Source organism: Lutra lutra, chromosome 1 (genome assembly GCF_902655055.1).
Source record: "Lutra lutra chromosome 1, mLutLut1.2, whole genome shotgun sequence".
Lineage (NCBI taxonomy): Eukaryota > Metazoa > Chordata > Mammalia > Carnivora > Mustelidae > Lutra > Lutra lutra.
In genome coordinates, this window is record NC_062278.1 from 172,163,055 (window position 1) to 172,234,676 (window position 71,622).

A 71,622-nucleotide genomic window follows, 5' to 3' on the forward strand; every position below is an offset into this window, starting at 1 on the left:
AGTACCGTATTGAATTCTTATAGGAATCCTGACAGATAGAAATGATTATTAGCCTTATTTTACAGATGAGGTGATCAAGGCACAGAGAGGTTAGTTAACCTGTTGAAAGTCACACAGCTTGTATATGGCAGAGCTAGGAGCTGAATCCCATCAGTAGGCTCAGAGCCAGAGTCTCTGTAACCACTGCTCCTCCTGCCTCCCAGTGGCTAAGAAGGAGGTGTCCGCATGTCTCTCACAAGTGAGGAAATGAGGCTCAAGAGAAGAAATGACTTCGCTGAGTTCTCACAGCACAGATTCTACCTTGAGGTTCATGATTCCCAAGTCTGGTGCTCTTCCGGTGGGGAGATCGCTTGTGTCCTTCTTCTGCCACTTGAGATGTCAGAAACTTCCAAGCTCAGCAAGACAGAACAGAATTAACCACTCTCAAGATGACTGCAAACGTGCTGTCCTTGACAATGGAGGCTTCTGGGATGTCTTGGGTGGGCTTCTCAGAGAACCAACCCGAATTCCCCACCGCTCTGTTGGGGCCTCTTACACAGACAGCCAGGGAGGGCTTTGTCCCACATGTACTTCTCCAGGGCTTTTGTCAGAGTGTGTGTTTTTGAAGCCTGGAGCTCCCAGGCCACCTTAGTTGCCATCTTTCCTGTGCCCCTTGCTACCTGCCCCCCCAACCCCACAGCCTGAGACGCACACGCCCCCATCCTCAGGCTTGACACTTGTTATGAGGACTCTAGCTCCCGAGAGTCTCAGAGCCACAAACACCTGTGGGCCATGCTGTCCTCTCTGACAGCTGCCCCATTCATAACAACTGCACCAGCCTGCTAACAACTCAAATTAAAGCTGCAGTCCAGCTGGTGGTTAATTCAGCTCTGTTGACCATTTCAAATGACAATGAGACAGGCTGGTTGATAAAACCCACTGAAGCATTAGCCTGAGGCTGCTAAAGTTTTAGGTTTTAGCACCTGCTAGATGCTCTGTAAATTTCTGTTAAGCTAAGGGGCGAATCAGCTATCCAAGGACAGAGTAACAGAGGATTCCAGAAGAAGCTAAAGCCTCCCTCAAGGAACTAATTTCCGGCAGTGGATCCCAGGCTTCATGCTGGCCACTGGGGCTCAGGGTGTGGGCCCAAACACCTCACCCACCCCAGAGGGCACTGCAGCCACTGTGTGAGATCATTTTATTCAGATTGTATTCATAAATGTGTGACAAGAATCTGCCAGTGCAAGACAGAGCCACAAAAGGCTGCCCTCATCATCAGCTCGTCCAATTTATGTCAGCTGGCTCTGCCCATGGGAGCTTTGTGACATATCCTCCGCCCCCCGGTACCACAGCCTTGGCCGTCCAGAGCTCTCCCGGTGAACTTCCAGGTGGCTGGTGTCCAGCGCACCAGCTTGTCCGTCTGGCTCTTGTTGGCTACATGTCCCACCCCTGCTCCCACAAGACACTCAATGACTTGCCCCCTCAGTGTCCACACCCTCCAAGCTCTAACACTGCTCACGCATGATTCTAATGACTACAACCAAGTTGTTGGTGCAGTTGCAAGAAAGGCTACTTCTCAAAGCCCACGCCTTCCTCCCGTCTGCTCCATCCTTTGCTCATTTCACTTTCCTTCGGGGAGCAAAAGGATGCATTTGCTTCCTGGTTTTCACATAGACTCTTTCTCCCCTTCTGCCCTGAGCACATCTTTAAGATCCAGCAATTACCAAGATTTCCAGATTAGTGGTTCCTAAGGTGTGGTCCAGAGACCAGCCTCACATGGAGGACTTGTGTCCCCCCTCCCTTCACCACCCCCCCGCAAGGTCTTGGGCCCCACCCAGACCCCTTCCCAGCGAACTCTGGGGTGGGGCTCAGCAATCCATGTTTTGATGCCCCACCCCCGTTCCGATGCATGCTCAAGTTTGGGAACCTCTGGTCAAGAAAACCAGTGTTCTTTCCCTTGGGAGGGGATTTCGTCTCCCTGTTATGAAGGTTTCAAGGGGGAGCTGGGCTTTTGAGGAGGCAGTTTGGCTTCTGCCTGTAACCTCTCAGTCTAGTCAACACAACATGGGCTCTAGAGTCATCAGGTTGGATTCTGCCACCTGCCATTTATAGGCTGTGCAACCCTGGGGAGGATGATTCACCTCTCTGAGCTTCAGTTTCTTCCTTAAATGATATTCCCTGTTCTATCTCCTTCCGGGGTTCTTGGGAATCTCAGAGGAGATCCAAAACTCAGACATCCTTTATCTACTGTAAACCCTGGGGGGTGTGGGGTTATCTCATGATTTTCAGGTTTCCTCCCTGGTGGGGGCTCCAGTGGCCTCTCTTCTTCCCTCAGCCCCAAATCTCGGTGTGTTGAAAGCTCGGGCCTCCTATTGGCCAGAATGGTATGGTAAGAGGGATGCAGGACCTATTGGGAAACTGGGTTTGAAGACAGAAGCACATGGGGAGTAAGAAGTGCTGGCCAGCCAGTACCCTGTATATTTGACTTCCGATAAGGCATTTTCTGCTCTCACCTCTAGCTCCTTAGGCAGCAACCCACCCCCACTCACACCTTCCTAGAACCCCAGGCTGCTGGGAGAAGAAGAGGGATGCACAAATCTTTCCGTTTATGATCTGATACCCCTCAATTTTACAGAGTGGGAGGGAGGGAGGAAGAGGGAATGAGAACACTGCCCAAAGTCCTTAAATGGGAAGCTGAGGCTGAAAATCACCCATTCCCCACTCTCCTACTTTTCATCATTCTGAATTGTTTTTATTCTTGCCCTGCAAATAGAAATTTCCTACAATCGTAACTCTATACATTTTTCTTTTTGCACTAGGTGTATTAAAAACAGTTCTAAGTTCTTATGTAATCCTCATCATTGTCATCTCAGATGGCTCCCAAATACTCCATTAGCTGGACGTATTAGAATTTGTTGGACCAATTCCATACTGTGGACATTTGGTTTGTTTTTAAAACTGTTTTTTGTGGTGCACCATTAAATTATGCTGTGGTGCCACCTGTGGACATTGGGCTTCTGGATTCTTCTAGAAGCATTTCTATGGAGTGTGATCATTGGGTCATACAGCATCAATAATTTCATGGCTTAAGAAACATTTCCAAATTGCTTCCCCAAATACTCTGCCACTAGCAATATTTGAATGTACCAGTTTTTCTACAACCTTGCTATCATTGAGCATCATTATTATTTATTATTTGTGCTAATGGAATAGGTATCGTGTGGCACATCACGGTTTCTGCTTACATTTCTTTGGTAATTGGTGATATCAAACTTTTTTTTTTTAAAGATTTTATTTATTTATTTGACAGACAGAGATCACAAGTAGGCAGAGAGGCAGGCAGAGAGAGAGGAAGGGAAGCAGGCTCCCTGCTGAGCAGAAAGCCTGATGCGGGACTCGATCCCAGGACCCTGAGATCATGACCTGAGCCGAAGGCAGTGGCTTAACCCACTGAGCCACCCAGGCGCCCCAAACTTTTTTTTTAATGCTATTTTATTATTTCTGTTCCCTCCTGGGGAATTTTGCTCCTTATGCCTTTTCCACATTCATCTTCACATGTTAATGATTTGTAGCAGCTCTTTACGTAGATATGAACTCTCAGATATGTTTGTTTGCTTGTTGGTGGTTAATCTTTTTTCCCCAGCTCAACCTATAATCATATAACTCTAGCACCTCTAACTTACAGTGCTTGATAAATTCAGAGTATTGCCAGAGGCTGAGTCCTTGGAATACTGGAAGTTTAATTTGCAATAAAATGAATTGGCTTAAGGTTCCATCTGCGGTCTAGGCAGGAGTGGATTTCTGAGTGCCTAATGTCTGTAGTCTGGTGCCAAGTGCTCAGTTTGGCATTCTCCCTCTCTTACCCCACTTACCCCCTTTCCTGTCAGTTCTTTAGCTCTAACTCTTTAGCTGAAGGGGAACCCAAGTAGGCATCCCTCAAGTGAACACTCAGCTTTGTTGTGGCCAACAGTCATTGCAACAGAAATGACCTTGGGGATCTGATTCCCTTTGCAACCTACTGGGACATTCTCACCATTCCCCAAGGTGTTCCTCCCAGGTTCCCTGGGCTCCAGGTAAGGCTGCCTCTGCCTATTCAGTTGTCAGTTTGGCCAAGGAGCCTATTGAGTCACGCAGACAACAACCCATAGTGGGTAGCTTTCACAGTAATCACTCTCTGACTTGTGCCTCTTGTCAGCTTGTCGATTTCCTCTTCCACCAGCGCATGGTCACCTGGGCACCTCTTTCTTTCTTTGAGGTTCTGCTGGAGTAGAAGTAGCACTGGACTTTGAGTCCATAGCCTGGCTGTGAGACCTATCTGTCCTTATTAGCAGTGTAACTTGAGAAGGTCACTGAAGACTTCCTTAGCATCTCATCTCAAGTGTTTGGATAATAACCAAGTCATAAAATGTTCAGGCTGAAGGATTTTGTGTGCATTATTTCACTGAAGTCACAAAACAACCCCGTGAAGTTAGTTGGTTTTATTCATTACCCATTTTTAAGTGGAGGTGACTCAGTTTCAGGGAGATGAAGAAAAGCAATCTGAACAGAGGTGTTTGTACAAACTGGCTGAACATTGGCTCCAACGTACATCACACGTGACTACTTTTTACACCAACATTCCCAGAGCAATTCATAGAATGTAACCATCCTAATCATTAATTATGGGCAATTTGATAACTGCCACATCTTTAATTTGCATGTTAGTCGAGGACTTTATCAGAAGCAAGGGCACTCCGTGGGCTCACATGCTGGGAAGGGATACAGGGTAGCTTGTAGGAACCAGGGCCTCAGGGACCAGAACAGGGTTTGGATACCACAAGGATACTCTCTCTGTCTCACTCCCATCTCTCTCAGGTGTCTGCCTATTTTCCCACTGCTCCCTATTTTCCCACTGCTAAGTCTTTCTCCATGGAACAGGAAAGATGGCTGCTGGGCCTTAGTTTCAAGTTCATCTGGCACCAACAGCCCAGAGGAAGGGCTCCTTCTGTCCTGGCTCCAAATTGGAAAACCCAGGAGAGGGACTGATGGGTGCTTATTCCTTGCCATGAGGTCAGGTGTGGAGTGGGACTCCATAACTCCCTCAGGAGGGGTAAAGGATGAGGAACACTCACTGGGGAGATAAGCAATCAATACATACTCAATCCAGCCCCTTGTGCCTGTGTCCTGTCCTCTTGAAGTGCAAACTGTGGATTCTCCGAAGACTTGCAGAGTGAGGCTTACTTCTGGGAAGTAGTTTTTATCCTTCTGAATCAGAATCATCTTTTTCCCAGTGGAATGAAAAATAGTGTTGAGTTTTGCGTTCTTATCAAACTCATTCTGGCTCACCCCTGGCAGCAGTGGAGTTCACGTGTAATAGTTCTATGTAATGCTTTGTAGCGCTTGCAGAAACTGATAGATTATGGGAAAGAATCATGGCCTTCCAGTATTACAGGATCCCGGTGCTCCAGAATTTTGGAATTCTGTAGCTAAGAGAAAGCACAAGAGTTCACTTAGCCTAGTTCCCTGCCTTCAGGCAGATCTCATTTCTCCCCGAAATCCATCAGGACTGGAATCTTTCTGGCCTCTTTTAGAGAATGTGTTGGGCATTTCTCACTCTTTTTGGACACTCAAAATCTGAAGATCCTGTTTTTTGGAGCGTCATGCCCTCCCTACTTCATGGGCCAGAGTCACCATCTCCCTCAGTGGGTGATACATTGTCCTGGTTTGCCTGGGACCGAAGGAGTCTCAGAATGTGAGACTTGCAGTTTAAAACCTGGAACTGTCCTAGGCAAATCAAGGATGAGTCAGTCACCCTGTCCTAAAAATGTCAGTCACTCCTTTCCCAGCTGCCCTTGCAGCTAAGCGGTGGGCATGTGACCTGGAATCAGCCAATCAGCTGCAGCCACATCTTTGATTTGGAGGCTGGTGATTGGAGGAGTGGGGTGGGGGTGGGGCAGCCGCAGCCTCACCCAGTTTCCAGGGGCGTGATTCCCAGGGACAATGTCCCGCATCCCGGTGTTGGGAATTTGTGATTTCTGTGCCTGGTGGTGGCTGTGGTAGCACCTTCCTTGGCCCAGTTCTGTGACATGATTTCAAACACTGATCCTGGCTGGGCACACCCAGCTTTCGGACCCTCCTGGAGATTCTGTGAGCCACCAAACAGCATGCAACGTATCCGTTCTCTGCCGAAAGCTGTTAGTTTGGGGCTTTCCTAGTCTTTTATCAGCTCCCCGTGGAAGACGTACTTCCCCTTTTCCAATTGTAATCTTTTCCATTTGTTCACCTCTCTGGGTACCTAGAGAAAATGATTGGCCAGCACCTTTTCCATTGGAAAAAAAAAATTAGAAATGGTGTTTGCAACGGAAGATTTTCCTCCTCCTTTCCTTGTCACCATTCAGATCATATTAAGTTGTCCTCGTTCGACTCAAACTTTTGATTCTCACCAGTCGCTTTGCTTTGTAAGTTGCATCCCTCCCCTTTCACCTCCATCAGGATTCAGGGGTCAGAGAATCCTACTTCATGCCTCCTGTCACCGAGAAATCCGCCATGAGAGCTGAAGTAACCTGCCTTCCAACATTTCGATTTCAAGTCTGTAAGACACGCCCAAGCTGAGCGTGTGTCCCTCTGAGCCAACTGGCATCTCAAGGTTGGGAATTTCCGTTATTATTTTAAAATCTTCTGTGAGCTTGTGTCTCCTGATCACACCGCCCGAAGTGTGTCCATTCAGGTCACATCTTGTCTTTGCTCCTTGGACTCTGAGCTTGAGTTTCCCCATTGATAAAATGGAGATAAAATGCCTTCCTCAATGCAACAGATGATCATAATAATTATTGTTGCTTTATTAAGATAGTATAATCATATCAATAGCTATGGTAGTGATATTATCACTTATAATAATTAGTATAGCATCATGGCTAAGAACGTGCATTCTGGAGGCAAACTTCTGGACTCTGATCTTGACTCTGACACTGGCTTCATGACTTTGAGCAAGTTCCTCAGTTTCTTCATCTGGAAAATGGGACTAGTAATCACAGTACCAACCTCTTATGATCCTCAGGAGGCTTAAATGAGACAGTTTGTGCAACGGGCTCCAACAGTGAGTGGTGCCGGAGCATGCTCACCTGCTGTTCTCACTAGTGCCGCCACCCCGGCTGTCATTCTTGAAAGGTTCCACTCTCAGCCTTGAGCATGGCCATTCCGCTTCATGCTTTCTGTCTGTCTTTGGCACATGGGGGACATTTACAACAAAGGCCCAGAGTTTTCCCAACTCTTTCCTCCATTCTAGCTGCCGAGTTGGAGGTGAGTAGGGTGGCCACATCTTTCAAGTCTGCCTACTTGTTACTACTTCAAATATCACCATTCTCGGGGTGCCTGGGTGGGTTAGTAAGTTAAACATCTGCCTTTGGCTCAGGTCCTGGGCTTGAGCCCCACATGGGGCTCCCTGCTCAGTGGGGAGCCTGCTTCTCCTTCTTGCACTGCCCTCTGCTTGTTCTCTCCCTCAAATAAATAAATAAAATCAGTTGAAAAAAAAAAACACTACCACACCGCACCTTGACTTTCACTTTTGAATTTGCTTTGAAAGAAGGGGAGCATATGTCATCATATCTGTTTTACGGAAGAGGAAACTGAGGCCGAAAGTGACTTTCCCAAGGTCACTCAGCAAGGGTGAGGCAGAGGAGGCGTGAGAGTACAGGCTACTGATGCTGGGCCCGGTGCTTTCCCTGGCACATGCCGATTTCACCTAGATCACTCTCTGATTTCTGAAGTTCTGCTTCCATGTCTCTTCTTCAAAGACACCATCACATCGCTCAGCAAAGCACCCAGCAGATAATGCTCGATTTTCAGAGCTACTGCTCTTAAATTCCTGTTTCTCCCGCAGATGTAATGTTTATGCAAATTAGCCTTGAAAGAGGTTCCTGAGATACGTGTCTAACCATCCTGTCCCAAGGGCTGTGCTGGAATCAAGGGTGGGGGACTCCTCCCGAGGACAATGTGCTGAACTGAAGAGACATTACACTGAGCGGGGAGGCTGGTGAAGGTTAAGGATGCTTCGGGATCTGATGTGATGGTTTATGTGTTTGATTTCTCCACTCCACGTCGAAATCATCCAAGAGTTGGTGATCCTTTGTAGAGTGCCTTGTGCCCAGATTTCAGGTGGGATCCCCTGTCCCTTGTCATGGAGATGATATTAAGTTGGAGCTCATCTCTACCATCCCTTGCCCCCGAATTATAACTCCAGGTTTCCTATTTGATAGAGTAACCAGCTGGTATCATTTTTGTGGTTTTCTTTTTGCTGTTGTAGAACGAAACTTCTGTAACATGCATTTGTCACCGAGTAAACTCTGCGGATAATCCCGCAGGCTGGCTGGGAGGCTAAGCGCAGTGTGGAACATTATCTCGCTTATGTGAGTCTGCAGGTCTAGCCCTTCTCGCTGTTGGGCTGTCTTCCCACACAGCAGCAAGTTTCTAAAGCTCTCCTATGTGTTAACAAACTTAATCATTGAGATTGCCCACGAGGCAGTTAAGACAGGGACTAAAATTTTTACCTAACAGCTGAGTGGCGGGTTTAAAGGGTTAAGAAATTCCACCCCCACCCCCACCTCAGTCACGCTGTGGGTGGGTCTCGAGACTTGGATGGAGAGCTGTGGATCCTGGCTGGCTCCCATTGTCTGGGTCACGTTCTGCCTCTGCCCAAGTTCCCTGACACCCAGGTCCCAGGGCTCTCTGGTTGGAATGTCACCTCCTGCTCCCCCATGCTCCTCTCTCTGGGGGCTGCCCCAGCCCATTTCCACCTCTAAACATCACCCTGAGTATTGGGGAAGGATCAGATGGAGACTTATGAATCCATCCGTAGCCCCAGCTCAGTGTTACCTGCTGCGTATCTGCAGACACGTCATTTTGCCCCTCATCACCTTGGGCAATGGAGAGCTGGCTCAGTCTTGTGCTACATGAAATTGTGCTCTGGATCATTCGTGTCCCTCACCCCCTTTGGCATTGCTTTCTGCCCTGCCCCCTCTCCTCGAGGCATTGAATGATGCTTCTATTATCTTGGACCCCAGACTGCCTTGTTTTATGAGTCTTTTGCTATTCCCTTTCTTTTCTCACTGCCAACTGCCACTTCTATTTTTTTAAATTAACATATAATGTATTATTTGCTCCAGGGGTACAGGTCTGTGAATCATCAGGCTTACACACTTCACAGCACTCACGATAGCACATACCCTCCCCAGTGTCCATAACCCAGCCACCCTATCCCTACCCCCCAAACCCCCCAGCAACCCTCAGTTTGTTTCCTGGGATTAAGAGTCTCTTATGGTTTGTCTCCCTCTTTGGTTTCATCTTGTTTCATTCCCCCACCCCCCCATGAACCTCCTGCCCTACCTCTCAGATTCCTCCTATCAGAGAGATCACATGATAACTGTCTTTCTCTGATTGACTTATTTGCTTAGCATAACCAACTGTCACTTCTTGTTACCGTCAGCTACCTCTCCCATTTCTGTCCCCTCTTAATTCATTATTTCTAATCCTCTGTGATCCGGAATATGAGATAGCCAACGTGGTCAAAATTCTGTCTCTAATATGAATCCTGGCTACGGTCGAGGGCTTTGGTGCGTGCACTTGATGATTAGAAAGCTTTGACTTTGCTAAGGTCCTTTTGGCTCTTTTCTATAGTCTGAGTCATGTTCTGAAAGGTGAAATTTGCAGATTAAGTGACATTTCACTGCAGCGGGTAAGTGTGAAAGTGTGGCTCCCAGCGCAGAAGAGATGAGTCACTGTGGGGTTGCCCTGTGTTCAGAGTACACATGGTGGGTGGAAGCTGGAGGCCAATGTTGGCCCCCCTGCGTTCAGCTCCAGGCCCAGGTGATTCTTCCTTTCACATCCACAGACAAGTATTTCCCTTATCTCTGTGGACAACTGCTTCAGGCCCTGAACTCAGAGTCCTGACACTTGGTGGTGAGCTAATGAGAAGCAGTAGCCATTGTAGCCAAGGTCATTGGTCATGGACAGCAGTGAAGGATTAACAGGATTAATCCCAGAACTAGAGACTATAAAAGGGAGTAACACCCCAGTGTTCACACACATTTTTTAATCCACATTTCAATATTTTTTAAAAGATCATCACAATGATTTGTAATGACAAAAGTCAGAAATAAATGAAGTTACACATATATTTGCAATGGAATGCCATACAACAGTGTTAATATTTAAAGAATTTCTAATAATATGGGAAACTGCTAGTGAGACAGAGGCAACTGAAAAACACATGAATAAATTGTTAATATAAGATAATCTCAAAGTAAAAAATTATTTGTGGAAAGGACAGGAAACATATACTCCCTGATTGTAAATTTGGTGACTGCTAGAACCTGTGGTTGACAGAAACTAGTGGTTCAGACCAGGTGTAAGACAGTAGGGAGTGATGAGGCCTGAGGCAAATTGGAGAGAACATGCCTTTGAGGAAAAAGGGGCTTTTGGCCAACTGTTGCTATGTATTGCTAGCACTTTAAATTTTTTTTAAAAAATATTTTATTTATTTATTTAACAGAGATCACAAGTAGGCAGAGAGGCAGGCAGAGGGGGAGGGGGAAGCAGGCTCCGTGCTGAGCAGGGAGCCTGATGTGGGGCTTGATCCCAGCACCTTGAGATCATGACCTGAGCTGAAGGCAGAGGCTCAACCCACTGAGCCACCTAACCTTGTGAGTTTGCCACAATAAAGTAGCAAAGGTGCCCCTAGTGCTTTAAATTTTGAAAGGAAAGCTGGAAATCTTGCTATTTATATGCGATCTCCCAAATTTTAAATGCTAACAACTAACTTATACTTTTTAAAACACTATTTTAGGGGCATCTGGGTGACTCAGTAAATTGTCTGACTCTTGGTTTCAACTCAGGTCACGATCTTGGGGTCTCGGATTGGAGCCCCTTGTTGACTCCAAGCTCAGTGGCATGGTGGGGGATCAGCTCCAGATTCTCTCTCTCCCTCTCCCCTTCCCCCATCCTCTCTAAAATAAATAAATAAATCTTTGAAAATAAATAAATAAAACACTGTCTGGGCCAAATACAAATTTTGGTGATTTGGCCTTGGCTTTGGTCCAACCACCCATCACCTTCAAAGTATGCCAAGATGTTGACTCGAACTGTCTCTGAGGAGGATGCTTCCTGGACATTTTCATTTTTCTTTATCACAGCTTTGGTAGTTTTCCAGTTTTATAAATCAGCACATGGTATTTCAATAATTCAAGACAAAAAGTGCTAAACCTAACCCTGTGTGCATGTGCGTGCAAGCAGGTGAGTGTTGAGGGAAAGGTGTCTAAGAATTCTGGGCAACTCCCAGAACCTTCCCGAGCTTGAGGCTAGTTAGGTGCTGCTGGGGATAAGATGATTAGGTGCTCATATGAATGTAGGCAAAGAGGAAGGAGAAGAGATGGGAAGTCTCTGCAAAGTATGGGAAGCACATGGCTCTAGGAGTCAAATGTATTTAAAATGGCCTGGCCCGGCCATGAACTAGCAGTGACAGCCTGGTAACTACTCGTGATCTTATCTCTAACCGTGACACAGGGCACACTTGCCATGCGCGAATGCTCTGTGAAGCACTTCGTAGGCATTATACCTTCTTGAGCCGAATTCCTCATTCACAAAAGGGAGAATGATATTCCTTTTCTCAAAATGTCTTTGTGAGGATTAATTCAGATAATCTAAGTAACCTGGAGAACAGAACCTGATAAACAGCACTTCGCATTCAGTTCTGGGGTGAGTTTCAGGTTTAATTTCAACCTGTTCCCAGTAATTCAAGGAGACTGAATGGATGGCATGAACAGAATAAATTACTTATTCAAAATATCTAATTTCCCCCTTTTTACTACTCGAAATAGGTAATTTTTTCCTTTCTTGGTTTCTTAAGGAGAGGAAGCTCATTCTCCTCACTGAGATGGTTTGCAAATGGGAAGTAAAATCCAGCCCATATGCTGCTTTGGAAAATTGCTCCAGGTGTACCCTGAGAACAATCTAGTCCCACCTGCTGCTTTCTGCAACCACTGCTTGGCCCCTGAGAAACTTGGAGAGGTTTTTCTTTTAACACATGTGGTTTCTACTTGTTTTTCTAGCATAATTGGGCAGGTTAGCACTCCCATATAAATGATCTGGCCAGATAACCAAATGTATCTATGTCTGTGTCTGTATCTCTATATGTCAACAAATGGTTTGTGTAATTCATTTTTTAAGATAGAGGATTTTTAAATGCAAAGGTCTGCTGAAGGCACTTCATATACATTAGCTCTGTAACCCTCACAAGAACCATGTAAGATGGGTAATATTATTACCTTTTTACACAGGAGGAAGCTAGGCTCAGAGAGTGGAGGTAATTTTCTCTGCGTCACACAGCAACTAAGTGGGAAGACTGAGATGTGTCAGTAACTGACTGGTGCCAGACAAAGTAGATTTTGTGTATTTGCCACAATAAAGTAGCAAAAACAATTACTTGGATGACATCATACCCTAAGTTAGAATATGCTCTACCTTTGTCCAGAAGAAGTCAGGGTAAGGGCACACAGATCTGCCTTTAAGCTCCATTAAAAGGTGAGATGGAATCACAGGCTGCCACTGTCCTTGTGTAGGGAGACAAACAAGAACTGGTCCCAAGGCTAGATGAGTTCCTGGGACTACTCTGCCCCCCACAGATCATCACTAACACCATTTGTCACCCTCAAAGTGCAACCAGTCCTTCTCATTGTTAGGTCCCTCCCCTCTTTTCTTGGGGTGCTGTTTGCTGACTATGGCTGCAGACACCCCTTTCCTCTAAATGCCTATGGCTCCTCTGAAGTACGGATGCATGTTCATTGCAAAGAATTGGATAAAATTTCTTCGGGATGGGTTATGTCTAAAAACACTGAGTAATGCCGCCGTATAGCCCTCTCGGCTTGAAAAACCTTTGAGTCAGATATAGTGTGTCGGAAACAAGGATACTGACATATCTGCTGCTTCCCCGCTGTCTCGAAGGATCCCCTGTTACTCGCTTTGGGCTCTGATGATGGAGATCATGCTACCAAATGGACTGGGGCATTAGCAGGAGCCAGCAAGGTTGAATTGGTTTCCACTGGAAAGGGGGGGAAGTAGCCACATGGGAGGGAAAAAAGTGAGTTGATTTAGAGGCTGGGATAGAGTGGAAAGACAGGTGAAAGGTTTTTAGGCAGGGAGAGCCCCAGAAATAAATCAGGGGTGAAGAAGCATCCCCATATGTTTTGCTGGACATTCTACAACAGAGTGTCCTTTTGGAGCCTTTTATTTTATTTATTATTATTATTTTAAATTTATTTTCAGCGTAACAGTATTCATTGTTTTTGCACCACATCCAGTGCTCCATGCACTACGTGCCCTCTCCAATACCCACCACCTGGTTCCCCCAACCTCCCACCCCCCACCCCTTCAAAACCCTCAGATTGTTTTTCAGAGTCCATAGTCTCTCATGGTTCACCTCCCCCTTCCAATTTCCCTCAACTCCCTTCTCCTCTCCATCTCCACTTGTCCTCCATGTTATTTGTTATGCTCCACAAATAAGTGAAACCATATGATAATTGACTCTCTCTGCTTGACTTATTTCACTCAGCATAATCTCTTCCAGTCCTGTCCATGTTGCTACAAAAGTTGGGTATTCATCCTTTCTGATGGAGGCATAATACTCCATAGTGTATATGGACCGTATCTTCCTTATCCATTCATCTGTTGAAGGGCATCTTGGTTCTTTCCACAGTTTGGCGACCGTGGCCATTGCTGCTATAAACATTGGGGTACAGATGGCCCTTCTTTTCACTACATCTGTATCTTTGGGGAGATTTCTGTAAAGGTTAAATCAGTAAATATTTACCTTGCTCCTCACAACAACCCATTTTTTAAAACAGTCATATCAAAAAAAACAAAGGGAAAACCTCAATACATATATTTTATATTTTCCATATGAATTTTTTTGAGCAAAAAGAACCATAAAGTTAACACTAAACTGGTCAGTTCAAGGAGTGAGATGATAGGGAGGAGAGGGGGAAGTCTGTCTGTCTTTCTTTCTTTCTTTCTTTCTTTCTTTCAGAGGGAGAAGGAGAGCGCCCGAGTGAGGAAGAGGTGGAGGGGAGGGACAGAGGGAAGGAGAGAGAGAACCTTAAAATCTTCTGTGCTGAGCGTGGAGCCTGAAGCAGGACTTGATCTTATGACCCTGAGATCATGACCTGAGCCGAGACCAAAAGTCAGACACTTAACTGACAAAGCCATCCAGGAGCCCTTAAAGTTTTTCTTTTTATCTCCTTTTCTCTTTGGCTTATTACAATAAACACATACTACTTAAAAAAATTTGTTTTTTCTTTAATAATTGTAGACTTACAAGAGAGTCGCAAGGAGAATTCCTGGATACCCTTCACTCAGCTTCCTATAATGTTAACATGGTGCATTTCTTCCTAAATAAGAATGGATACTAGCACAAGACAATGAAGTAGACTCCAGACTCAGACTTTATTCCGATTTCCCCACTAATGTCCTTATTGGTTCTAGGGCCCCACATTACATTCAGCCATCCTGTCTCCTCTGTCTTGTCCAGTCTTACTTGTCTTTTATGACAAGTAAGTTTTATGACAAGTAACTTTTATGACAAGTTTCCCAGTCTTACTTGTCTTTTATGACCTTGATGGTTTTGAAGAGTAGTGGTCAGGTATTTTGTAGAATTTCCCCCAACTTGGTTTTGTATGATGTTTTCTCACAATCCTGTGGACTGAGTCTCTTCCTGCTGATGTTAACCTTCGTCATGTCAGCCTGCTGGCTTTTTCCACCAGAAAGTTGTCAGTTTCCCTTTTGCAATTAATAAATATTTGGGAGGGGGGATTCTTTGAAATTATCTAATATCTTGTTTCTCCTTGAATACTATCACCCATGAATCTGAGAATTCCCTGGTGGGTCTGACAGCAGTTATCATCATACAAGGGCTTGGATGATGGTGTTCTCTTTCCCCTCCTTCTTTTTCTGTTTGCTAGGAATTCTCCTGTAGGGAAAGGTTCTCACTTCACCCTATTAATGTACTTAATCTTTAAAAAAATCAGTATGGGCTTATGGATATTTCTTTAAATAGTTAATTCATGTTTACTTAATTTAATTTCTTTATTTTGGGGAGTTGTAGTAAAATATTAACAGCAACTGATTTTATTGCCCAAATTGTCCCAGCTTTGGCTAGTGGGAGCTCTTTCAGGGTGACGCTTGTGTCCTTTTGACATGATGTGTGACTTTTATCATTTAAACAGTACAAGGAAGTACAAATAATTAATGTTGATTTCCCCTGCTTTTTATTCTCTTGAACTGATATTTATTCGAATGGGAGAGGATGCAAAGACTAGCCGTGAGGCAGCTTGGCTTTCCTGGAGTTACACAGACAGACCTTTGACAGATGGTGGAGTTTTTCTTCCTTTTGGATCATAAGGTGACATTTTCTTTGGCATATGAGGCTAGATGGTCCTAGAATAGAAAATCAGGAATCTATCTAGGTTATAAACATCTGAAAGAGGATTTAAAAAAAATCACAAAGAGATGACAGGAACTTCATGTTGAAGAGTTTTGAGTGTTGCCAAAACTTCACTTAGAAAATTACAAATAAATTGCACGGTATTTTTTTTTCTGATCTTATAGTCAAAGGCCAAAAAGATGACTGAGCTGGGAAAATCAATTTCAAGGTTAATTCCTCATCAGTAAAGGAAAACTGTGCTCATGATTTCTTTACCCATGCTGCATTGAAGAGCCCGGAAAAGGACCCTTTTAGGCTGATGATGTCTTTGAAGCATTGTCAAAATTCTTCGAGCTAATGAGCTTACTTAGAAAAAAAATATATTGGGTGCCTACTGATGATATTTCAGTAATGCCTGGTTTAAGATCAGCATTTGGGGCAAAAATCCAAGAGAAGATGAACATTTCAAGGATGTCTTATCACTGCCAAGCATTGGATTGGACAATTCTGTGAGGGCAACTTGGTCTAGATATCAGGATAGCCAAGTTGTGGAAAATAGTATGTTAAAGCATCAGGTCATTTCTCTTTTTTGTGTGAAGATTTGAGAGCCGATCCTAGAATATTGAGCTTTGTAGAGAAATTAACCTGGCCAGGATCAATGAAGGGCTCAGTTGCTGTGTTTTTGGAATACCTGGAGAAAATCCTTTTCAGTTTAAAAAATGTTAACTTTCCACATACTTTGGTTATAGCAGACACTCTCAGTGCCTCACCTGGAGCGCTTGGGTATCTGTTCTGGGTTTGAAACACTCATGCCACAGCTTCTTTGTGCTTTGTACCTGTTCCTTTCTTCCAGGACCACCCTTGGTCCATTGTGGCCTTCTGCCCACAGGAGCAGAGAGTGTAGGTATCTCTGGGAGTTTGTAGTACTTGGGTGGTTGTAGCCAGTGACTGTAGGGCTGGGTATAAAAGTCTTTCTCCCTTGTGTTGGTGTGGGGCCAATTCTGGTGTGTGATTCATTCTTCAGAGGTCCCCAGAAGACAAGGCCATGGTTGGAAACTGCTTGAAAGGCCCCTTTGCCTGTCCTGCTTGCCTCATTCCATTACAGGTTTCTCTTTAATAACTCCCTTGAACACACATCCTCTCCTAGGGTCTGCTTCTTGGGACCCTGACGTAAGATGCCTGGCATACTTGGCAGAGACATTTGAAGCATTGACTACATTGATCATGCAACTCAAAGAAATAAGCACCTACCTCATTTGTCAGTATTTTGTATGTCAAGAAATTATAAGCCAAGGAGCACCTGCGTGATTCAGTCTCTTAAGTGTTTAACTCTTGATTTCCACTCAGGTCATGATCTCAAGGGTCCTGAGATTGAGCCCTGCATCTGGCTCTGTGTTGGGTGTGGAGCCCGCTTAAGATTCTCTCTTTCCAGGGCACCTGGGTGGCTCAGTGGATTAAAGCCTCTGCCTTCGGCTCAGGTCATGATCCCAGAGTCCTAGAATCAGGCCCTGTCTGGCTCTCTGCTCAGTGGGGGGCCTGCTTCCCTTCCTCTCTCTCTGCCTGCCTCTCTGCCTGCTTGTGATCTCTGTCTGTTGAATAAATAAATAAAATCTTAAAAAAAAAAAAGAAGAAGATTCTCTCTGTCTAGAGCTGCCATCTTGCACCTAATCTCAGCTGGTCCACCTGAGACTCCCTGAACTCCAAGCCTAGTCCCCTGCGAGGTCCCTTTTCCTCCCCAACAAGAGGAAAGAAACTATCACGAACCAGGAGAAATTCGCCAAACTGCAAGCACAGGTGCGCATTGGTGGGAAAGGAGGTGCTCGCCTGAAGAAGAAGGTGGTTCACAGAACTGCTACAGCAGATGATAAAACACTTCAGTTCTCCTTAAAGAAGTCAGGGGTAAACAGTATCTATGGTTTTGAAGAAGTGAATATGTTCACAAACCAAGGAACAGTGATCCACTTCAACAACCCTGAAGTTCAGGCATCGCTGGCAGCGAACACTTTCACCATTACAGGCCATGCTGAGACAAAGCATGAAAGCAGCTGACGGAAATGCTACCCAGTATCTTAAACCAACTTGGTGCAGACAGTCTGACTAGTTGAAGAAGACTGACTGAAGCTCTGCCCACACGATCTGCGGATGGAAAAGCACCACTTGCTACCGGAGAGGAGGAGGAGGAAGAGGAGGATGAAGTTCCAGGTCTTGTGGAGAATTTTGATGAAGCTTCCAAGAATGAAGCAAACTGAATTGAGTCAACTTCTGGAGAAGATAAAACTTGAAGAAGTTACTGGGAGCTGCTATTTTATATTATGACTGCTTTTTAAAATTTTGTTCATGGATCTAATAAAATCTAGATCTCTGATATTTTTAAGCCCAAGCCCCTTGGACACTGCAGCTCTTTTCAGTTTTTGCTTATACACAATTCATTCTTTGCAGCTAATTAAGCTGAAGAAACCTGGGAATAAAGTTTGAAACAAGGTTAATAAAGTTCTTTGCATAGGGGGAAAAAGAAAGATAATCTCTGTCCCTCTCCCTCTGCCCCTCCCCACCCCTTAAAAAATTATAGACAAAATTTATCTATAGAGACATTATATTGGTGTTAAATTTTCCTTTTTAGTGTTTGAATTGATATTTAGTGTTTGAAGTGATATTCTTGCTTTCGAAGAAAAACAATATTGCATCTAACGTGTTTGCTGGTAAATTCAGGATATACACAATTCTTTTTTCTGATATTGCGGCTAAAAAGCACATTTGAAACTTTCTTCCCTAGTGCTCAGTCTTTGCCAGATCTCCAAAGATGTTTTTGGAAGTCAAGCTTGACTTAGTGGCCGAGTCCATCAGTTACATCAAATGGACTTTAAAGATTTGTGGGAGCAAATTATCTCTCTCATTAACTAAAAGCAAGTAAGCATTTTTGGTAAATTTTTTCCATTTTCATTTAAAAAAAAATGACAGCCTTAATGTTGCAAGTGATCTTGGATTTGTTTTGACGCCATTCTTCATCTAAGAGGGAAAAACTGGGGTAGGCAAGTGGATTGATACCATGTGAATAAAATGAAGATTCAATTTCCCTTGCAGGGGGAAAACCAAATTATTTTCATCTACAAGGCCATAGCCTTGCTTTGTTTTTGCTGATGTATAATCTGTTTATATATTCCAGGTGACATTAGAGGAAGCTGGTGTTTTTGGTTTGTTTGGTTTTGGTTAATGGCTTGAAGACGAGCACTGAAGGTTGTGAGTGGTCTTGTAGGCATCTCTGTGGTCTTGCTCTACTCTGGTGTCCTTTGATCATAAGATTCTCTTTTCTTTTAGCTAAGATTTGTCTCTGAATCAGAATCCCCTTTTCCCCAATTAGGAGATGTTGTGGAAATTCCATTAGAGTTTGGTTTCAGGCCCAAACATGGAGGGTAAGAGACTGCAGAGTGAAAACGCTCCTGTTTCAACAGACATTAACAACAAACACTGTCATCTTTGGCTCTTCTGGATCCCTCAGATGGGGAACTAAGTAGATGAGTGTGGTCCTTATTAGCAACCCATTATCCCTGCCTCCTTTTCCTCCCTGCTCCGCCCTCGATCCTCCCTTCTCTCCCTTTTTCCTTCTCCCCATTTCTTCTCTTCCTCTTCCCTCTCTTTCAGTGGCTTTTCCTTTATGATTTATTTTTCTTTCTTACTCGTCCCCCCCACCCCCGCTTTCTGTTGTGGCAACTGAAATGCACCCAAGCTGAAGAGATTGCAGCCAGCTTCTTCCCTTTTAGACAAGAAATGTTCCAGAGCATTGACGTAAAAGACCCCCCCCCACCCTCAGCTGGATGTGAATCAGAATATCCATGGGTGAGTGGTGGGGAGTGGGGTGGCTGTAGAGGCAGGGACCATGCGTGAGGGCTGCTCCTAAAGAAGGTGCTTGTAAGGGTGGGGTCATAGGTGCTAGATGCTAGAGAGAGTACAAGCTCAGTGTTTTTGTGATTTGCATCTAGAAAGGACTTGCAGGAATCAGAAGATATGTCTTTCTTGAGAAATGTTGAAAAGTCAAATGAGTGGTCATCTGACAACTTGTCCATGTTTTCTTCTGGATGCATAATTTGCTGTTCTGTGAAATGGGAACAGTGGTCTTGGCTCCTTTCCTCAGGTCAGAGATATTATGAGGGTCAATGGCCCTTTGGAGGGCAGCATGGTGAAGACTGTGCCAGGAGCCAGGACCCTTGGCCTTAGTCCCAGCTCTGCCATTTTCTTGGTTTGTCATCATCAGTGTGTAAATAGCTTCTGGAGCTCTCAGTTTCCTCATCTGTGAAATGGAAAGGTTGGGTTTCTCAAAATGGGATGCATTTCCTCTATTGAAAACTGTCTCCCCATCACTAGTGCTCTTGGCTATGTGTTTTTCAAAAGCAGGGTCTACCATTGGATCTGAAAAAAAAGGAATTGCTTGAAAATATTGTTGAATGAATGAATGCTCACACTCAGGGACCCCAAGTTTAGCTATACTATACACAACTCCAAGGGAAGGGGGGGTCACCGCTCATGAAGACTATGACGGGAATCGGGTCCCTGTAGTTGGGCAACATGGTGGCCTGCTCCCAGTGGACAAGATTTCGGTAACCTGAAGTTGTTAGGAAGGTGAGATTCGTAGAAAATATAACACCCCTTATGCCCCTATGACTAGTTTCCTTTTCTAGGTGCTACAGAACCACCCACCTGGGCTCTTCATCTCTCTCACCTTACAGAAACAGGCTCATGAATGCTTTCTTGATTAGCAGCAGCCATGGGGCTCCGTGACAGGACAGCTCGATGAACACAAACCTTGCATTGATACGGGCCAGAAGAGCTTATGAAATAATCTGACTCCTCAGTTCCTTCTGTTAGAAGCTATATTTTAGAAGTTAAAGAGTCCCTTACTTTCTAACCAAGGAAAATATTGACAGCTTAGTCAGAAAGCAAATCCTCCCCCTTTTTTCGGCCAAATACATTTAGAAGAAAACTAAATTTTCTCAGAAGATACACAATTATTAAATTTTCTATAAGTTCATCTGTGTGTCTTGTATAGATTACCTCATGCGTCCCCAGGGGTACCCATGGGAGCCACTGTCTGGGAAACCCTCCTAGAGTAAGTGCTTCCTGCGGAATTTTGGATCAAGGATTAGGTGACCAGTTAACAAATTCGTAGCGCCCCCTCGTGGAAGTTGCTTCTCTAGTTGACTGAGGAATATCTTGGATTCAGCTGAATTGGAGTTGTAGCCTTCCCCGCCACATGGCCATGGTTCTCGCTCCACAACCACCTTCTTCATTTTCTCTGCTTAATTTTCTTTCTTTTCTTTTTTTAATTTAAAAAAATTTTATTTATTTATTTGACGCAGAGAGAGAGATCACAAGTAGGCAGAGAGGCAGGCTGAGAGAGAGGAGGAAGCAGGCTCCCTCCTGAGCAGAGAGACCGATGCAGGGCTTGATCCCAGGACCCTGAGATCATGACTTGAGCCGAAGGCAGAGGCTTTAACCCACTGAGCCTCCCAGGTGCCCCTCTGCTTAATTTTCTTAATTTTCTCTTGATTTTATGTTCTTTTCTGTGTGTGTTTCTCACAAAGTCGCGGTGATGCTAGCAGAGGTCTGGACCTGGAATTAGTGCTCAGTGAAGGCACTTTCTAGGACTCTGCATGTGCCATTGCTATTCTGAGGGCCTCCGTTCTTCCGTCTGCCAAACGTGAGGGGGAAGGTGATTTCCAAGGCTCCTTGTAGCAGTGTGGTGCCGTGTGCTGAAGCTTGGGCTTCAGGGTCCGGCTGGTCTGGGTTTGCAGCAGAGCTTGACACTTGAGGCAAGTTCCTTTGGCTCCATGACCTTTAGCTTCTGATCTGTTAATTGGGGCTGATGATAATGGCAGTCCCTGGAGTTCAGGTGACTTTCAAATAGGAGCATCTTTTTTTTTTTTAATAATTTTTAAATTTTTTAAATAAACATGTAATGTGTTATTAGCCCCAGGGGTACAGGTTTGTGAATCACCAGGTTTACACACTTCACAGCACTCATCATAGCACATACCCTCCCCAATGTCCATAACCCCACCACCCTCTCCCTCCCCCCCTCCCCCCAGACACCTTCAGTTTGTTTTGTGACATTAAGTGTCTCTTATGGTTTGTCTCCCTCCTGATCCCATCTTATTTCATTTTCAAATAGGAGCATCTTTGCAGAGGCCTAGCTCAGGGCCTGGCACTTAACTTGCACTCTCAGTGGCTATCTTCATTAATACCATTGTGATCTTCCCAAGGTTTGGTCCATGGGATGGCTGCTGAAAGGAGCCAATCAGTTTCTAAGTGAGAGCTGCTAATATAATAGCATGAATGTTGTCCCAGTACTTATTTTGCATTTGGAAAGATTCGAAAATGATTTGTTTATATCTATTTTTTAGTGGGTAATAATCGGTCCCAAACCAGTTCCCTCCAGAGCCTGGGGCCACCCACCGCCATGTGGATATCATCTGTGGATGAAGAGGCGGGCTGGAGACCAGAGTCAATGGTGTAGGAAATCATATCGCCTGACTGTGCAGTCAGAGCCTGGGGGGATAGGAGGGGCAGTGGGTAATGACATTGTTTCCTTTCACCACCAAGGTTCTGCTCCCTATTCAGGAGCAGGGCAGATCATTCCAACCCACCCACTCAGCCTTGCCCTCCTTCTGCACATCTGTTCCTCTTTCCTTCTTTCTTTTTCGCTAATAAAGAGAGTGCTGACAGTGTGTCAGCCCAAGTAGCTCACATAAATGAATTCATTTCACTCTCCCAACTGCCCTATGAGCTAGTTACTGTTACTGTGCCCCTTTTAAGATGGGGAAAGTGAGGCTCAGAAGTGAATTCCATGACTTGCTGTAGGCAGCCAGCTGGTAAGAGGTAAGATTGGACGAGGGCAGGCTTCTCTGGATCCTCCACGGTTTACTGCCTTTGCTTGATTCTGTCTCTACCGCCATGCATGGCTGAGAGCCCCCTGGATTTGGGGGAACAAGTCAGATTCTTTATTACCCATTAACTCCCCAACCCCCCCGCAACCCAGTATCAAAGTATGACTGTGAGTCTGGCACCCACTGGAAGGGAGCCCGCAGGAAGCACTGGGTCAGGCCTCCGACTGGATACTCAACCCTGATGTTTGTTAGCAGGAGGGCAGAGTGATGCTTGTGTCACATTTAGTGGGCACCCCCCAGGTTCCGCTGTGGGGAGATTCTCCTTGGGCCTCCAGTGTTTCCTCATGCTTTGCCGGCAGATGCCCTGTCTGTGCTTTATTCTGGATTGTCTTTCCCAGGATGTTGGTGAAGTAGACTTCCTTGGGAGGCAGAGACGGTGTCTTTCTTGGGAACAAAGAGCTTACTGCCCACTATAAAATGTTTGGGTTTCCTAAGCTCAGCATTGCTCTCCGGTAATGCAACCTAGTGCATGAATAGGGGTTACCTGGTTCTCTTTATGTGGTTCTGGGAACTGGGGCAAAAATGCTGATTGTCTGGTTACCACTATTTCTGTGAGTAACAGAGTCCTTTGTTTCTGATCCAGGAATCTTGTGTCTTCTGCCAGCATCCATGAAACTGGAGGGCTACCTCGTGAACTTGTAGATAGGGTACCCTTCACAGTTCTTGCAAGATTTCAGGTTCATGATGCAGAGGAGGCAAAGATATAGGGTTTTAAAGATGAATCAGCCACAAGCCCTGCCCTTTAAGGGGTAGAGGGAAAAGATGCATGGTAGAATGATGCAGGTGCTAAAAGGCAAACCATTTCTGAGTAGATAAGGAAAACACTGTCTGGGACACAGCCTGTGAGTGTGGCTTGAAGGAGGCATTGGATTTTGATGAGGTCAGAAGCTGAGCTATGAGTTCCAGGCAGAGGGAACAGAATGAGCAAAGGCACAGAGGTGTGAAGGTCAAGGGTGGTTTGGGGGATAGCAATCATTCCAAGTGTGCTGGAGACAGAGATGCATGGCTGGAGCCAGAGATGCATGGCTGGCTGGGCTGGGTGCTTTGTCTGCCCCCGCCAATGCCCTGAAGCTTTCCCCACCCTGCAGTTTGTTCTGACTGGGTTGGCCAGCAGGAGGTACCAGCAGGAGATCAGTGGGTGGGAGGAGAGTGAGGTCAGGGGGTGGCTCCTCTTGGCTCTCTGCTTATGCGGTGACCTTGGGCTGCCTGTCACTGCTCAGCAAAGTGACTCTTCCTCTTCTGGGCCTTTACCCAAGTCTCTGCTTCTAGATTTTTTTTCCAGACTCCCTGTCCTCACCCTCTCAGGCCTAAGGGGTGGTGACAGCTCCGTTACCAATAGCTAGGTGACCACACTGACCCATGTGGTCCCTTTCTTTTTTTTTTTTTAATATTTATTTATTTGACAGAGAGAGACACAGCGAGAGAGGGGACACAAGCACAGGGAGTGGGAGAGTGGGAAACAGGCTCCCCCCTGAGCAGGGAGCCCGATGTGGGGCTCTATCTCAGGACCCTGGGATCATGACCTGAGCCGAAGGCAGAGGCTTTAACCCACTGAGCTACCCAGGCGCCCCCATGTGGTCCCTTTCTGTGTAACTGTTCCCATGAAGAGAAACACTTCTTGTGTGCTATCCTGACTTGAGTGAGCCAGCCTTCCCTGTTGGGACCCAAATGATACAGTGGTTGATGGGGGCCAAGATGTCAGGTCAGCCCGTGGAGGGAGTGCCTAAAGCCTGTGAGACTGGTTGAGTGTCATCCAATGAGCCTCCGTTCTTCCTTTGAGGCCCAACTCAGGTGTCCCCTTACTTGGCAAGACTCCTGGGACCTCTGAGCCTTCCCTTCCACAGCACTGAGTGCCTTATTTCATGTGTCTCCTTCCCTGTGTCTCGCCCCTCTGACTGGGGGTATCTAACTGACTTCTGTATCTCTTATGTTGCACACAGTAACATTGAATGAGTGGATAAAAATAGGGATGGGTGATGCCTGGATAGAGGGATGAATGTGATCCCATGCCACTGAAGATTTGGGGACTAGGGACTGATGAGAACAGGCAGAAGCACAGATGGAGACTCTGCCTTCCAGCAGCTTCTAACCCACGTGGGAAAATACAACATGGACAGGGGACATCTCCAATCCCCAAAGGCCACTTCTGCAGAGGTACCCTGGGCCTACAGACAGTGGGTGTGATATGCAGACAGGAGGGAGCTCATTCTGCTCTGGACAGAGAGATCAGGGAAGGCTGCCTGGAAGAGGCAAGGTAGAGCTGGGCACCAAAAAATGGTGCCTCAGTTTGCTCAGGCTGCTATACCGAAAACATAGACTGGGTGGCTTAAACAATATTTATTTCTCACAGTTCTGGAAGGTGGGAAGTCCAAGTTCAAGGCATTGGCAGATCTGGTGTCTTGTGAGGCCTTCCTCCTGCCTGCGTCCTCATATGGCAGAGAGAGGAAGTTGTGGTGTCTCTTATAAAGGCATGAATCCCATGACCTAATCACCTCCCAAAGGCCCCATCTCCTAACACCATCATGTTGGGGGTTAGGATTTTGAACTGGGGATTTTGGTGGGGGATGAAAATAAGGTAGGGGGAGCTAGACTTCAAGGGGCTTTGAAGGTCATGCTCAGGAGTTCATAATTTAACTTGAAGGCCCTGGAAAACCATTGAAATGGCCCCAGTGGGGTTTCTTAAAACAAAGCAAGGAAAACCAATGAAAGGTCATGCTTGCTTTTTTGTTTTTTTAGGGTTTTTTTTTTTTTAAAGTAACACATTAGGAGAAGATTCTGGAAGGAAGAGCATAGATTTCAGAGTCAGGTAGACCTCCCTGATAGCTAGCTGTGTGAGCTTGGACAAGTTACTTCACCTCTCTGAGCCTCAGTTTCTTTTCCTAGAAAATGAGGCTTGTAATAGGCAGTTCCTAGGGCTGCTGTGAATGATCAGATGAAAGCAACCTGCTTATCACACTGCTTTGTGTGTGGTAAACATTCTATTATTTATTTTTTTTAAAGATTTTATTTATTTATTTGACAGAGAGATCACAAGCAGGCAGAGAGGCAGGCAGAGAGAGAGGAGGAAGCAGGCTCCCCGCCGAGCAGAGAGCCCGATGTGGAGCTCGATCCCAGGACTCTGGGATCATGACCTGAGCCGAAGGCAGCGGCTTAACCCACTGAGCCACCCAGGCGCCCCACACTCTATTATTTTTTGTTACTATTAATTAGTATTCCTATGGCAGCCTTTTGGGTTTTGTTTTGCTTGCGAGAATTTGGCCTTGAAGGTCATGTGCACTGTCTGCGGTGGTTTTGCCAGCTGTGTTGTGGGTAACAGAAGGACGAATCATGCAGCCACAGAGCTTTTTTTCTGTTTCTTCTTCTCCTCTCTTTTTTCTGGCCCGAAAGCCCGAGATAGTGGAATATTAATACCGGTCTCTGGGGGCTTGACGCTGGGGCCTGGCGGGGCTTGTTTTTACAGCCTGAAATAGTCTGGCATTTGCCTTTCCAGTGGGCAGACTGCCAGGCCAAGGAGTGTGTAACCACCCAGCCTAACAAAGCAGAACTATTTTTACCTTGGGGGGCCCAGGAATGCAGCCCCACCCGGCGCAGAGGCCTGAGCCAGTTGCAGGCAAAGGACGGTCTCCTGTAGGTGGCACTGGGAAGCCAACAGCTGGGCCCCTTGGGGACCAGCTTCCATGGCAGGCAGGCCAGGTGTCCCAGAAAGTCCTGGAGTGCCCCGCCCCTGCCTTCTTCTCTCAGCTGGGAAGTAGGAGACCAGAATTCTCACTCAGAGAGTTTCTGAAGTCGTCAGACGAGAAGTAATAGGGTTTAGTTTTATCCTCTAATATAATCTGACTGAAAGCAATACTATGGCTAATAGGAATGACTTCCGCTTTCTGAGACTCTATCAGATATTGGGCACTGTGTTGATTTCTTTACATACACCAGCTCTTGTCGTATCTCCATGAGGAATGGCCCCATTTTCCAGATGTGGAAACTGAGGCTCAGGGAGGTTAAGTGACTTGCTCAGGGTTAACCAGCTGGGAAGTGGTTTGGATCTCAAGCTTACTGGTTGCACAGTAGATCCACCTCTCACCAGGCTCCTTGCCTGTCCACAGTGGAACAAGAACGGGGAGGAGTCAGGGAGTCTTGGTCTTACCTCTGGCTTGGACAGCAAATCTGTGGCTCCTTCAAGCCTTGGAGTTCCTGGGGGGAAATCATGCCTGTGCCCTTGGCCATGCAGGCCTGTGAGACCAGGGAGGATGGAAAGAGATTTGGAGAGCCCCAACAGCATGTTCATGCCAGCCGGTAATGCCCACATACTCAAGGTTGAGTGTGTCACCATGCCAGTTCTCCCTCGAGCAAGGGGGAGACTGGGGATCAGGATCATGCAGAGCTGAATCCTCCATAAGTTACCTTAGAGGAAGCTTGTGTTCTCTCCTTCCCACTCTCCCACCCTCCTCCCTCTCTCTCTCTCTCTCTTTCTGTCCGTCTCTGTCTCTCTCCTTCCTCTCTCCCCCTCTTCCTTCTGTACTCACCTCTTGGTAGGATATAGCAGAAAGAGCTTGGTCTTTGGAGTCAGCCTTTGTTCCCTCCTCCTCTCCATCCATCTAACTCTCCCCATCCTTGTGTCCAGCTCCAACCCCTCCTCCTCCAAGCAGCTTTCCATGACTTCCTTTGCTGCCCAGAGCCACGTGGGATGCCTCTCGTCTGACCTCCTGTCTCCCTCGTTCTGTCTGTAAATATGGGGCCCCTCAGCAGAAGTGGCTTCTCAGTGTTAGAAGACATTTCGAGTGTCCATGCTGAGTCTACCCAACTGGGTTGGAAGCTGCTTGAGGGTGAGGGCGGAGCCTTGTGTTTCTTTACATCACTTCTCATCACTCCCCTGCACACAGGCTCCAGGGTCTGTCTACCCACCCACTCAGCACATATGGAGGTGTCTTAGCTTAGGAGGGAAGCAGTTATAGTCCTACAGAGTGGTAAATCCGGGGAAAGAGGAGGTAGAAAGGTTTGGGGAGGCTGAGAAACCCACATTCAAGTCATGGCTCTGCCATTTCCCAGCTGTGGGAGCTCGGTCAAGTCACTTTCCTCCCTGTGTGCCTCAGCTTCCGCATCTATAAAATGGAGACAGTCATAATCCCTCCTACAAGGTCGTAGTGAGGAGTAGATGAGATGGTATGTGTCAGGCATCCGGCACTTTCCCCTTTCTGTCACAGCTCTCCTACTCGGGCAGGGGCACCGCAGTGGCCGGATGACTCTGGAATGGCCCTTTCTGCATCCCTGGGTGCCTGTTGCTGGTCGTGGAGAGCGGAGAGCCTGGGAGCTGAAATGATCAGGTTTGTGCCACTTTGGTCCTAAATGGGCTCTGCATCAAACTTCCAATCAGTTGACCTTTTCCATTTCTCTCCCGCCTCCAGTCTGTGTGTGGGGGCATACAGTTTCTGTATGTTTCTCGGGGCAGTTTCTTGGGGTCTCCTTTCCCTGGACCAGCCCCCAGCCTCATCTCTTGAGCAGAGAAACTGAAGGCCAGAGAAGGGGAACAGAGCCAGCCAGGTCACGTTTCAAGTTTGGATCCAAATCTTAGTTCAACTGATTGCTTTTGCTCTCCTGATGAAGATGGCATGGGGCCTGCCTGTTTGCATCCCCGACCTTCCCATTTTCCAAAGGACCCTCCTCCCCTGGCCTGCACACTCGCTGCAAGAGGTCTCATTTCTCATGTGTTGTGGGACTACAAATACTACAATCTGTCCTGTGCCAGACCTTTTGTTCCCTTTCTGCAGACCTATTGGTGGGAAAATTAGCTGTTTAGTAGGAGATAAAAAAAGAGGGAGGGTGTGTTGCCAAGAGATTTGGGCTTCTCAATTCTGAGCCTAAATATGAAGACTTTTGAGTTGTGTGTTCTTTTTTTTTAAAGATTTTATTTATTTATTTGACAGAGATCACAAGTAGGCAGAGAGGCAGACAGAGAGAGAGAAGAATGGAAGCAGGCTCCCTGTTTCACAGAGAGCCTGATGCAGTGCTCGATCCCAGGACCCTGGGATCATGACCTGAGCCAAAGGCAGAGGCTTTAACCCACTGAGCCACCCAGGCGCCCGAGTTGTGTGTTCTGTTTGAGATTTGCACTAACCCCGTCTTTCTCTCTCTTCAATTCTTATTTCCTTGGTCATTGTTGAAGTGGGACATGGATTATTAAAAACAAAAACAAAACCTTGCTTTCATAGCAGCAGAGACTTATATTTAGTTAGGAAAAATTCCTTTGAAATTTAATTTCCCCTGTTCCACAGTGGTGCAAGGGGAAGGAGAAAAGTGGAAAAATCTGAAACGTTCCCCAGCGTCTTGAACTTGGAACAGAACAGAGAAGGGCTTTCAAAATCTTGGTCTGTGTCTGTCTGCCTGCGCTGCCCCCAACATGAGCCAGTGATCCAAGTTTTGGGCTTCAGAAACCATCAAGTGTGACCTCGGATAGACGCTGTATGGGGCTAAGGCTGTATTATTAGGCTGCCTGATTTACTCTCAACAAAGAAGGGGCCAGCCGGCCCTGTTGTCTCTCTGCACACTCAGCTTGAGGGGGCAGTCAGGAAACTGGCCTGAGGCATGTTTGGGATTCCAAGGAGTCTGTGTGCGTAACTAATTCCAAGGGACTATTTTCAAGGTAGATAGAGGGAGTGCGGACTCATGGGGCCGGCAGGGCAAGTCAGGAAAGCATGTTGCTGGTGCTGCTTCTGCTCCCCACTCACTGTGACCTTGAGGAGAACACTCGGTGTGACCTTGGGAAGAGCATTCACTTAGTGTGACCTTGGGAAGCCCATTCAGTGCCTGTGACCTTGGAAAGTGGTCACCCAGTGACCTTCAGACCCTTCACTGTAACTTGCAGAGACCACCCAGTGTGACCTTGGAGTGACAAGGTCGGAGACCTGCGGAGACGACTCATTCATGTCAGCCTCTGTGAACGTGGGCAAGTCATGCGCTGAAACAATGAGGTGCTCACATCTCCCTCTGAGCCCCGGCATCTGTCTGTAAAATGAGGCAGTTATGGCAGTCCTGTTTCTCTGAATCTACCCTAGAGAGACACGCACACACCTGCAGGCATATGCACAAGGAAATTCTTTTTAAAATCACAATGCTTTTTGTAATTACAAAAAATAGGAAACAATCTGGGAGTCCATCAAGAGGAGCATAGTTGAATGTGTAACAGCACCTTCCTACCATGGGATGCTGTGACATATTGGAAGGGGTGGGGCTGGGATACGGTAGACAATTCCCATAAATGTAATATCGAATGAAAGAAGCCAAACACAAGAAAGGCAGCTGTGCGTTACGTTACAGCCCCCCAAATCCATCCCCTGAAGCCCTAACCCACCGTGTGATGGTATTGGGAGGTATTACCTTGAGGAGGTGACTGTGCCAGATGAGATCTTGAGGGTGGGGCCCCATGATTGGATTAGTGCCCTTATAAAACCAGAGAGCTCCCTGGAGCTCAATCCCTGCCTTCTCTCCTCTCCCCATGTGAAGACATAGCAAGTAGGTGGCTCTCTGCATTGCAGGGAGAGCCTCTCACCAGAGCCCACTATACTGGCACCCTGATCCTGGAATTCCAGCCTCTAGAACTTTCTCTCATTTAAGCCACCAGCTTCTTGTTAGGCCAGCCCGAGCTGACTAATGTAAGTACCTAGTCTATGAAGTTCAACAGCTTCCAAGTATATCAAGTTCAACAACAAACAAAACTGATCCCTGGACCAGTGACCGGAGTGGTTGCTCTTGGGGCAGGAGCAGGGGCAGTGGGTGGGTACGGGAAAGAGGCACAAGAGGGCTTCAGGATCTAGTCACATTCTATCCTTGATCTTACTGTTATCACAGGAGTGACTTTTCTTTATGAAAACTTATCATTCATGCTTGAGATTGGTGCATTTTTATGATGTGTGTTATACTTCAATAAAATTTATGAAAAGAAAAGAACCCATTCAAATAAAAAATAATGATTATCAATAAAAAACAAAGGCTCATGAACAGTATTTCAGTCATTTTTCTCCTATTGGTGTCCAGACCAGTACCTGGACTCAAGCCCTTTACATATACACTAAGAGTAAAATTTGCTACAAAATTTATAAAAGTGAACATAATAAAACTATATATGCTGACACAGAAAGCTATCCATGATATGTTTTATGCTTAATAAAAGGTGTTGAGTGATATTTATAGTGGTATTGTATGATCTCATTTGCAGTTTTAAAAATTCTCAGTGTATGGGGCACCTGGGTGGCTCAGTGGGTTAGGCTGCTGCCTTCAGCTTGGGTCATGGTCTCAGGGTCCTGGGATCGAGTCCCACATTGGGCTCTCTGCTTGGCGGGGAGCTTGCTTCCCTCTCTCTCTCTCTCTCTGCCTGCCTCTCTGTCTACTTGTGATCTCTCTCTGTCAAATAAATAAATAAAATCTTTTAAAAAATAAATAAAAAAATAAAAATTCTCAGTGTATGTACATGAATACACATATCTCTATGTAAATCTAGGGACATTTAGGTGGGGAGGCATTAATTTTTCACTTTTATCTTTTGTGGGTTTGATTTTTTTCATAGCATTAAGGTATTTCTTTTTTAAATATTAAAAAAGATCATTGGAGAGAATTAAAAGGGTGAAAGGAAATGAAGGGTTTGGAGTAGATGATGTCTAAGATCCCCTCGTCCTGCTTTGGGGTCTCTGATTAACATTGAACGCCCATGGGTCCAACAATATTGATGGCCAGGTTTGAATTGTATGGCATTGAATCTCTATTTGTGTTTTTTTAATTTAGATCCACAAAGGCATTCAGCTTTGTCTATTCCTGTGGCTCTTTTTTTAGGTGTTTGTTGTGGATGCTTTCACCAAGTCAAGATGGAGACCTGGAAGCAAGGTATAATGGACATGCCTCGGGATGGCCCTTCAGGGAGCAATTCCCATCTTCCCCACCAGCCCCCCCCCCACCTCAGAGAGACGCTGTTCACATGCTCATATCCATAAATAATGGCTGTCAGAAGAGTGGTGTGGAGACATGGGGGAGAGAACATTTGGTTCTGCCCAGGGAAATCAGGGAGGACTTCCCACAGGAGGGGGCATCTGAGGTGGTCCTTGGAGGATGAGTAGAAGTTTGACAGGCAGAGAACAGAGGAAGGGAATGTTTCAAAGGGAGGGAAGTGCACACAAGGGTTTGGAGTCATGATGGCTTAGATGTTGGGGTCATGTAGGAGCATAGGATAGCTGAGAACTCATGACAGGGGTGGATCAGGGGAAAGTGTGACGGTTAAGGCTGGAAAAGCTATTTGGAGCCAGACTGGAGATTTGGACTTCATTGTGATGGTAATAAGGAGCCATAGATGATTTCAAGCAGGAGATTTATGCACACTGAAGGAGGGAGCTTTTCTTTTCTCTCTCTCACCTTCCTTCTAGAGAGGGAGCCTCCGACCAGTAGCAATAAAGGACAGTCTTCGTAGACATTGTAAATCATCAGGATTATGTTGTGAGAGGCAGCAGACAGAAAGGTTTGCCAGTCTTGTGGATGTTTTATGTGGAGAAATGGAGAGCTGGTGAAGTCCTGCACGTTCCCAGTCCAGAGCTTGCCAGTGTGACTCAACGAAGGCCCAATTAATTACTTCACATCTGGGATCCTCAGTGCCAAGTGTGAAGCATGTCTGTCGTGGAAGAAATCCTAGACTGGGGCTTGCTACTCACTGCCGTGTGACTGTGGGCATGTCCCTTCCCTTAGTTTGGCCTTGGTTTCCCCAGGTGTACGGTGTGGATGTAGGACAAAGGGATTTCTGAGGTGCCGGCACGTGTTCGCCACCAGTGATAATGACACTCTTCTGGCTGCTTGCCTTCCTTGCTGGGTGGTGGAGGGGGGCACAGGCTGATGATCGAGCACCCCTCTGTGTCCCAGGGCTAGGGGTTAGTGCTGTCCCGAGGCCTGGGAAGGCTGACGGTGCCTTGCAAAGCAAATCGAATTTATGTCTGAAAATTGCAGTGGCCAGATAGACTGGCCTTTTCAAGTTCCAAATTGGGTTTGGAGACCAATGGATTGGATTAGCTGGAAGAGAGGAAGAAATGCAGGAATGACTCGACACAGGTGGACTTGCTGGCGGGCAGCTTTGCTCCTTGGGAGATTAGCATCTCTGACTCCTGCTGGAAACACAGTTTTGTCCTCCCTGCCCTCCAGGAGCCAGGAAAGAAAACCTCCCCCAGGTTTTAGCCCAGAGAGGCCAGCAACCAGATCACAGAAACAGTCCTCCATTGTTGAACCTGATGTACCTGGGGGTGGGCATCACCTTGGACCTGCTTGGGAACTCTGTGAGATGTGCCTTCCAGGGTCGTGGCCGGGGGCTGGACCTTCAGCTGTTACCCGTCAATTTTCTGACCCTTTGGGGACAGAGCTCCCCCTTGTTGCCCGCTTCTGAGGAAGCACCGTTAGCTCAGCATGAGAGCCTCAGGGTCATGGTGGATTCCCTCCTGCCGTCCCTCTAATGAGGCACGTAAAGACTGAGTTCCTCTGTTCTTGAAATCGTCAAAGTCGAGAAACAGAAACACATGGATTTTTAAAAATTACTGATGGTCCTTCTGTTTCTCTCTGTCTCTGCCTCCCTCTTTCTCTTCACAGATGGAACAAACTCATCTTTGGAAAAGTCTGCGCAGAAGTTCAGGATCAGGCTGATGAAGTCCCTGCATGAGAATGTAGACTGTGAATTATGATCATCACGTATTTCTGAAGCACCTGGTATTTGCCAGCGCCCGTTCAGGGTGCTAAGCAGGCAGCAGGGAACAAAATGGACAAAAATCTGTCTTCACGGAGCCTACACCCTGATCTTAGGGTGATTAGGGAGATGTTAAACAGAGTAAATAGTAAGGTGGTTGATGTGTTGGATAGTCATAAGTGCTATGAAGAGAAACAAACCACGAACTGGGAATGGAGAGGTAGAGATTTACTGGTGGTGATGGTGTGTGTATGTGTGTGTGTGTGTGTGTGTGTGTGTGAGGGGGTGTTCGATTTTAAATTGCGGGCCAGGGATGACCTTATTGGGAAGGTGACATTTGAGCAAAGGACGGGAGAGGCAAGGGAGTGAATTGTATGGAGATCTGGAAGGGAATTCCAGGTAGCGGGAACAGCCAGTGCAAAGGCCCTGAGGTGGGATTGCTTGGTATGCTCCCAGTAGAAAGGAGGCTGGTGAGGCTGGAGTAGGGGTGATGAGGGAGCAGGGCAGTGACAGTGGTAGGGAGAGGTTGCCCCTCACAGACCATGGCAACGGCTTGGTTTTCAGTACCAGAGACATGGCAGCCAGGGAGGGTATTGAAAGAGGAGAGCTGTTCTGTGACTGGCTGTTATCAATGCATCAGTCTGAGGGCTCTATTGACATGGGCTCTGGGGTTTAGGGGAGGAGAGGGCAACAGGAAAAACCACAGAGGAAGCCCCTGCCATGACCCAAATGAGAGGAGAGGGGGCTCGGACATGAGTGGGAGTGAGCTGTCAGAGGGTAATGTTGCTGAGACAATGGATGTGTCCTGTTGATGCAGCAGAGTTGTGGGGAAGGGGTGAGGAAAAGAGAGGAATCAGGGGATGGGCATTAGGAGTTCAGTGTTGGACATGCGGGCTTTGAGACGTCTGTCAGACATCCGAGTAAATCCATTTAGACACTCTCCTGGGGCAGAGGGTCTGGAGTTCATGATGCTGTACGAGGTTGTCTCCCCAGGTACGGCTGTGGTGTGAAGGGATTCAGCATTGCTGCCATCTTCATGACCCACAGAGGCTGAGGGGCCCTGGCAGGGTGACATGGTGAGGAAGCCTGTCTAGGCTGCTTCTGGGGAAGATTTGCATGTAGGAGGTCAGTGGGGGTGCTCTTGGGATCCAGCTGTGTGAGGGAAAGTCGAGCTGCAGGGCAGTCCCGACAAAGGCCTCAGCCAATGCCAGGAGCAGCTTGGGAGCCAGGTGGCCCTTCAGCAGCGACCTGGAGAAGGTCCCAGCTTTAGGCCTTGAGTGGTCAGTGCTACCTGAGTTGGGTCCTTGGGGAATCCTGGGTGGTGCAACCTGGTGCTCGCCCCTTGAAGCACCCTCTGCACGAAGTGTGCAGGCCCTTATAAGATGGTAGCAGGCCAGCGTCTGTTCAGAAAGTTGGTGAGTTTGGGGTTCCCTGGGGAGTCAAGACTGGTGGAATCTGGGAGCTGTGATGTGCCCATGATCCAGGTTATGTTTCTTTTGTGTTCCATAATTCCCCAGCTGAGTTCTGTGAAGTGAGTCTGCCTGGTTCTAGAGACTTAAATGTCCCCGACAGGCCCACCTCAATAACGTCCCCAGGGGGTAGGGGGAAGAAAAAGGAGCAGAAACCTGGAGGCGGTGAAAGAGAGAAGGAGAGGTCAGACCAAAGTGGCAAGGGACAACACACTCTGTGAATATTAGTGCCATGCTGAGCATTCCTCAGAACTTCCAGAAAGAACTGGAAGGGATGCTGGTGGAAGTGTGGCTCTCCTGTTGTCAAGGAGACAGCGGTTCAGACTATTATCAGTCAGAGAAGGGAAGGGTGGCAGGCTGACCTTCTAGAAGGCCAAGGAATTACAACCATCAATTTCATAACTCCTCCATTGTTTCCCTGGTCATCCAGGAAAAACACTGGGTAGCCAGACTTACAGGGACCAAGCTGTTTTCTAGCTTAGTCTTTGCAAACCATGTGGCTCTGCTTTTCCCCAGCTCCTTACCATGACATATAACAATACACAGAAGTGTTTGTAGTTTCTGCATTGGGACCTTACTGCTAACAGAGCTTGCTCGAATCCTGGCTTTGCCACACATGAGCTGTGTGGCCTTGCTTAAGTCACCTTACCCTCTCTGAGCCCCTGCTTTTATATCCATAAGGAACTAAGGTAGATAGGGGTTTTTGTAAGGGGTGAAGCAGGAAGGCACCCATGAAAGCATCTCCCTTCACTGTTGGCATTTGGGAGACATCGGTAGACCACAGCCTCACTTATTTGTCTCTGTGGTTAGGAGCCCATGCCTTTGAACCTGATGTGTCAGTTTTCCAGGAGGGGCCTTGGGTGCTATGTTCCAGGAACCTCCCACTTGGGCAAGTTTCTTATTTGTGTCAAGAACATTCTCTTCCACTCCATCCTTGATTCCTGCCATGGAGACCACTGGTCTCCAGCCACCCAGCCTGCAGATAAGCCAGGAACAATGTTATCGTGGCTGCCAGGCTCTCCTGGGCAGAATTCCTTTGTTGGGCAGTCTTGGCTTCTGTGGGGGTTCTGGGTGGATCCAGGGTTAGATGAAGGGCTGAGAGAGCCTGGGACAGGGCCTGGCTCCTAGTAGATGCTCAGTGTGGGTTCACTGGATGAATAAGTGATGGAGAGCTCTATGAGATGGTGGATGAGAATGTCACCTGAAAAGCAAGACGGCACTCACATATCCCCACGTGGCATGGTGTGGGGGTGGGGGGGCAGGGGGACAAGGCCATCCCAGGAGTTAGAAGGCTCAAGACTGACTGCTGACTGTGTGATCCTGGGCAACTCACTTCATCTCTTTGAGCCTTTTAAAAACACCTGTCATGTGGAACTAGGAATACCAATTTGTAAACTGTCAAGGGCTGTATAAATAGAAAAAACAAGTGTTGGTGAGGATATGGAGCAGCTGGGACCCTTGTGCCTTGTTGGTGGGAATGCAAAATGGTGCAGCTGCTGTGGAAAATAGTAGAGCAGTTCTTCAAAAAATTAAAAATAGAGCTACCATACAATCCAGCAATTTTGCTTCTGGGCATAGACCCAAAAGATCTGAAGGTAGGGTCTTGAAGAAATATTTGTAAACCCATGTTCCTAGCAGCAGAATTCATGGTAGCCAAAGGACTAGAAGCAAGGAGATGTCTATCGATGGGTGAAAGGGGAAAGAAAACGTGGTCTGTACATACAAAGGAACGTTATTCAGCTTTTTTTTTTTTAAGGATTTTATTTATTTATTTGACAGTGAGAGCAAGCAAGCAGAAGCAGGGCAAGTGGCAGAGGGAGAGGGGGAAGAAGGCTCCCCAATGAGCAGGGAGTCTGATGCTAGACTCGATCCCAGGACCCTGAGATCATGACCTGAGCTGAAGGCAGATGCTTAACCAGCTGAGCTGCCCAAGCATCCCACCCTATTCAGCCTTAAAAAGGAAGACAATTCTACAACATAGTGTATAGATGAAACTTGATGAAGAAAGCCAGTCACCAAAGGACAAGTACTATATGATTTCACTTACGAGGTACCTAGGGTCCTCAAATTCCTAGAGACAGGAAGTGGAATGGTGGGTGCCAGTGGCTGGCAGAGAGGGGAACGAGGAGTTAGTGTTTAAAGGGGGTAGAGTTTCAGCTGAGGATGAAGAAAAAGTTCTGGAGATGGAGGGTGGTGGATGGTTGTACAGTGTGAATATACTCAGTGCCACTGAACCATATACTCTAAAATGGTAAAGATGTGTGAAGTTTTCTACAACTACGTTTTTAAAGTGCTATGCTACCACTACCATTTTTGTGACAACAACTTGCCTTGACTGGATTTGAGCCTTTTCACTTGCCTATATGAAAAATGGCCGAATCCTGAATAATTTAAAATTCTGGGTGAATTCTTGATGCCATTAACTCATCCATGTATGGTTATGGCGGCACTTTGGGGTCAGAAGGGGAGAGGAGATATGGAACAGTTGACCTTTGTATTTGAAAGTCCTAGGGTTATTCACATCTGTGGCAAGCACTGATTGAAATTTTCCCTCTGGCCTCTGTGCTTCTTGGGTTCTGGGTCTGTGTTACTGAGAGCATCCTTCCTTCCTTCCTTCCTTTCGTGTGGAAAGCCCCTTTGCCGCCTGCTGGCTATTGTTCCACTATGTGCCTCTGGGCAGTGGAGGAGGATGGTAACAAGCAAGACGAGAACAAGCAAGACGAGAACTTTCCACCCTGTCCACGGTAACAACGTCCCAGTCTTGTATCTTTCAATCTTCTTTTCTCTGGCTGACCGTTCCCCACCCCTCTCTTGCCCCAGCCGCATGTGAGCCTGAATACCACACTTGGGCTCAGTTCTGAGGTGAGGTTAATTTGAAAGACATTCCTGGAAGGTCTTTATTCGTGATTTTCCTCTTGCCAAGAGGCATGGGTTCATTATTGCTTGAAAAACACAGTCCTGGTGAGCCCAACATTGTCATTCCTGGGACAGAAATACAATGGAATCTAAGGGCTATTGAAAGAGATGAAGACAGAGGAAGCATTTTAGGAATAAATGTGCCATGTTTAAAGAAAAAAAAAAGTTTGATCCTGAATTTGGAAGGTGCAGTGTGGTAAAGTGTCAGATTGGGGATTGGGAGGCTAGAGTTCGGGTCCTGGCTCTGCTATGAATTGGCTGTGTGATCTTGGGCAGGTCATTTAACCTCTCTGAGCCTCAGTTTCCCCATCTATAAAAGGAGATGGGCAGGAGTTCCTAATTTGAACACCATGAAGGTGAGGGCAAAATGTTGTATGAATGTAATTTTTTGGGGGGAAAGTGCAGTCCTCAGCTTCCATTTGAATCCTGGCAAGGCTTGTGACACTAGTACATTTTCGTGGTCCCTGAACTTGGGGACTTTGAAGGTCCCTTGCAGGTCCCGCACCATTGTCTTTAATGTAGGTATCTGAAAGCTTTAAGTTTCAGAGCTGAAGTGGGATATGAAATAAACCCATGTGAATCTCAGCAACACATTTAAAATTTTGTTGGAATCCTGTTTCATATTGAATTGGGAGACTGTACAGAGATATCATGTATTTGAGCTGGACTTAATCTGATATCTGATATATTGGAAATTGTGTAGTCATAATTTTATAAAATTATGCAAGTAATGAAATACAATTTTTCCTCTTTGAAACACTGTTCATTAGCAGTCTTGTAGTTTACAGTAGGAGTTTCTTGGTAGCAATGGGCTAGGGTCGGATCTGGATTCAGATCCAAGCTCTGCCTCCTAATTGTTGGTTGACTTTGCTCAGGTCACTTAACCTCTCTGAGGTACATGTCTCACAATAAAAATATAGATCATATCATCTGGAAGAATTGGTAAAAGATTATTGGATGTGAAGTGCCTCCAGCATCGCTCAGAGTCAAGAGGGATGGAAGAAATGTTGATTCTAGAAAATTACCAGATTCTGTCCCCAGAGCTTGAAAATTAAACTGCTATTAATGACAAGTATTATCACCTGCAGTGTTTCTGTTTGGCACCTGCCTTTTGGTAAGCCAGGTGAGACTAAGATTAACTCTTTAATTCCCTTAAAATTCTAAATGCTAATCCTGTCGTAGGGTCATTTTACATGCTGGTTTCCAATATAATCAAACCACAGGTCTACTGCATGGGACAGGATTGTCCAGAAAAGATTTAGAAACAATGCTGATGAACTCTGGGACCAGGTCAGTATTTGTCCAGGTTTTGGAAAGGGAGCCCGCTGCGGGACTTACATAATTGCAATGCCCCTCCTTAGGCAAGAGATGGCTGCCCACTTTGTCCCAGTTGAGTTATCCTCCTCAGGCACAAAAATGCTGTCCCCTCCATTTTTTAGTCTGGAATGTGGGCAGCTTCAGAGAGAGATTATCTTCTTCCAGTGACACACTGTGGGACTGAAATTAGGCATGGATGGAGACATTCTGGAATGTGGCGTCCATGTGGAAGTAAGCACGAAGGCCTCTTAGCTCAGTCTTAGCTCTGATAGCATTTGGCTCCCGCAGCACCTCCCACCATTGGTGGTGATGCTTTGGTGTTGGGTTAGTTCCCCTTCCATAGCAGAGGCGGTCAGGAATTCTCTTCTATGCTAAGTTGATCCCTCTTTCCCTGGCACTTAAACTCTTTGGTCTTACTTCTACTCCTCCCCAAGGCTACTCAGAACAGGTCTGTTTCCTGTTTAAAATAAGAAGCCTTCAGAGTTTTTTCTTTTCTAGCATTACTAGGTCCTGTTATTCTGATGGGCCCAGGTATAATGTCGTTTCAATCACTCTTCTCTAAGAGGTCCTAACCCAGAGATGAAGAAGAAAAATCCCCTTCCTTTTCCTAAAAACCTTATCTCTTATAATACAACTTGTTTCAGTACAGACTGAACTCCCTCCCAGAAATGGTGTGCAAGAGAGCCTCTTCAAGTCAGATGAGCCTCATCCCCATAACTTGAGGAGGGGGCTGCTGTGATTCTGGACCATAGGACCTAGGTGGCAACTCCTTACTCCTGGGCGCTGATAGCTGGGGAGGGGGAGCAATGATCTGAAGCCACACCACTGTTACCATCAGTGACCCAGTGCTGAGAGATGGGACTCTTCCCTTGGTACCCTGGCCAGCTCTGCTCCTCAAAGATTTAGTCTTTAGTGTTCCTCCCAGCCCAGCTCTGAGTTGGAGAAGAGAGACTGGAAGAAGCTATCAGGGTAACTTGATGGGAAAGATGCTGGGCTTTGTGGCAGGGCCCAGCTTCTAAGAGCCTTGGTAACTGACCATGGGGCTTTTGTGTACATACCTTAGGAGGGAGGCGTGGCCACCAGGAGCACAGGCCCTCCTTGCCAACTTGGCCCTGACCTCTTGGGGGAAACTCTTAATGGAAAGATAGAGTGTCCCTTTCTCTCTTTTTTTCCTGAGTGCTCCTCCCAGTGACTGTATTCCCTGAGCCCTGTTGTAGGGAGAGGAGACCAGGGCCCTAAAGAATAAGGTTACTTTCCCCCCAGACTACATGGAAGGCTAGCTATTTGGTGCTGTCCTCATGGCTGGGGGAATAGAGATGGACGTACTGCTCTACCTTCCAGGTGTTCAAAGCCTTGTGCAGGAGGCAGACCTCAGCTGGGCTTTTTCTAAATAATTCTTAGAAAGCTGTTTGGTAGAAACGATAACAAAGAGCAGAACAGAGGATGGAGGGGCGCAGAGAGAGGGAAACATGCCCGGGCAGGCTCTGTAGGAGGTCAGGCCTGGGCCAAGTCAGGTTGAAGGAGGAGAGGGGGTGTGTCCTGAGCAGGAAGAGCTGGAACAAGGCCTGGGAGAAATGGCACAGTGTACGTGCCAGGATGAAGGCCAACATCAGTGTCCCAAAGTGACAAGCCAGCCCTTGCACATCCCACCCCCCACCCCCATGGTCCTTTCTTGGACTGGTGACCCTGCGAAGCAAGACTTCCACATTCCAACTAACTGAAAGTTTGTGGTAACATTCGCCGGGTTCTCTCTTGGCATGCCAGAGGGACCTAAAGAACTCCGAGGACAACTTCATCCTGGCCTTCTCTTTGAGGCTGGTCTTTCTCACTCCCACGGTCGGCCTTGTGTTTGCTCTCCCAAATATATTCTCGTTGTCTCCCACCTGAAAGCTCCCACACATCTGTCTCCTCTCAAGCCCCAAGCAGGCTTTTCTCTCTCCTCCCCACTTTCTGCTCTGCTCTTTGTCCCCACCCCTCCCCAGCCACTGGGACTGTTTTCCCTTCTCTCACCCTGTTCTGGACAAGTGGGGAGGTTTTTTCCCCCCATCAGAGGAGGAGACTCCATGAGTAATATAGGGTCAGTTTATAAGATAGGGCCTTCTCTGCTAAGGGCTAGAGCTCAGATGTTAGCCAGGCACTGTGGTGGGTGCCTGGGTGGCTCAGTTGGCTGGACGTCTGCCTTCTGCTCGGGTCATGATCCTGGGGTCCTGGGATCGAGTCCTGTGTTGGGCTCCCTGCTCAGTGGGGAGTCTCTTTCTCCCTTTCTTTTTGCCACTTTCCCCTGCTTGTGCTCTCTCTCTCACTCTCAAAAAGAAAAAGAAGAAGAAGAAGAGGAAGAAGAAGAAGAAGAAGGAGAAGAAGGAGAAAAGAAAAAGAAAGCTTTAGACTTTAGTGAGCCACTGTGGTGTTTAAAAGATGGGATGGCCTGGTCAACATTTCTGGTCTTGGTATGAGACTCTTAAATAACATAGCCAAGACTCTTTTCTTTCTCTTGTGATCACCTGACTTCCTACTTTTATTACTTTAAATTATGGTAAGATACACATAACATGAAATTCGCCATCGTAACCATTTTTACCTGTGCTGTTGGGTGATATTAAGTACATTCCCATTATTGTGCAACTATCACCACCACCCATCTCCACAACCCTTTCATCTCTAACCTTATTCAACAATTCCCCCCTTCCCTCTCCTCTTGGGTCCTGGCCAACGCCATCCTACTTTAGGCATGTTGGATCTGACCATCCGAATCTCTCCCGTACCATCTTCAGCATCATTCGAACCTTGATGCATTTATGTGCGCTGACTGTATGTGGGAAGGGGGGGGTTCTCTGTCTGAAAGGGCTCTGACCCCTGTCGGAGGAGACAAGGGAGGAAACAAACAAAAGCAAGATGGCAGTGGGGAGCCATCTGAGTGGAGAGGTGGCCTGCTTTTAATGCTTTTAAGATGATTAGCACTGGAATCAGAGGCAGAGGATATGGACTCCTTTTATCCTTGGAAATAAAGGGAATGGCATTTTAAAAAGAGGAAGTTAAAGAGGTTGTCCATTAATTATACCTTGCTTCACAAGAAAAATTCCTTTCTACCCAAAGGAGAAATTGCTTGTGGCTGGTGAGTACTACCTTAGAGACATTTTGCAAAGCTTTCTCAGACATTACTTGATGCCATTTGTGGAGCAATAGGGTATTCAGCAAAGTGGAAAAGTCATTGGCTTAGAGTTCAGATCTGAGACTTTTTTTTTTTTTAAGATTTTATTTATTTGAGAGAGAGAGAGAGGGAAAAAGCATGAGTGGGGGAATGGGAGAGGGAGAAGCAAACTCCCTGTTGAGCAGGGAGAGCAATGCGGGGCTTGATCCTGGGACCTGAGCCAAAGGCAGATGCTTAACCAACTGAACCACCCCAGGCACCCCAGGACCTGAGTCTTAAGCACTCTTTTTGGCTCTGCTGTGAATGTGTGAGCTCGTTGCCCCAGATCCCTTCTCTGAGTCTCATGTGCTTCTACAAATGGGGAACACAGAAAAACAGTGGTTGCCATTAAATGCAGAAAAAGATCACACCCGTGCCATCCCTTTATGAGCCACGGGACACAAGGCATGTATTAAGGTGGGGTGGCCCAGCTGCAACTCAGCCCCAAACCCGTAGAAACAGTGATGCAGCTGGGGTGAGGGGACCACCTTCGGAGTGCTCCATGCTGGGTGTCACACAATGACCTGTGACGTCCACGTTCCTGTTGTGCCCGCTGAGATCGGCTCAGGAAATGACACATCTGCCTGTAGGTCAGCCTGGAGCCCTTTCTTTTTGTCCATAACATAATGGTGAGATTAATTTAGTTCTGACGAATTACGACTACCCCGAGAGGTCAGGGTGACTCCTGGTTGATGGATGGAGCTCTGAGTTTCCCACCTCTTATTCTTCCCCTCTTCCTGCCTCTTTGTTTGGTTTCCAGCCAGACGTCACAGCCGTATGGCATTTCTCTGTCTTCTAGAAGTGGAGAGTCTGGATGCCCTAGCAGGCCCAAGCCCTTCAGCTGGGTGGGGGCCCTCCCTGGGGAGAGGGCTCTGAAGGTCTTGCCTTTCTTTCTGTGTTTGACATTTTCACCTCTGGCTTAAAGGAGCACAAAGAAAGAGGGAGACCCTCCCTCCTTAGGTCCAAGGCATTGACTGAACGTTTCTTGAACACCAGGCTCAGGGCTGTGGGCTGTGTACACATTGTCTTATTAGATGGGCACTAATAGCATCTGCTCTGTTTCACAGCTGGGGGATGGGGAATTGAGTTCTGCAAGGATGTGTGGCTGGCACAGTATCAGGCAGTCCATGACTCAGACGTATCAGAGCCCAGGTTCCTAACCATCATGCCTCAGGAATTCTGAAGGCAGAATTGGCTTGGCTGCAGTCCAGCCCTGAACCTATCCTGAATTCTGATAACAGGGTTCATGGGAACTACAATGACGTGCATGGCTCTGGTCCCAGAAAGGTTCAAATTCCAGCTTCCCTCTTTCTGACCCTCCCTCAAACCTATCCATGAGTGTCTAGGGCAGGGTGGGCAAAACACGGCTCAAGGGCCAAGTCTGACCCACTGCCTGTTTTTATCAAGTTTTATCAGCAAAAAGCCACACTTATGCAGTCGTGCATTATCTGTGGCTGCTTTCAGTTGAGTTGGATAATTGAAACAGACCATAGAGCCCACAAAATTGACAGTGTTTACCACTTGGCTATTTGCAGGAAAGGTTTGCTGATCCCTGGTGGCTAAAATAGCTGAAAATGCTAATCCATATATGGGGAGCAAACAGTGTTCAGAACCAAGGTATGAATGATAATTCCTGATGAGTTACCACCTCAGGGATTTCAGTACACATCGGCAGGCACTGATGTGAAGCTTTGGGCTAACGTCCCTTTGCATCACACCCATCTCCACCCCAGGTCTCTCACCTATTTCTGCACAGAATCATTTGTTGACAAAGATAAGCTTTCCTGCTAAGAAGAGCCCTCTCTACATCTGCACACATTCTTCTATTTCAGCTTCCTTTGTAAATTTCCTGCAAGGAGAAACCGAAGAGAGGCGTATACATTCCTTATTGTCAGAGGACTCAGACATTTCTAATTTGGGGGGAGTAGAAGAATGAGATGGTTCAGTTGTCTAAATGACAGCCCCCTCCTCCCTCCACTGTGCTTGGCCAAGGGTTTCAGCATTCCTCACCACCTGCCATCCCACTTCCCAATAGCCTCAGCTGCTCCAACTTAGAACAAGATCTGCTGCTTCTTCCGGCCTCTGTTCTTATTAACCTTGAAAGGACAGGGTGTATTATTTTTATTTTTGTAGAGGGAAAGAGCTCTAGGCTTTAAAGAGCTGGGGAAAATAAAAAAAAAAGGAGGGATCTAGGGGGTGAGATGGATTAGCTGTTGACCAGAGTGTGTTCAGTGACTTCACGCCGATAGAATTACTTTCCTCCGACCGTTTATCATCTTACCCTTTAAAGTCAACTTCCTGTGATCAAATTGGCACCTGGAAAGATAGAGCTGAGGGGTTCTTGTCCCTCAACATGGAAGCTACAGGGAATGGGTTTGAGGGTGGCCCAGTGGGATGGAACTGAAACAGGGAGCCTTGAGCCTGCTCTGACTTCACTGCTGTGCACCCTAGGACTACTGGAATAACCTCTCTGAGCCTTACACTCCTCATATCAAGAGGACTTAGAAGTCCTGCCTTCTGTATCTCCAGGTGGGAGGGTGGGGTGTAGCAGCAGGGGTGGGGAGATGCTTTATGAGTTGTCCAGGGTTTCTAGGAGCCAATTCTTTTTTTTTTTTTTTAAGATTCTTATTTGTTTATTTGACAGAAAGAGAAATCACAAGTAGGCAGAGAGACAAGCGGGGGGCGGGGAGAAGCAGTCTCCCTGCTGAGCAGAGAGCCTGATGCAGGGCTCGATCCCAGGACTCTGAGATCATGACCCGAGCTGAAGGCAGAGGCTTAACCCACTGAGCCACCCAAGCACCCTTAGGAGCCAATTCTTTTTTTTTTTTTTTTTAAGATTTTATTTATTTATTTGACAGAGAGAGATCACAAGTAGACGGAGAGGCAGGCAGAGAGAGAGAGAGAGAGAGAGAGAGGGAAGCAGGCTCCCCACCGAGCAGAGAGCCAGATGCAGGACTCGATCCCAGGACCCTGAGATCATGACCTGAGCTGAAGGCAGCGGCCTAACCCACTGAGCCACCCAGGTGCCCCAGGAGCCAATTCTTATCTTATACTTTCCTCCTTGGAGTCTCAGGGCTATGGGTATCTCTGTCATAGCCTGGAAGATCAAGTTGAGGGCTTTTTTAAACTTAAATTTAAATTTAAAAAGTGAAATATAATTAACATGCAGTGTTCTCTTAGTTTCAGGTGTAGAAGATGAGGTTTTTTTTTTTTTAGATTTTATTTATTTATTTGTTAGAGAGAGAGAGGGAGCGAGCATGAGCACAGGCAGACAGAGTGGTAGGCAGAGGCAGAGGGAGAAGCAGGCTCCCCGCTGAGCAAGGAGCCCGATGTGGGACTCGATCCCAGGACGTTGGGATCATGACCTGAGCTGAAGGCAGCCGCTTAACCAACTGAGCCACCCAGGCGTCCCAGAAGATGAGGTTTTAACAGCAGGTAAATAGTGAGGGTTCTTCTGCTGGGGCTGCGTCATGGGAAGTACTTGGGAAGAACATGGTCTTTGGAGAACCATGAGCCTTGGTTTGAAGCCACCTCCATCACTTACAGGCCTTGTGATCTTGGGTGAGCCACAGCCTTTCTGAACCCCATTCCCCCATTAGGAGAATGGGGTGACAAGTGTCACTTTGGGCCATCTGAGAAGTAGACACCCAGAGGGCATTTGATGTGTCAGAGGTCCCTTGGAAACACATGGGCAGGAAAAGAGGAGTGGGAGCAGGTGTGGGCAGGGACTGCCTGCAGGACCACACTGCAGGGGGGACACTTGTGAGAGGAGAGCAGGAAACAAGGAGCCCCAGACTTTGGTGTGGCTCCAAGAAAGTCTTGCTCAGGTTTGTGGGGAGTCCCAGAGCAAAGACTGCCTGTTAGGGGAAGCCGCATAAAGAAACACTCAGCATCTCAGTGCCTTAAGACAGCCCCCATTTTATTATAGTTCATGGTTTTGTGGGTCGGGAATTTGGGTAGGACTCAGCTGGGTGATTCTTCTGCTCCTTGTATAATCCATTAGGGTCTGTCTTCATCAGTGTGAGTTGCTGCGACAAAACACCATAGGCTGCCTGGCTTAAAAGCAAACATTTATTTCTCACGGTGCTGGAAGCTGGGAATCCCAAGTTCAAGGCACTGATAGACCTGGGGCTGGTGTGAGCTGGCTTCTGGCTTGCAGCCAGCCACCTTCTCACTGTATACTCACAGGGCAGAGAAAGAAAGAGCCCTAGTCTCTTTCTTTTCCTGCCAGGGCACTAATCCCACCATGGGGCTCCATCCTCATGACCTCATCGAAACCTAATTGCCCCCAAAGGCTTCAGCTTGTAATCCCATTCCCTGAGGAGGTCAGAACTTCAACATATGAATGTGGGGGGTCATGGACATGCAGTCTGTGACAGGGTCACTCCGGGGTACTCAGCAAGCAGCTAGCCTGGCTTAGTGGGGCCTCGATGGCTTTGCTTGTGTGCCCCGTGTCTCTGCAGGATGGTGGACTGGCTGGAAGGCTGGGCTCTGCTGGGTTTCTTTCCATGTTGTCTCCCCACTAAGGCAGCCTGATGTCTTACACGGCAGCTCAGGGCTCAAACGGGCGTGCTCCCAGAGGCAAGAAGTAGAAGCTGTGACCTCCTCATTGCTTCCTTCCACCATGTTCCCTTGCTTGGAGCATTTTCAAGCTGCCCAGGGCCAAGGTGAGGAGATGCAGATACATCCAAGAAGTGAGAGCATTGCTAATTCAGCATCTGTCCCCCGGGGTCATGGCATACGATCCCATTTCTAAAGCACCTGTCTCGGTGGCCAGCCCAGAGTAGGGACCCAGCGAGCAGGAGCTGACTTCTGAAGGTTTTTCTCATCAGGATTATTTGTGCCACTTCTGTCACACCCCACCCCAACCCTGCCTGCCCTGCAGATGTGTTCTGTGTCCCACGGGTGCCCGAGGGAGACTGGCTTGGTGGAACTGTGAGCCCTTCCAGTAACGCACCCACCCTTACTCGGCAGCTTCTGGTAATGTCACCACTGCTGCCCCCAACCTCCCTCCGGGAGGCTCAGGACTGCCTTCCTTCCACAGGTGTGGTGGAACTCAGCTTTGAGGCAGAGAGTCCGCTGGCAAACGCGCCCCCCCCCCCCCCCCCCCCCGCTGAGCTCCTGGAGAGATTGCCCAGCTATGACTGGCTTCTTAAAGGAGATGATAAGTTTGTGAGGTCTTGGTTCCTGCAGCCCCTTCCTGGGGCTCATGCTGGCTGGGGAGACATCTCTGGACCAGGCCAGTCCTGGGATAGCTCACATCTCCTGTAGGGGTCCTGGGAAGCCTCTTGTTCCCATCGGGAGGGAATGGGAGGACGGGGGCACCAGCCCTGTGTCCACAAACATTCTATGACCATTTCCATGTGCTTTTAACACTGGAATAATGCTGCTTTGAGAACCATTCTTCTTGCATTAGATGCATCAGCGTGTGGGCTTCTTTTCCTTTGTCTCATTCAGCCTCACATTCAGCCACTTTCCGTCTTTCCTACTTTCATCCCACAAACACCTGTGCCTTTGAGCTAGGCTGTTGAGTCCCTGACCCCTCCCCTCTCCCCCAGGATGGCAGATATTCTTCCCACCTCTGGAGGCTCCCGGGAGACCCTTGGAACAAAGGTGCTGGTCCTCATTCATGGAACACTGGTGAGTGGGGGTACTATCGCATAGAATGGTACCCTTGGCCCCCAAGAGCCCTCCTTGGGGATATTTGGGTCCACAGATCTCAACCCTACTGGTGCCTCGGGATCTCAGACCTGCTGGATCAGATTCTCCAGGGACAGAGGCCGGGAATGTACATTTTACCAAGCTCCCCAGGCTGTTTGGCTATCAAGCTGAGGCTGAGAACCAGAGTGTGGACCAGGGGTTGTAAACTGTAGCTCCTGGGTCTCATCCAACCCACTGCCCATTTTTGTAAATCAAGTTTTATCAGAACAGAGCCACACTCATTTGTTTGCTTACTCTCTGGGGCAGTTTTTGTGCTACACCAGCAGAAGGGAGTGACTGAGGCAGAAACTGTATGGACCAGGAAACTGGAAATATTTACGCTCTAGTCCCTTACAGAAGAAGAAGACAGAGCTCTGGCTTTCCAGCCCACTTTGTGCAGAGAGAAAGTGGAGCCCCCCTTTCTGGGTCCCGCTTCTTGGCTGGGTGACTGTGTCCTGCCACCAGGGAGTCTTCCGGATGCTCCTGGCCCCACTGCTGCCTGGAGCACCTCCCCTTCTCCTACCTGGTTGCCCACTTCCTGTGTCCAGGGCAGACCCCACTTCCTCCGTGGAGCCCCCTTGGCCATTCTGGGCCTGACACCTCCTGCATGCACACAGGTCCCTCTGGTCCACCAGGCCAGGGGTGCTGGTGACATCCCTTTGCATGAGAGGGTCTTACTGTTTGGAGTCGGGCTAGTGTGGAGAAGTAAATGAAGATGGGAGGGAGGAAGAAGGAGGAGAGGACTCCTGCTTTTTGGAAGTGTTGGCAGGAGAGGACTTCGCTAGGAGGGGACACAGCAGCTGGGCCTCAGGGAAGGGTGTTCTAGGAAGAGGGGTGGCATCCAGAGAGGTCAAGGAAGGGGCCACTGGTTGTGTACCTTCACACCCACTGCCGCTACAGCCCAGCAGGCTCACAGTGGTCACTGTGGCACCACCGTCAGGTAGCTCCTGGCTGGAGTCTTCCTGTGAACACTGCTCACAGCTCCTCTGGCTGAGGTCAAGGTCTCCAAGGATGCATGTGGTCTAGCCTAAATTTGCCTCCTTCTAGTTGTGGGACATCTTTTGCATACCTTGGTTTTCCTCATCTGTAAAATGGCAATTTTAGATGTAAATGTAAATGTAAAAGGTAAAATGTGTATTCTATCTTTAAATTTGTGGTGTGTGTGTTTTGGATGGACTCGTGACAGGGTTGAGGCTATGGAAAGTTGGAAGCTGTTGGAAATGACTGAGTGGAAAACATGAAGGGTCACGAACAGAGCCCCAGTCTGGGACATCAATACCTCTGACCAGGACGGTCTGTGTTCAGGAAAACTCCTTCATTCAGACACCCATTGGTGGCAGTGTCTTCCCAGTTGAGGAAAGAAGATAGAACAAGGACAGACACTGGCAGGTTGGATACTCTGAAGTGCAGTCTACAGCTCTTAGGCATCCAAAACATATATTGGAAGGGCATGACCTGTGTTCATCCAAACTGTCTACCTCAGTTGAAAACACTTCAAACACCGTGAGGAAAGTATGCTTTAGGATGGACTGGAGACAGGGTTGAGGTTGTGGAAAGTTGGAAGCTCTTAGACCTCTGGGTGGAAAACATGAAGAGTCATGTACAAGGCAATTACTGGTGACCATAGGAAGGGCTCTGTTCAGGGAAATTCCTTCAGGCGGACACCCATTCATGGCAGTGTCTGCTCAGTTGAGGAAAGAAGACAGAAAAAAGACGGACTCTGGGCAGGTTGCATACTGTGAGTTAGGTTCAGGCTACGGTTCTTAGGGGTCCAAAACTTATAGTGGCAGGGCACGACCTGTGATCAGGCACACTGTCAACCTTAGCTGAAAGTGCTTCAAACTTTGTGAGGGAAGTGTGTGTTAGGCTGGACTCGCAATAGGGTTGAGGCTGTGGAAAGTTGGAAGCTGTTGAACTGACTGTGTTGAAAACATGTATCATCACAAACAGGGCCCTGGTCTCGGACATCCAAACCGGTTACCACAGGAAGGTCTGCATTAAGGGAAATGCCTTCAGGCAGAAACACATTCTTGGCAGTGTCTTCCCAGTTGAGGAAAGAAGGTAGAACAACGAAGGACTCTGTGCAGGTTAGATACTGTGAGTGAAGTGCAGGCTACTGCTCTTTGGGGTCCAAAATGTTTAGTGGCAGAGCACGACCTGTGCTCATCCACACTGTCTAACTCAGTTGAAAACACTTCAAACATCGTGAGAGAAGTGTGTTCTGGATGGACTTGTGACAGGGTTGAGGCTGTGGAAAGTTGGAAGTTGTTGGAACTGACTGAGTGGAAAACATGAAGAGTCACTACAGAGCCCCAGTCTGGGACTTCCATACCGCTGACCATGAAATGGTCTGTGTTCAGGAAAACTCCCTCATTCAGACACCCATTGGTGGCAGTGTTTTCCTAGTTGAGGAAAGATGATAGAACAAGGACGGATGCTGGGCAGGTTGGATCCTCTAAGTGAAGTGCAGTTTATGGCTCTTAGGTGTCCAAAACATATATTGGAAGGGTACTACCTGTGCTCATCCACACTGTCTACCTCTGTTGAAAAGGCTTCAAACGTTGTGAGGGAAGTGTGCTTTAGGAGGGAGGGTGACAGAGTTGAAGCTGTGGAAAGATGGAAGCTGTTGGACCTGTCTGTGTGGAAAAGATGAAGAGTCACAAACAAGGCCCTTACCGGTTATCATAGGAAGATCTCTGTTTAGGGAAATTCCTTCAGGCGGACACCCATTCATGGCAGTGTCTGCTCAGTTGAGGAAAGAAGACAGAAAAAAGACGGACTCTGGGCAGGTTGCATACTGTGAGTTAGGTGCAGGCTATGGCTCTTCGGGGTCCAAAACTTATAGTGGCAGGGCACGACCTGTGGTCTAGCACACTGTCATCTTCAGCTGAAAGCATTCAAATTTCATGAGGGAATTGTGCTTTAGGCTGGACTCGCAACTGGTTGTGGAAAGTTGAAAGCTGTTGTAATGACTGTATTGAAAACATGTATTATCACGAACAGGGCCCTGGTCTCAGACGTCCAAACCAGTTACCACAAGCAGGTCTGTGTTAAGGGAATCTCCTGCAGGCAGAAACACATTCTCGGCAGTGTCTTCCCAGTTAAGGAAAGAAGGTGGAACAACAACGGATTGTGCAGGTTAGATACTGTGAGTGAAGTGCAGGCTACTGCTCTTTGGGTTCCAAAACGTATAGTGCAGAGCACGACCTGTGCTCATCCACACTGTCTAACTCAGTTGAAAACACTTCACACATCATGAGAGAAGTGTGTTTTGGATGGACTCGTGACAGGGTTGAGGCTGTAGAAAGTTGGAAGCTGTTGGAACTGACTGAGTGGAAAATATGAAGAGTCATGTTACAGCATGCCAGTCTGGGACTTCATACCGCTGACCATAAAACAGTCTGTGTTCAGGAAAACTCCTTCATTCAGAAACCTATACGTGGCTGTGTCTTTCCAGTTGAGGAAAGAAGATAGAACAAGGACGGACGCTTGTCTGGTTGGATACTCTGAGTGAAGTGCAGTCTACGGCTCTTAGGCGTCCAAAACGTATATTGGAAGGGCACGACCTGTGCTCATCCACACTATCTACCTCAGTTGAAAACACTTCAAACACCGTGAGGAAAGTGTGCTTTAGGATGGACTTGCCACAGGCTTGAGGCTGTGGAAAGTTGGAAGCTGTTGGAACTGACTGAGTGGAAAATATGAAGAGTCATGTACAGAGCCCCAGTCTGGGACTTCCATACCACTGACCATGAAAGGGTTGTGTTCAGGAAAACTCCTCCATTCAGATACCCATTGGTGGCAGTGTCTTCCCAGTTGAGGAAAGAAGATGGAACAAGGACGGACGCTGGGCAGGTTGGATACTCTTGTGTGAAGTGCAGTCTACAGCACTTAGGTGTCAAAAACGAATATTGGCAGGCCACGACCTGTCCTCAAGCACACAGTCAACCTCAGACGAAAGCGTTTCAAACTTCGTGAGGGAAGTGTGCTGTAGGCTGGACTCGCGACAGGGTTCAGGCTGTGGAAAGATGGAAGCTGTTGGAACTGACTGTGTTGAAAACATGTATCATCACGGACAGGGCCCTGGTCGCGGACGTTCAAACCAGTTACCACAGGAAGGTCTGCGTTAAGGGAAACTCCTTCAGGCGGAAACACATTCTTGGAAGTGTCTTCCCAGTTGAGGAAAAAAGGTAGAACAACGACGGACTCTGTGCAAGTTAGATACTGTGAGTGAAGGTCAGGCTACCTCTCTTTGGGGTCCAAAACGTATAGTGGCAGAGCACAACCTGTGCTCATCCACACTCTCTTATTCAGTTGAAAACACTTCAAACATCATGAGAGAAGTATGTTTTGGATGGAATCGTGACAGGGTTGAGGCTGTGGAAAGTTGGAAGCTGTTCGAAATGACTGAGTGGAAAACACGAAGAGTCACGTGCAGAGTCCTAGTCTAGGACTTCCAAACTGGTATCCATGAAAAGATCTGTGTTCAGGAAAAATCCCTCATTCAGACACCCATTCGTGGCAGTGTCTTCCCTGTTGAGGAAAGAAGATACAACAAGGATGGACCCTGGGCATGTTTGATATTTTGAGTGAAGTGCCGGCTAAGGCTATGAAGCATCCAAAAGAAATATTGGCAGGTCATGACCTGTGGTCATCCAACCTTTCTACCTCTGTTGAAAAGACTTCAAACATCATGAGGGAAGTGTGCTTTAGGAGGGAGGGCAACAATGTTGAAGCTGTTGAAAGCTGGAAGTTGTTGGACCTGTGTGTGGAAAACATTAGGAGTCACAAACAAGACCCTTACCAGTTACCATAGGAAGGTCTCTGTTCAGGGCAATTCCTTCAGGTGGACACCCATTCATGGCAGTGTGTGCTCAGTTGAGGAAAGAAGCCAGAACAAGGACGGACTCTAGGCAGGTTGGATACTCTGAGTGAAGTGCAGTCTACGGCTCCTAGGTGTCCAAAATATATATTGGAAGGACACGACCTGTGCTCATCCTCACTGTCTACCTCAGTTGAAAACACTTCAAACACTGTGAGGAAAATGTGCTTTTGGATGGTCTTACAACAGGGTTGAGGCTGTGGAAAGGTGGAAGTTATTGGTCCTCTGGGTGGAAAACATGAAGAGTCGCCTACAAGGCCCTTACCAGTGACCATAGGAAGGTCTCTGTTCAGGGCAATTCCTTCAGGCAGACACCCATTCATGGCAGTGTGTGCTCAGTTGAGGAAAGAAGATAGAACAAAGACGGACTCTGGGCAGGTTGCATACTGTGAGATAGGTGCAGGCTACGGCTATTAGGGGTCCAAAATTTTTGTGATAGGGCACGACCTGTGGTCAACCACACTGTCAACTTCATCTGAAAGCATTCAAACTTCACAAGGGAAGTGTGCTTTAGGCTGGACACGTGACAGGGTTGAGGCTGTGCAAAGTTGGAAGCTATTGAAACTGACTATATTGAAAACATGTATCATCGCGAACAGGGCCCTGGTCTCGGACTCCAAGATGGTTACCACAGGCAGATCTGCGTTAAGGGAAACTCTATCAGGGGGAAACGCATTCTTGGCAGTGTCTTCCCAATTGAGGAAAGAAGGTAGAAAAATGATGGACTCAGTGTGGTTAGATACTGTGAGTGAAGTGCAGGCTACTGCTCTTTGGGGCCAAAAACATATAGTGACAGAGCACGACCTGTGCTCATCCACACTATCTACCTCAGTTGAAAACACTTCAAACATCGTGAGAGAAGTTTGTTTTAGATGGACTCGTGACAGGGTTGAGGCTGTGGAAAGGTGGAAGCTGTTGGAACTGACAGAGTGGAAAACATGAAGAGTCACGTATAGAGCCCCAGTCTGGGACTTCCATACTGCTCACCATGAAAAGGTCTGTTTTCAGAAAAACTCCTTCATTCAGACACCCATTAGTGGCAGTGCCTTCCCAGTTGAGGAAAGAAGATAGAACAAGGACAGACGCCTGGCTGGTTGGATACTCTGAGTGAAGTGCAGTCTATGGATCTTAGGCATCCAAAACGAATATAGTCAGGGCACGACCTGTGGCCAAGCACACTTCAACCGCAGCCAAAAGTGCTTCAAACTTCGTGAGGGAAGTGTGCTTTAGGCTGGACTCACGACAGGGTTGAGGTGTGGAAGTTTGGAAAGCTGTTGAAACTGACTGTGTTGAAAACATGTATCATCGCAAACAAGGCCCTGGTCTCAGACGTCCAAACTGGTTACCACAGGCAGATCTGCGTTAAGGGAAACTCCTTCAGGTGGAAATGCATTCTTGGCAGTGTCTTCCCAGTTGAGGAAAGATGGTAGAAAAACGACGGAGTGTGTGCAGGTTAGATAATGTGAGTGAAGAGCAGGCTACTGCTCTTTTGGGTCCAAACTTAGAGTGGGAGAGCACGACCTGTGCTCATCCACACTGTCTAACTCAGTTGAAAATACTTCAAACATCGTGAGAGAAGTGTGTTTTGGATGGACTTGCCACAGGTTTGAGGCTGTGGAAAGGTGGAAGCTGTTGCAAATGACTGAGTGGAAAACATGAAGAGTCACGTACAGAGTCCCAGTCTAGGACTTCCAAACCGGTGACCATGAAAAGATCTGTGTTCAGGAAACCTCCCTCGTTCAGACACCCATTCATGGCTGTGTCTTCCTTGTTGAGGAAAGAAGATAGAACAAGGACAGATCCTGGGCAGGCTGGATACTTTGTGTGAAGTGCAGGGTATTGCTATTAGGCATCCAAAACATATATTGGGAGGTCTGGACCTGTGGTCATCCAACCTTTCTACCTCTGTTGAAAAGGCTTCAAATGTCGTGAGTGAAGTGTGCTTTAGGAGGGAGGGCTATAGGGTTGAAGCTGTGGAAAGCTGGAAGCTGTTGGACTTGTCTGTGTGGAAAACATAAAGAGTCACCTAACAAGGCCCTTACCGGTTACCATAGGAAGTTCTCTGTTCAGGGCAATTCCTTCAGGCGGACACCCATTCATGGCAGTGTGTGCTCAGTTGAGGAAAGAAGACAGAACGAGGATGGACTCTGGGCAGGTTGGATACTCTGAGTGAAGTGCAGTCTATGGCTCCTAGGCGTCCAAAACATATATAGGAAGGGCAATACCTGTGCTCATCCACACTGTCTACCTCAGTTGAAAACACTTCAAATACCATGAGGAAAGTGTGCTTTAGGATGGACCTGTGACATTCTTGAGGCTGTGGAAAAGTGGAAGCTCTAGACCTCTGGGTGGAAAAGATGAAGAGTCGCCTACATGGCCCTTACCGGTGACCATAGGAAGGTCTCTATTCAGGGCAATTCCTTCAGGCAGACACCCATTAATGTCCGTGTCTGCTCAGTTGAGGAAAGAAGATTGAAAAAAGAAGGACTCTGGGCAGGTTGCATACTGTGAGTTAGGTGCAGGGTACGGCTCTTAGGGGTCCAAAGGTATTCTGGCAGGGCACGACCTGTGGTCAATCACACTGTCAACTTCAGCCAAAAGCACTTCAAACTTCATGAGGGAAGTATGCTTTAAGCTGGACTCACGACAGGGTTGAGGCTTTCGAAAGTTGGAAGTTGTTGGAACTGACTGTGTTGAAAACATGTATCGTCGCGGAGAGGGCCCTGGTCTCGGACATCCTAACTGGTTACCACAGGAAGGTCTGCATTAAGGGAAACACCTTCAGGCGGAAACACATTCTTGGCAGTGTCTTCCCAGTTGAGGAAAGAAGGTAGAACAACGACGGACTTTATGCAGGTTAGATACTGTGAGTGAAGTGCAGGCTACTGCTCTTTGGGATCCAAAACATATAGTGGCAGAGCAAGACGTGTGCTCATCCACACTGTCTAACTCAGTTGAAAACACTTCAAACATCGTGAGAGAAGTGTGTTTTGGATGGACTCGTGACAGGATTGAGGCTGTGGAAAGGTGGAAGCTGTTGGAAATGACTGAGTGGAAAACATGAAGAGTCATGTACAGAGTCCCAGTCTAGGACTTCCAAACCGGTGACCATGAAAAGATCTGTGTTCAGGAAAACTCTCTCATTCAGACACCCATTCATGTCAGTTTCTTCACCGTTGAGGAAAGAAGATAGAACAAGGACGGACCCTGGGCAGGCTGGATACTTTGGGTGAAGTGCTGGCTATGGCTATTAGGCATCCAAAACATATATTGGCAGGTCTGGACCTGTGGTCATCCAAACTTTCTACCTCTGTTGAAAAGGCTTCAAATGTCGTGAGGGAAGTGTGCTTTAGGAGTGAGGGTGCAGGGTTGAAGCTGTGGAAAGCTGGAAGCTGTTGGACCTGTCTGTGTGGAAAACATGAAGAGTCACCTAACAAGGCCCTTACCGGTTACCATAGGAAGTTCTCTGTTCAGGGCAATTCCTTCAGGCAGACACCCATTCATGGCAGTGTGTGCTCAGTTGAGGAAAGAAGACAGAACAAGGACGGACTTTGGGCAGGTTGGATACTCTGAGTGATACAGTCTACGGCTCTTAGGCATCCAAAAAATATATTGGAAGGGCACGACCTGTGCTCATCCACACTATTTACCTCAGTTGAAAACACTACAAACATTGTGAGAGAAGTATGCTTTTGGATGGACTTGTGACAGGGTTGAGGCTGTGGAAAGTTGGAAGCTGTTGGAAATGACTGAGTGGAAAGCAGTCTAGGACTGTTCTAGGTCTTCCAAACCGGTGACCATGAAACGATCTGTATTTAGGAAAACTCCCTCATTCAGACACACATTGGTGGCAGAATCTTCCCAGTTGAGGGAAGAAGATAGAACAAGGACGGACCCTGGGCCGGTTGGATACTTTGAGTGAAGTGCTGGCTATGGCTATTAGGCATCCAAAACATAAATTGGCAGGTCATGACCTGTGGTCAACCAAACTTTCTACCTCTGTTGAAAAGGCTTCAAAGGTAATGAGGGAAGTGTGCTTTAAGTGGGAGGGCGACAGCGTTGAAGCTGTGCAAAGCTGGAAGCTGTTGGACCTGTCTGTGTGGAAAACATGAAGAGTCGCAAACAAGGCCCTTACCGGTTACCATAGGAAGGTCTCTGTTCAGGGCAATTTCGTCAGGTGGAAACCCATTCATGGCAGTGTCTGATCAGTTGAGGAAAGAAGACAGAACAAGGACAGACTCTAGGGAGGTTGGATACTCTGTGTGAAGTGCAGTCTACGGCTCCTAGGCGTCCAAAACATATATTGGAAGGACACGACCCATGCTCATCCACACTGTCTACCTCATTTGAAAACATTCCAAACACCATGAGGAAAGTGTGCTTTTGGATGGACTTGTGACAGGGTTGAGGCTGTGGAAAGGTGGAAGCTCTTGGACCTCTGGTTGGAAAACATGAAGAGTCGTGTACAGGCCCTTACCGGCGACCATAGGAATGTCTCTATTCAGGACAATTCCTTCAGGCAGACACCCATTCATGGCAGTGTGTGCTCAGTTGAGGAAAGAAGATAGAACAAAGACGGACTCTGGGCAGGTTGCATACTGTGAGTTAGGTGCAAGCTACAGCATTTGGTATCCAAAACGTATAGTGGCAGGGCAAGACCTGTGGTCAACCACAATGTCAACCACAGCCGAAAGCATCCAAACTTCACGAGGGGATTGTGCTTTAGGCTGGACACGTGAAAGCGTTGAGGCTGTGCAAAGTTGGAATCTGTTGCAACTGACTGTGTTGGAAACATGTATCATCACGAACCCGGCCCTGGTCACTGATGTCCAAACCAGTTACCACAGGAAGGTCTGCGTTAAGGGAAACTCCTTTAGGCAGAAACACATTCTTGGCAGTGTCATCCCAGTTGAGGATAAAAGGTAGAAAAATGACGGACTCTGTGCAGGTTAGATACTGCGAGTGAAGTGCAAGCTACTGCTCTTTGGGGTCCAAAACGTATAGTGGCAGAGCACGACCTGTGCTCATCCACACTGTCTAACTCAATGGAAAACACTTCAAACATCATGAGAGAAGTGTGTTTTGGATGGACTCGTGACAGGGTTGAGGCTGTGGAAAGGTGGAAGCTGTTGGAACTCACTGAGTGGAAAACATGAAGAGTCACATACAGAGCCCCAGTCTGGGACTTCCATACCGCTGACCATGAAATGGTCTGTGTTCAGGAAAACGCATTCATTCCAAAACCCATTGGTGGCAGTGTCTTCCCAGTTGAGGAAAGAAGATAGAACAAGGACGGACTCTGGGCAGGTTGGATACTCTGAGTGAAGTGCAGTCTACGGCTCTTGGGCGTCTAAAACGAATATTGGCAGGGCACAACCTGTGGTCAAGCACACTGTCAACCTCAGCCGAAAGCAATTCAAACTTCGTGAGGGAAGTGTGCTATAGGCTGGCCTCGCGACAGGTTTGAGGTTGTGGAAAGTTGGAAGCTGTTGAAACTGACTGTGTTGAAAACATGTATCATCGCGAACAGGGCCCTTGTCTTGGACGTCCAAATCGGTTACCACAGGCAGGTGCTTTAATTGGAAGGGCGACAGGGTTGAAGCTGTGGAACGCTGGAAGCTGTTGGACCTGTGTGTGGAAAACATGAAGAGTTGTGAACAAGGTCCTTACCTGTTACCATAGGAAGGTCTCTGTTCAGGGCAATTCCTTCATGCTGAAACCCATTCATGGCAGTGTCTGCTCAGTTGAGGAAAGAAGACAGAACAAGGACGGACGCTGGGAGGTTGGATACTCTGAGTGAAGTGCAGTCTACAGCTCACAGGCGTCCAAAACGAATATTGGCAGTGCACGACCTGTGGTCAAACACACTGTCAACATCAGTCGAAGGCACTTCAAACTTCATGAGGGAAGTGTGCTTTAGGCTGGACATGGGACAGTGTTGAGGCTGTGGATAGTTGGAGGCAGTTGGAACTGACTGTGTTGAAAACATGTATATCGCGAACAGGGCCCTGGTTTCGGACGTCCAAGGGTTACCACAGGCGGGTATGGGTTAAGGGAAACTTATTCAGGCAGAAACGCATTCTTCTTCTTTTTTTTTTTTTTTCAGCATAACAGTATTCATTGTTTTTGTACCACACCCAGTGCTCCATGCAATCCGTGCACTCTCTAATACCCACCACCTGGTTCCCCCAACCTCCCACCCCCCAACCTCTTCAAATCCCTTCAGATTGTTTTTCAGAGTCCATAGTCTCTCATTGTTCACCTCCCCTTCCAATTTCCCCCAACTCCCTTCTCATAACACTCCCATGTCCTCCATGCTCTTTGTTATGCTCCACAAATAAGTGAAACCATATGATAATTGACTCTCTCTGCTTGACTTATTTCACTCAGCATAATCTCTTCCAGTCCCGTCCATGTTGCTACAAAAGTTGGGTATTCATCCTTTCTGATATAGGCATAACACTCCATAGTGTATATGGACCACATCTTCCTTATCCATTCATCCGTTGAAGGGCATCTTGGTACTTTCCACAGTTTGGCGACCATGGCCATTGCTGCTACAAACATTGGGGTACAGATGGCCCTTCTTTTCACTACATCTGTATCTTTGGGGTAAATACCCAGTAGTGCATTTGCAGGGTCATAGGGAAGCTCTATTTTTAATTTCTTGAGGAATCTCCACACTGTTCTCCAAAGAGGCTGCACCAACTTGCATTCCCACCAACAGTGGAAGAGGGTTCCCTTTCTCCACATCCCCTCCAACACATGTTGTTTCCTGTCTTGCTAATTTTGGCCATTCTAACTGGTGTAAGGTGATATCTCAATGTGGTTTTAATTTGAATCTCCCTGATGGCTAGTGATGATGAACATTTTTTCATGTGTCTGATCGCCATTTGTATGTCTTCATTGGAGAAGTGTCTGTTCATATCTTCTGCCCATTTTTTGATATGATTATCTGTTTTGTGAGTGTTGAGTTTGAGGAGTTCTTTATAGATCCTGGATATCAACCTTTTGTCTGTACTGTCATTTGCAAATATCTTCCCCCATTCCGTGGGTTGCCTCTTTGTTTTCTTGACTGTTTCCTTTGCTGTGCAGAAGCTTTTGATTTTGATGAAGTCCCAAAAGTTTATTTTGGCTTTTGTTTCCTTTGCCTTTGGAGACATATCTTGAAAGAAGTTGCTGTGGCTGATATCGAAGAGATTGCTGCCTATGTTCTCCTCTAGGATTCTGATGGATTCCTGTCTCACGTTGAGGTCTTTTATCCATTTTGAGTTTATCTTTGTGTATGGTGTAAGAGAATGGTCGAGTTTCATTCTTCTACATATAGCTGTCCAGTTTTCCCAGCACCATTTATTGAAGAGACTGTCTTTTTTCCACTGTATATTTTTTCCTGTTTTGTCGAAGATTATTTGACCATAGAGTTGAGGGTCCATATCTGGGCTCTCTACTCTGTTTCACTGGTCTATGTGTCTGTTTTTATGCCAGTACCATGCTGTCTTGGTGATCACAGCTTTGTAGTAAAGCTTGAAATCAGGTAACGTGATGCCCCCAGTTTTATTTTTGTTTTTCAGCATTTCCTTAGCAATTCAGGGTCTCTTCTGGTTCCATACAAATTTTTGGATTATTTGCTCCAGCTCTTTGAAAAATACCGGTGGAATTTTGATCGGAATGGCATTATAAGTATAGATTGCTCTAGGCAGTATAGACATTTTAACAATGTTTATTCTTCCGATCCAAGAGCATGGAATGGTCTTCCATCTTTTTGTGTCTTCTTCAATTTCTTTCATGAGTGTTCTGTAGTTCCTTGAGTACAGATCCTTTACCTCTTTGGTTAGGTTTATTCCCAGGTATCTTATGGTTCTTGGTGCTATAGTAAATGGAATCGATTCTCTAATTTCCCTTTCTGTATTTTCATTGTTAGTGTATAAGAAAGCCACTGATTTCTGTACATTGACTTTGTATCCTGCCACGTTACTGAATTGCTGTATGAGTTCTAGCAGTTTGGAGGTGGAGTCTTTTGGGTTTTCCATATAAAGAATCATGTCATCTGCAAAGAGAGAGAGTTTGACTTCTTCCTTGCCAATTTGGATACCTTTTATTTCTCTTTGTTGTCTGATTGCTGTTGCTAGGACTTCTAATACTATGTTGAACAAGAGTGGTGAGAGTGGGCATCCTTGTTGTGTTCCTGATCTCAACGGGAAGGCTGCAAGCTTTTTCCCATTGAGGATGATATTTGCTGTGGGTCTTTCATAGATAGATTTTGTGAAGTTCAGGAATGTTCCCTCTATCCCTATACTTTGAAGCGTTTTAATCAGGAACGGATGCTGGATTTTGTCAAATGCTTTTTCTGCATCAATTGAGAGGACCATATGGTTCTTCTCTCTTCTCAAATTAATTTGTTCTATCACATTGATTTATTTGCGAATGTTGAACCATCCTTGTAGCCCAGGAATGAATCCCACCTGGTCATGGTGGATAATCTTTTTAATGTGCTGTTGGATCCTACCAAACGTAGGATCTTGTTGAGAATCTTAGCATCCATATTCATCAGTGATATTGGTCTGAAATTCTCCCTTTTGGTAGGGTCTTTGCCTGGTTTGGGGATCAGGGTAATGCTGGCTTCATAGAAAGAGTCTGGAAGTTTTCCTTCTGCTTCAATTTTTTGAAACAGCTTCAGGAGAATCGGTATTATTTCTTCTTTGAAAGTTTGGTAGAATTCCCCAGGGAATCCGTCAGGTCCTGGGCTCTTGTTTTTTGGGGGGGTTTTGATCACTGCTTCCATCTCGTTACTAGATATTGGTCTATTTAGGTTGTCAATTTCTTCCTGGTTCAATTTTGAGGGTTTATAGCTTTCCAGGAATGCATCCATTTCATCTAGGTTGCTTAGCTTATTGGCATATAACTGTTGATAATAACTTCTGATGATTGTTTCTACTTCCTTGGTGTTAGTTGTGATCTCTCCCTTTTCATTCATAATTTTATGAATTTGGGCTTTCTCTCTTTTCTTTTGGATTAGTGTGGCCAATGGTTTATCAATCTTATTGATTCTTTCAAAAAACCAGCTTCTAGTTTCATTGATACATTCTACTGTATCTCTGGTTTCTACCTCATTGATCTCAGCTCTAATCTTGATTATTTCCCTTCTTATGTGTGGAGTTGGTTTGATTTGTTGTTGATTCTCCAGTTCTTTAAGGTGTAGAGACAGCTGGTGTGTTCTGAATTTTTCAATTTTTTTGAGGGAGGCTTGGATGGCTATGTATTTTCCCCTCAGGACCGCCTTTGCTGTATCCCATAGGTTTTGGACCGAAGTGTCTTCATTCTCATTGGTTTCCATGAATTGTTTCAGTTCTTCTTTGATCTCCTGGTTGATCTTAGCATTCTTAAGCAAGGTGGTCTTTAGCTTCCAGGTGTTTGAGTTCCTTCTGAACTTCCTTGTTATTGAGCTCCAGTTCCAAAGCATTGTGATCTGAGAATATGCAGGGAATAATCTCAGTCTTTTGGTATCGGTTGAGTCCTGATTTGTGACCCAATATGTGGTCTATTCTTGAGAAGGATCCATGTGCATTTGAGAAGAATGAGTATTCTGTTGTTTTAGGGTGGAATGTTGTGTATATATCTATGAGGTCCATCTGGTCCAATGTGTCATTCAATGTTCTTGTTTCTTTATTGATTTTCTGCTTCGATGATCTGTCTATTTCTGAGAGAGGCATGTTAAGATCTCCTACTATTAATGTATTCATATCAATATGACTCTTTATCTTGATTAACAGTTTTCTTATGTAATTGGCTGTTCCCATATTGGGGGCATAGATATTTACAATTGTTAGATCATCTTGGTGGGTAGTCCCTTTAAGAATTATGTAGTGTCCTTCTGTATCTCTGACTACAGTCTTTAGTTTAAAATCTAATTTGTCTGATATGAGAATCGCTACCCCAGCCTTCTTTTGAGGCCCATTCGCATGAAAGATGCTTCTCCATCCCTTCACTTTCAGTCTGGGTGTATCTTTAGGTTCAAAATGGGTCTCTTGTAGACAACATATGGATGGATCCTGTCGTTTTATCCAATCTGCAACCCTTGCCGTTTTATGGGTGCATTTAAGCCATTCACATTGAGAGTGATTATTGATAGATAGTTTTTATTGACATCGTGTTACCTTTGAAGTCTTTCTTTCTGTAGATTGTCTCTATATTTCTGTTCAATGCTATTCTTAGGATTTTTCCTCTTTTATAGAACCCCCCTTAATATTTCCTGCAGTGTTGGCTTGGTGGTTGCATACTCTTTTAAGCCTTGTTGTTCTTGGAAACTCTTTATCTCTCCATCCATTTTGAATGTCAGCCTTGCTGGATAAAGTATTCTTGGCTGCATGTTCTTCTCATTTAGTGCCCTGAATATATCTTGCCAGACCTTTCTGGCTTGCCAGGTCTCTGTGGACAGGTCTGACTTTATTCTGATGGGCTTTCCTGTAAGTAAGGAGCCTCTTTTTCCTAGCGGCTTCAAAAGATTATACCTACAATTATGATTCCTCAGTTTGACTATCAGGTGCCTTGATGTTTTTCTGGAATCTATAATCTTGGGTGGAGACCGTTCGGCCTCTAGTACATGAACGCTGGTTCCATTCGTGAGATTGGGAAAATTTTCATGAAGAACTTGTTCCACTATATCTTCTAGACTCCTTTCTTTCTCCTCCCCTTCAGGGATTCCAATAATTCTGACGTTGGAACGTTTCATGGCGTCATTTATTTTCCTGATTCTGTTTTCATGGTTTCTAAGCTGTTTGTTCCAGGCTTTCTCTTGATCTTTTCTCTCTATCTGTTTGTCCTCCAGATCACTAATTCTATCTTCTGTCTCAGTTACCCCAGCTTTGAGAGAATTTAGATTAGACTGGAACTCATTGAGAGCATTGTGAACCTCAGCCCTAGTAGCTTTTAGCTCTGCCCTAACATTGTGAACATCCTGTCTGGTCGCTTTCAGCTCGGCCCTAATCAATTCCATTTGGTCATCCATGGCTTTCTCCAACCTAGCTATTGCCTGGATAATTGTTAGCCTGAATTCTCTTTCCAACATATTGTCTATGTTGATAGCCGTTAGCTCTGTTGCAGAAGGTCCATCCTCTGTATTTTTCTTCTGTTGGGCATTCCTCCTCCTAGTCATTTTGGTGAGAGAGGACTGAACAGATGTAGCTGGTTGTATCAACCGTGGTGCAGTCTGGGTGCACCCTGGAACACTTCTGAGCAATCAGGATTCCCCACCCAAATGAGAGAAAAAAGAAAAGAAAAAGAAAAAAAGAGAGAGAGAGAGAGAGAGACAGGAAAGAAAGGGAAGATGAAAGAGAAGGTTCAGCCCAAATGGGCCCGAAGGTAAGATTTATGAGGTATACAAACAAAAACAGACAAACAAAAAGACTGACAAAAGTATATTACAAGAGAAAAAAATATATATGCAAATAAAGGAAGAACCTTGTCGAAAAGAACCCCAAGTGTAAGATTTATATTCTATCAGGACAAACACAAAAACACAGAAACACTGGTGGAAGAAAAAGTTGGGAGAGTGGTTATAAATTCTCAGTGTGGGCGAGGAAGGTTGTTTTGATTCTTCCTGGATGTATCTTGATATCTTTGTTAAAGGACTCAACTTTCCTAGGCTAAAGGGGGATTAAAAATTGGTTTACCTATAGGGGTAGTATTGATTGGGGAAAGGGGATTACTTTGAAGTTAACTCTATATGAATGTTAGAAAATAAGAAAAAGAAAAAACTAGACTAAACGAAAATTTAAAAAAATTCAAAAAATACAAATGCAAAAGAAAAACACAGGTGTATGTATCAAAAAATTCAGGTTAGATGGTTATTATGGAATTTGATGTACTGGACAGTTCGCTGTGATGGTAAATAGGTTAAAAAATTATCTAAAAAAAATGAGTCAGAATGTGGGAACAAATTAAAAAGAAAAGTCCTATGAAGTAGTGGTGGTTGTTCTCTTGTAGTCTTTTATTTTTTTTCTTTCCTGGTTGGTTTTCTGGGGGAGGGGCCTGCCACGTGGGTTTTCAGTCAATGATGTTCCCTGAGTTAAGTCCTCCAGTGCCCCTCAAGGGGGTGGGCTCTGAGGAAACCGGCTTTTTCAGGCTTTTGTTCTCTGGAGGTTTTTATGTTTGTTCAACTTTTTTTTTTTTTTCCCCTCTCGCCTTGACCGCCTTTGATGGTTTTTGTAGGTTTAGAGGAAAGCAAACTGCACCCTGACCTCCCTCTCAGAGAGAAGCCTCAGTCTGTTCTTCCGTGGGTGTTGCAGAGCCCATATAAATCCCCCCTTGGCCGCTGGCAGAGCAGGTTCCAAGTCGCGGTCCCTGGGGATGCAGGATCTTCTGCTTGTATCCAAAACCAAAGCAGCGGCAGCTGTTTGGGCAGCTCCAGACCACCAGAGAGGTTCCAAGCAGCGATCGCACCCTGAGATTTTCCCGCTGGCCTGGGCTGGGAGTGCCTGGTCTTTCTAGGTCTAAGAGCGCCCGGCTTGCATGCACCTTTTTCAGGGGAGGCTGTGTGTCGCGCGCAAGTCTCAGGCTCTGAGAACGGGGCGCAGGTCCGAAAGCACCAGGCTGGGCCTTCACGCACCTCTCTTAGGGGAGAGTTTGGGGTGCGCGTCTTAGGCTCTGAAACAATGGCGCATGTCAAAGAGCGCCAGCTGAGCCTTTGTACCTCTCTCAGGGGAGGATGAGGGGCGCCTGCATCTCAGACTCTGTAGCAGGGCTCCTGCATTCTGCCCTCAGGCGTGGCTCCCATCCCCTCACAGGGGCCAGAATCCACACAATCTCCGCCCGCTGGCGCCTCAGGGATCAATATCTGGTTTCTCCACCGCACTCTCTCTGGCTCAGTGCCAGGGGAGGCTGTCCTGGGACTGGGGACTTAAGCCCCTGTCCCTAGCTGCCCCAATTCCCACAATTTTCCCCCCATGATCTTTTGTTCTTTTGGAGTGCTTTCAACTAGTCTCCAAGTTAATGCTGGTCCCCAGACACAGGGCACTCTCACTCCTATTAGGGGTATTACTTTCCAAGCAGTCACCTCTGGTGGCTCCCTCCCCCTTTGGTTTATCTTCCAATATCAGTCCACCTTTCCCACTGCACTTTACCTGCTCACTGGAGTCTTCTGCCCCTGTAGAGATACAGATGAGTGTAATTCTGATCTCAGGCTGATTTCATGGGTGATCGGAGTTCTTTGGTAGGTAATCAGCTCACTTTAGGGTACAGGTGGAAAAGGCGCCTCCTCCTACTACTCCGCCATCTTGTCCCCCCAGAAAAGGCATTCTTGGCAGTGTCTTCCCAGTTGAGGAAAGATGGTAGAACAACGATGGACTCTGTGCAGTTTAGATACTGTGAGTGAAGTACAGGCTATTGCTCTTTGGGGTCCAAAACGTATAGTGGCAGAGCACGACCTGTGATCATCCACACTGTCTAACTCAGTTGAAAACACTTCAAACATCTTGAGAGTAGTGTGTTTTGGATGGAATCATGACAGGATTGATTCTGTGGAAAGTTGGAAGCTGTTAGAAATGACTGAGTGGAAAACATGAAGAGTCACGTACAGAGTCCCAGTCTAGGACTTCCAAACCGGTGACCATGAAAAGATCTGTGTTTAGGAAAACTCTTTCATTCAGACATCGATTTGTGGCAGTGTCTTCCCTGTTGAGGAAAGAAGATAGAACAAGGACGGACCCTGGGCAGGCTGGATACTTTGGGTGAAGTGCTGGCTATGGCTATTAGGCATCCAAAACATATATTGGCAGGTCAGGATCTGTGGTCATCCAAACTTTCTACCTCTGTTGAAAAGGCTGCAAACGAAGTGAGGGAAGTGAGCTTTAGGAGGGAGGGCGACAGGGTTGAATCTGTGGAAAGCTGGAAGCTGTTGGACCTGTCTGTGTGAAAAACATGAAGTGTTGCGAACAAGGCGTTACCGGTTACCATAGGAAGTTCTCTGTTCAGGGCAATTCCTTCAGGCGGACACCCATTCATGGCAGTGTGTGCTCAGTTGAGGAAAGAAGACAGAACAAGGATGGACTCTGGGCAGGTTGGATACTCTGAGTGAAGTGCAGTCTACCGCTCCTAGGAGTCCAAAACATATATTGGAAGGACGCGACCTGTGCTCATCCACACTGTCTACCTCAGTTGAAAACATTTCAAACACCGTGAGGAAAGTGTGCTTTTGGATGGACTTGCGACAGGGTTGAGGCTGTGGAAAGGTGGAAGCTCCTGGACCTCTGGGTGGAAAACATGAAGAGTCGCCTACAGGCCCTTACCGGTGACCATAAGAATGTCTCTATTCAGGGCAATTCCTTCAGGCAGATACCCATTCGTGGCAGTGTGTGCTCAGTTGAGGAAAAAGATTGAACAAAGACGGACTCTGGGCAGGTTGCATACTGTGAGTTAGGTGAAGGCTACGGCTCTTAGGGGTCCAAAACGTATAGTGGCAGGGCATGAACTGTTGTCAACCACACTGTCAACCACAGCCGAAAGCATTCAAACTTCACACGGGAATTGTGCTTTAGGCTGGACACGCAAGAGGGTTGAGGCTGTGTAAAATTGGTAGCTGTCGGAACTGACTGTTGAAAACATGTATCATTGCGAACACGGCCCTGGTCTCTGACATCCAAACCGGTTACCACAGGAAGGGCTGCGTTAAGTGAAACTCCTTCAGGCGGAAACACATTCTTGGCAGGTCTTCCTAGATGAGGATAAAAGGAAGAACAACGACGGTCTCTGAACAGGTTAGATACTGTGAGTGAAGAGCACGCTACTGCTCTTTGGGGTCCAAAACGTAGAGTGACAGAGCACGACCTGTCCTCATCCATACTGTCTACCTCAGTTGAAAACAATTCAAACAGCATGAGGAAAGTATGCTTTAGGATGGACTTGCCACAGGGTTGAGGCTGTGGAAAGTTGGATGCTCTTGGACCTCTGGATGGAAAACATGAAGTGTCACATACAAGGCCCTTACTGCTAACCATAGGAAGGGTCCTGTTCAGGGAAATTCATTCAGAGGGAAACACGTTCTTGGCAGTGTCTTTCCAGTTGAGGAAAAAAGGTAGTACAATGACGGACTCTGTGCAGGTTAGATACTGTGAGTGATGTGCAGGCTACTGCTCCTTGGGATCCAAAACGTATAGTGGCAGAGCACGACCTTTGCTCATCCACACTGTCTAATTCTGTTGAAAACACTTCAAACATCGTGAGAGAAGTGTGTTTTGGATGGAATCGTGAAAGGGTTCAGGCTGTGGAAAGTTGGGAGCTGTTGGAACAGACTGTGTTGGAAACATGTATCATCGCGAATAGCGCCCTGGTCTCCAACTTCTAAACTGGTTACCACAGATAGGTCTGGGTTAAGGGAAACTCCTTCAGGCGGAAACACATTCTTGGCAGTGTCTTCCGAGTTGAGGAAGGAAGGTAGAACAACGATGGTTTCTGTGCAGGTTAGATACTGTGAGTGAAGTGCAGGCTACTGCTCTTTGGGGTCCAAAATGTATAGTGGCAGAGCACGACCTGTGCTCATCCACACTGTCTAACTCAGTTGAAAACACTTCAAACATCATGAGAGTAGTGTGTTTTGGATGGACTCGTACAGGGTTGAGGCTGTGCAAATTTGGAAGATGTTGGAATTGACTGAGTGGAAAACATGGAGAGTCACGTACAGAGCCCCAGTCTGGGACTTCCTTACTGCTGACCATGAAACAGTCTGTGTTCAGGAAAACTCCTTCACTCCGACACCCAGGTGGCAGTGTCTTCCCAGTTGAGGAAAGAAGATAGAACAAGGACGGACGCTGGGCAGGTTGATACTCTGAGTGAAGTGCAGTGTACGGCTCTTAGGCGTCTAAAAACAAATATTGGCAGGGCACCACCTGTGGTCAAGCACACTGTCAACATCAGCCGAAAGCACTTCAAACTTTGAGGGAAGTGTGCTTTAGGCTGCACTCGTGACAGGGTTGAGGCTTTGGAAAGTTAGGAGCTGTTGGAACTGACTGTGTTGAAAACATGTATTATGGCGAAAAGGGACCTGGTCTCCGACGTCTAAACTGGTTACCACAGGTAGCTCTCCATTAAGGGAAACTGTTCAGGCAGAAACACATGCTTGGCAGTGTCTTCCCGGTTGAGGAAAGAAGATAGAACAAGGATGGATGCTGGGCAGGTTGGACAATCTGAGTGAAGTGCAGTCTATGGCTCTTAGGTATCCAAAACGAATATTGGCAGGGCACGACATGTGGTCAAGCACACTCTAAACCACAGCTGAAAGCACTTCAAACTTTGAGAGCAGTGTGCTTTAGGTGGACTTGCGACAGGTTTGAGGCTTTGCAAAGTTGGACGTTCTTGGACCTCTTGGTGGTAAACATGAAGAGACACATAAAGGCCCTTACTGGTGACCTTAGGAAGGGCTTTGTTCAGGGTAATTCCTTCAGACAGAAACACATTATTGGAAGTGTCTTCCCAGTTGAGGAGAAAAGTTAGAACAACGACGGACTCTGTGCAGGTTAGATACTGTGAGTGAAGTGCAGGCTACTGCTCTTTGGGGTCCAAAATGTAGAGTGGCAGAGCACGACCTCTCATCATCCACACTGTCAAACTCAGTTGAAAACACTTCAAACATCGTGAGAAACGTGTGTTTTGGATGGACTCATGAAAGGGTTGAGGCTGTGCAAATTTCAGAGCTGTTGGAACGGACTGTGTTGGAAACATGTATCATCACGAACAGGTCCCTGGTCTCGGACGTCTAAACCAGTTACCAAGGGTAGGTCTGCATTAAGGGAATGTCCTTTAGGTAGAAACACATTCTTGGCAGTGTCTTCTCAGTTTGAGGAAAGAAGGTAGAACAACAATGGACGCTGTGCAGGTTAGATACTGGGAGTAAACTGCAGGCTACTGCTCTTTGGTGTCCAAAACGTATATAGGCAGAGCACAACCTGTCCTCATCCACACTGTATAACTCAGTTGAAAACACTTCAAACATCGTGAGAGAAGTGGATTTTTGTTGCACTCGTTACAGGGATGAGGCTGTGGAAAGTTGGAAGTTGTTGGAACTGACTGAGAGGGAAACATGAAGAGTTACATACAGAGCCCCAGTTTGGGACTTACATACCACAGATCATGAAATGGTCTGTATTCAGGAATACTTCTTCATTCAGACACCCACTGGTGACAGTGTCTTCACAGTTGAGGAAAGAAGATAGAACAAGGACGGACACTGGGCAGGTGGGATACTCTTAGTGAAGTTCAGTCTATGGCTCTTAGGCGTCCAAATCGAATATTGGCAGGGCAAGACCTGTGGTCAAGCACACTCTCAACCACAGCTGAAAGCAACTCAAACTTTGAGGGAAGTGTGCTTTAGGCTGGAGTCGTGACAGGGTTGAGGCTGTGGAAAGTTGGATGCTCTTGGACCTCTCAGTGGAAAACATGAAGTGATGCGTAAAGGCCCTTACTGGTGACCATAGGAAGGGCTCTGTTCAGGGAAATTCCTTCAGACGGAACACATTCTTGGCAGTGTCTTCCCAGTTAAGGAGGAAAGGTAGAACAACGACGGACTCTGTGCAGGTTAGGTACTGTGAGTGAAGTATAGACTACTGCTCTTTGGGGTCCAAACCGTATAGTGGCAGAGCATGACCAGTGCTTATTCACATATTCTAACTCAGTTGAAAACACTTCAAACATCATGAGAGAAGTGTGTTTTGGATGGACTCGTGACAGGGATGAGGCTGTGCAAAGTTCAGAGCTTTTGGAACTGACTGTGTTGGAAACATGTATCAACATGAACAGGGCCCTGGTCTCCAACGTCTAAACCGGTTACCAAGGGTAGGTCTGCGTTAAGGGAAACTGCCTCAGGGGTAAACCCATTCTTGGCAGTGTCTTCCCAGTTGAGGAAAGGAGGTAGAACAACGATGGACTCTGTGCAGTTTAGATACTGTGAGTGAATTGCAGGCTACTGCTCTTTGGGGTCCAAAACGTATAGTGGCAGAGCACGACCAGTACTCATCCACACTGTCTAATGCAGTTGAAAACACTTCAAACATAGTGTAAGAAATGGGTTTTGGATGGTCTTGTGACAGGGTTGAGGCTGTGGTAAGTTGGGAGCTGTTGAAAATGACTGTGTTGCAAACATGTATCATTGCATAAAGGGCCCTGGTCTCAAACATGTAAACCATTTACCACAGTTAGGTCTGCGTTAAGGGAAACTGTTCAGGCAGAAACACATACTTGGCAGTGTCTTCCCCATTGAGGAATGAAGGTAGAACAATGACGGACTCTGTGCAGTTTAGATACTATGAGTGAATTTCAGGCTACTGCTCTTTGGGGTCCAAAACGTAGAGTGGCAGAGCAGACCTGTGCTCATCTACACTGTGTAACTCAATTGAAAACTCTTCAAACATCATGAGAGAAGTATGTTTTGGATGGACTCGTGACAGGGTTGAGGCTGTGGAAAGTTGGGTGCTGTAGGTACAGACTGTGTTGGTGACATGTACATCGCGAACAGGGCCCTGGTCTTGGACGTCTAAAACAGGTACCACAGGCAGCTTGCTTTAAGGGAAACTACTTCAGGGGGAAACACATTCTTGGCAGTGTCTTCCCAGTTGAGGAAAGAAGGTAAGACAACAACGGACTCTGTGCATTTTAGATACTGGGAGTAAATTGCAGGCTACTGCTCTTTGGAGTCCAAAATGTATAGTGGCAGAGCACGACCTGTCCTCATCCACAGTGTCTAACTCAGTTGAAAACCCTTCAAACATTGTGAGAGAAGTGTGTTTTCGATGGACTCATGACAAGGATGAGGCTGTGGAAAGTTGGAAGCTGTTGGAACTGATTGAGTGGAAAACATGAAGAGTCACGTACAGAGCCCCAGTTTGGGACTTCCTTACCGCTGACCATGAAATGGTCTGTGTTCAGGTAATCTCCTTCATTCAGACACCCATTGGTGACAGTGTCTTCCCAGTTGAGGAAAGAAGATAGAACAAGGACGGACGCTGGGCAAGTTGGATACTCTTAGTGAAGTACAGTGTATGGCTCTTAGGCTTCCAAAACGAATATTGGCAGGGCACGACCTGTGGTCAAGCACACTCTCAACCACAGC

At 46.7% G+C, this 71,622-nt stretch overlaps 1 long non-coding RNA gene and 1 pseudogene across 1 annotated transcript; both read left to right on the top strand.

Moving 5' to 3' along the window:
• The first annotated feature begins 326 nt into the window (after positions 1-326).
• Positions 327-17,927, top strand: LOC125088001 (uncharacterized). Its single transcript, XR_007123556.1, has 3 exons — positions 327-337; positions 12,893-12,897; positions 17,680-17,927. It is a non-coding gene; the product is annotated as an uncharacterized LOC125088001 (long non-coding RNA).
• On the top strand, positions 17,357-17,683 carry LOC125087933 (transcription factor BTF3-like; annotated as a pseudogene).
• Positions 17,928-71,622: the final 53,695 nt, after the last annotated feature.